Source organism: Ictidomys tridecemlineatus, unplaced genomic scaffold, assembly GCF_052094955.1.
Source record: "Ictidomys tridecemlineatus isolate mIctTri1 unplaced genomic scaffold, mIctTri1.hap1 Scaffold_75, whole genome shotgun sequence".
NCBI classification, from domain to species: domain Eukaryota; kingdom Metazoa; phylum Chordata; class Mammalia; order Rodentia; family Sciuridae; genus Ictidomys; species Ictidomys tridecemlineatus.
Window position 1 is genome coordinate 619,653 of NW_027525461.1, and position 72,089 is coordinate 691,741.

General features: G+C 37.2%; 1 long non-coding RNA gene and 1 pseudogene across 2 annotated transcripts; one reads left to right on the forward strand and one right to left on the reverse strand.

Moving 5' to 3' along the window:
* Positions 1 to 2,822: 2,822 nt before the first annotated feature.
* On the reverse strand, positions 2,823 to 32,979 carry LOC144374560 (1-phosphatidylinositol 3-phosphate 5-kinase-like; annotated as a pseudogene). The gene is made up of 12 exons (XR_013433931.1): positions 32,857 to 32,979; positions 29,465 to 29,645; positions 27,930 to 28,080; positions 24,688 to 24,806; positions 23,600 to 23,765; positions 16,088 to 16,295; positions 14,092 to 14,181; positions 8,502 to 8,640; positions 6,054 to 6,211; positions 4,812 to 4,922; positions 3,541 to 3,687; positions 2,823 to 3,001 (listed from the first exon to the last, which is right to left on the reverse strand). The product of XR_013433931.1 is annotated as a 1-phosphatidylinositol 3-phosphate 5-kinase-like (transcript).
* A 7,413-nt stretch (positions 32,980 to 40,392) lies between these two features.
* Positions 40,393 to 43,536, forward strand: LOC144374575 (uncharacterized). Its single transcript, XR_013433947.1, has 4 exons — positions 40,393 to 40,588; positions 41,668 to 41,737; positions 43,084 to 43,190; positions 43,371 to 43,536. It is a non-coding gene; the product is annotated as an uncharacterized LOC144374575 (long non-coding RNA).
* Positions 43,537 to 72,089: the final 28,553 nt, after the last annotated feature.

Here is a 72,089-nt window from a genome sequence, read left to right on the forward strand (position 1 = left end):
GAGATGCTTGGCATTCCCTTCAGCAATCCAGTCCATGGCCATGTCACAGAGCTTGATGGTGGTACACATCTTGGACACAAAACCAGGAACCCCTTCAGAGAGTGGCCAAAATTCGGGAAGAATACAGGAACTTAGGATCTTGGTAGGTGTTGCCCATCTGCAAGGCAACCAGCAGTCCATTCATAAACTGGCCATGAGGAGTCCTGCAAAGATTTCCACTAGACAGGATACATTCACGGCTGCATTCTTCTCTCTACTCTCTTTAACCACAAACCCAGTGGGATCCACTGACATAGAAAGACTCAATAGTTAACAGTCCATTTCAAACCAACAATAACAAGAACAAAAAATACGTTTTTCATTCATGCTCTCAGAACATGAGACAAAACGAGAAATTGAAAAACACATCCACTAAGACACACAAACTACCCCTGTATTTGGTCTGCATCTATCCACTCTGTCCTCTGACTGGTGGGTGAAGATATTTTCCTTAGCAGTGGCCTGTCCTGTCTCAGCTCTTGTCTCCTTGGCCATCTCTGTGTAGTTGTCAGGAGCCAGCAATGAGCCAATACTTCTTTCTCAGGTAAGGCCCTTGTTCAGAGCATTCAAGGCATTTGGCTATCCACACATCACTAGGTGCCAATAAAGAATGACTCTGGCCTTGGTACAGAAAAACAAGTGAGCCCACTGGGACTGGAACTGCCTGTGGGTGCCTCGACTCCTGGATCCCAAGTTCAGAGAGTTCCATCACCAAGGAAGTGAGGTGAGGTCACTTCCTTCAGGGAAGTGAATGAGGTCACTGCCTTGGCAACCACTTTTTCCTAACAGTTGTTTCCAAGGGTCCCATGAGATGGAGGCTGCCCCACCTTCCTGGGACATTTTCCCAAGACATAAAGGTCCATATACCCTAGGAGCCTGGGATCAGAAACCCACACAAACCTGATTATGTCCATCTTCCCTGCATTGAGAAGAGGGAGGCTGATTCAGCCACATCCCTTCATCTTGACTGGGTTTTTGGCCATGGAAGATGACTTTAGACCTCACAGGTCCTATTTAGCTGCCTACATTCGCTCCAGGGATCATTTCTGCATCTACCTTTGAGCTTCTCAACAGCTGTAAAATTCCCTACATACCTGCATGGCAAGATGAACTCAGTACCTGCTGTTATGTGAAAATAGATGGAGGGAACAGAGTAGGGTTAAGGGTCATATCAGGTTCGATTTGGGTTAGGAGTCATTCTGCTGGATGAATACGGGTATTGGGCAACTGGGATATTTATAGAATGTAAGGTGAAATGTAAGTATGAAAAGAGAAAACTAGGTAAGATCTGAAGCACACAAGGGTGTTGGGCCCTTGACTTGGATACATAGTTTTGATTTATGCTCTGCAGAGTTGAATCCTCTAAATCCATATACAATGGCATAAGATCTTGTACCTGGGACTACTGAATGTAAAAGAGAACTTCCAGTGAAATTGAGATAGTAGGCAGGATTCCAGCGTAGGGTAAGGAAGAAGTGTGAGTTTAGGATTTGGACAAAAGGCCCTTTTTGCAATGGAATGAATTTCTTTTAGAGTGTAAATGGGAATGTCAGCACACATGAAGAGTCTGTCACAACAAGGCACTTGGGGAAATAGATATCAATTGTGATGATAGGAGATCTGGAATGTACAAAATGAGTGACAAGATCAGGGATATTTTGAACAGGGGGGTGGTTGAATTTCCCTATCCTAAAAAGAAACAGGTGTATACTCACCATAGGATTGAAATGTGAAAACAAAAAGCAACACAGATATAGATGATTTTAGTAGTCCATGCTCTTATTAAAATTAGGCTTTGATAGAAGAATAAGTTAAGTGTGAATTTTGCATTTTGTGTCCAGAAGATGATGTGATGAAAGCAATACATGGAGCAGGTGACATGCGTATTTCTTTCACCATTTTTTGGATCATGTTCTGAAACCCTATCATTTAGGGTTTGGGGATTAAAATAGGTGTACCCTGGGTCTACATATATAGAGATGATGCATGAATAGACTATATGGTGAATAAAAAATATAACAGGTTTCTATTTTAAATAATGGATTGAATTGATATTTCAAAAAATGCATGAAATCTGGTATTCACATACAAACATTCAATCCAAGTAGTCATACATCCAGTGGCCTTTTATTTTTTATGTACTGCTATCTTAGATTTTAAAAATGATTTATCTAATTTTTCCTTTTACATCAAATGCAATTTGGATACGGCCATTATTATTATTATTATATAAGTAGACTAATATCAACATAACTAAAAATAACAAATTAATTCACTTTTTATTAGAGAAGAATTTTTTAGTAAATATACTGTATGTATAATAGGCCTTTTAAACTCCAGTAGAAAGATGTTTTAAATGTGTGAATAATCTCACCCAATTTAATTCAATCATCTGAACAGGTTTAAATAAATATGTAATTATAAAATAGCATAGGTGAATAGGATTTAAAATGTTAAACAAAGAGAAAAGAATAGAGCAGAACATCCATGTTATAAATGCAATGAAATGCCATCTTGGAAGTTGTACATTATGGGAAGAACAGTCAGATGTAGGTCCTTTTAAAAAACTACAAGCTTTAAACTGGGCATGGTGATACTGAGGGAGAATACAAGAAACAAAAAGAACCAACCAAAATGGTGTAGGGAGGAGGTGTGGGGAAAATGAGAAAGGGTGAAATGAAACCCACATCAAATCCCCTCAGCCATACTGGAACAGAGGAAGCCAGAAGGACAAGCTGGCATGAGAGCCCAGCTCTCCAGCCTATTTGGATTCCAGATAGTGACTACCTCCTACCTTTTTGGTCAGCAGGGTGAGTGGCCACATGTGGGTACTTGGAGGGCTTCTTGATATGGAAGTTCATGTTGTCCAGCTCCATGTTCAGGCTGATAGACGCAGCTGAGTCACTGTCCACTGTGGACTGGAAACTGCTGACTGAGGTGTGCTTGCTAGGACTGGCAGAATCTTTTAGTGTTGGGGAGGGGACAGAAATATAGGGAGAGGAGGGGAGTAAAAATGGGTTTTATCAGGGTATTGGAGGAAAGGAGAAAAATGTTTTTTAATATACAAGCCCAATGTGCAATACCAAAATGGATACAGTATTTTCATGTACTTCTGTGTAGACTTAATAAAATTTGAACAAAATTAAATATAAAATCAATTTTTAAAATGAATAAGTATATCGGAGGTTCTGCAGAAAGAAAGTCTGATATCATAGGAAAGAGGTGAGAAAGTTATCTGCTATGATATTATTTGCTGAGAGTTATTTTTAAGCTGCTGCAAACTATAGACTACGGTAAAATCTGAAAACATCAGTTGACTAACAAGTTAGTATCTCAAAAAAACACTGTATCTAAGACAAGGATTGCTACTAGATGTTTACATCCGGTTGAAGCCATAAATTTTAAAGCAGATTTTTTTTTCAATGAAATAAATAAGGCACTCATTTTATCATACACACATAATGATCCATAAAAACTAAAATGTTAGAAAGTAAAACTCACTAGCCAAATTATCGTCACCTTCTTCAGCTATCTGTTCTGTGTCGCTGTCATCAAACTTTGTCTTTAAACCAGGATGGCTCAGAGTGTCCTTCCACAGCATTCACGGAGTCACTGTCCGGAGAAGGTGTCTCAGAAAATTCTGTACTTGAAAGTATCAAGACAGGATCCAAGCAACTGACTCTCAATGTCAACAATGTTGGGGGTATCACACAAGAAATAAATTGTACCCAATATTTTTATAAACATAACTGAGTAAATTTATTTAGAAAAATAAACAAATTAACAAGAACTAAGCTATAAAATATTATCATACAGGCAATTCCATTGTTAAAACTGTAATTTTAATTAACTAGAAGTCTTAGGTTAGCATGTTACAAACACAATATTTCTTTGATATAGATTTTACAGGGTTTTATGTCATTCTTTAGTTATCAGAAAAGACAACACAGCACCTAGTCTAACCCTAAACAAACTCTGGGTCACATCCTGAAAAAATAACTGTCATACTTTAACAAATATACACCAGTATTCAGGGTCATTTCTAACTACTGAGTTTCTCATTTTAGGTGCTAGGGATGTGCCTCAATGGTAGAACACTTGCCTGGCAGGGGTCAGGACAGACATGAATTTAATCACTAATACCTCAAAAAAAATTTTTTTAAAGTTATTTAGTAAACATACACACACAACATAAATATTTAGTGTGTGTATGTATTTTATATATATAAATATACATATATGGTTATATAAATATTTTTAAAATTTTCTATCTTTAAGTAATTTTCATTTCCCTTGAGTTAAAAAAAGATATTATTTTATCATCAGTACACAGTTTAATAGTACTAAAGAGTCAAAATCTGTTTCTATTTACTTTCTATTTTTCAATCATTTTGTTACACATGCAACTTTTAGTTATAAAAACATAAACAGTAAAATTGAAAGCTATTAAATGACAAATAAACTATAAGTTAATTATAAAACTAAGCCAAGTTTAAGCAAAACCACACCAAATAAAGTATTTAATCCTAATAGCAGGTTTTCATCATTATTACCTTACTTTAAAAAAAATATTTAAAAAGGAAAAAACAGCATTGGGACTAGTGGTATAGCTCAATACAAAAAAAAGTTGTAACTTTCCTCAAACAGCAAGGAAAATCTATTAGAAAAAAAGTTTCTTTGGTTAATTCAATTACTTTTTATTCTCACTGATGAAGAAAGACTTCAAAACAAGCTTGTTACATTCTCATTAGGAGTAAAAAATGAAGATTACCTGCAATGGTCTGTAGAGTGCATACTCATCCCTGAAAAGCTGGTCATGATGACTAACACAATCCAGTCAACGTCCATCAACCATTGCTTGTTCAATTGCTATAGCTTGTGCCCTGAATTAAGAGCAAGAAACATGAAATATTTTAAAAGTCAGAATAATTTTATAGTATAAGACATAATCTTTTTTTTTTTCCAGTTCAGAGTTCGAATTTCAAATTATCCTTGGACAGATAAGGAGAGACTGGGAAGACTGGATGCAAATTAAAAAATTCCTCTAGATACCATAGTAAAGGATGAGAACCTATGGTAAGGCAGTCCTAAAAACCTTATTTTAATTACAGGAAATACTCAATGCATGCACGCACCTCTCTCCTTAATGGAAGAGTAAAAACATGCTAAAAACAGCATGCCTCCTACAAAGAACTTACAGTCTTGGTGAAAAAACAGTAAATATTACAGATATAGATATAAAATATATGCATGTGTTTATCTGTGTATGAAAGAAACATTTTATTATGGGGCATTTCAGTTTATAAAACACTTAATCAACATTTATTTCTTTCCCAAAGTTTATTCACAGGACCAAAATATTTCTCCCATGTTGGAACTAAAGGGCTCAAGTCATAAAAAGATTGAATAATTTTACTAAAGGCACAAAACTAAAGAGATATAGCAAAAAATTGGAATCCAGTTCTTCCCTGTTTAAAGTTATTTCTCTCTTTACTTATTTAAACATTTGTTTCTTCTCATAAGAGGAGAAGCAGCTCATCTGAGCAAGTTGTAAAACCTACGGGAATATGTTTGTTAGTTTGAAAGGTTTTAGGCCCTTTCTGTTATTCTTTTGATTTGTTATCCTCCAGACATGGCTTATAAATCCAATTCTCAACACAGGTTATAATGTCTAGATTGGAGAACAGTAACAGAAGAATCTTTTAACCTTAGAATCTAGCTACGTTCTCCAATCTTGCTTTACTAAAGAGTTCTAAGTTTGAGGAATTACCACATGCTTCTACTTTTAATAAGATAAACTTTGCCCCCCCCCCCATATTTGGCTCCTTCCAACTATTCTCTACTGGTGAAAACCAGATGGAAGGAAGGTTGACTAATTAGTTCCCCCAAACCATCAAATACATTAAAAAAAGGGAATCTACAAAGAAATGTTATCCCTATATTTTCAAATATGTGTCCTCATTTAAAATAAATTAACAAATAATATCAAAACCTCTTTCTTAAGATCACAATACCTGGTAGCAATATGACCATTTCGGATTAGCCAGTTAACCAATTCCTTTCCTACAATACAATTGGGATGGGTTCTCAGCCAGTACCGGTGATCCTGAAACTCCATCCCACTACTGTGATGGCAGATTTTTTTCCACAGGTCCTTTAACTGAACACTGTCCTGCAATACATTGAGAGCAAGTGTTACTCATAAGAATGCTATTTACCTGTACAGATGCTTTCCTGTGATTTTCACATTCATAAAAGAAACTTTGATTTGCATTTCTTTAGAGCAACTAATTTTTTTAAAGATTCTTTTTTTTATTGGTTGTTCAAAACATTATGAATCTCATGACATATCATCTTTCATACATTTGACTCAATTGCGTTATGAACTCCCATTTTTACCCCAAATACAAATTGCAGAATCACATCGGTTACACACTCACACTTTTACATAATGGCATATTAGTGACTGTTGTATTCTGCTACCTTTCCTATCCCCTACTATCCCCCCTCCCCTCCCCTCCCATCTTCCCTCTCTACCTTCTCTGCTGTTGTTCAATTCTCTCCCTTGTTTCCCTCCCCCTTTCCCCTCACAACCTCTTATATGTAATTTTGTGTAACATTGAGGGTCTCCTACCATTTCTATATGCTTTCCCTTCTCTCCCCCTTTCTCTCCCCCCACTCGTCTTTGTTTAATATTAATCTTTTCCTCATACTCTTCCTCCCTGTTCTGTTCTTAGTTGCTCTCTTTATATCAAAGAAGACATTTGGCATTTGTTTTTTAAGGATTGGCTAGCTTCACTTAGCATAATCTGCTCTAATGCCATCCATTTCCCTGCAAATTCTATGATTTTGTCATTTTTTTAGTGCTGGGTAATACTCCATTGTGTATAGATGCCACATTTTTTTTATCCACTCATATATTGAAGGGCATCTAGGTTGGTTCCACAGTCTAGCTATTGTGAATTGTGCCGCTATGATCATTGATGTGGCAGTATCCCTATAGTACACTCTTTTAAGATCCTCAGGGAATAGTCCGAGAAGGGCAATAGCTGGGTCAAATGGTGGATCCATTCCCAGCTTTCCCAGGAATCTCCATACTGCTTTCCAAATTGGCCTCACCAATTTAGAGCAACTAATTTATATGATTTAATATAAATGATGCATACATGAGGAACAACTTGAACTAATTCCAAGCATGACTTTTCTGTTAAAAATCAATGATCCCAAGTACTATATTTTTGGATCAATGGCACATATTATCCATCTCCTAGTTAAGTACAAAATATATTCTTCTTTTTTGGAAACTGGATAATGGTAGAAGATGTGACAACAGGCAAATCACAATAATCTAAGGTAACTGTTCCTGGTAGCCTTTATTCCACCATATTCATTCCACCCTTTTCAGCACCACCCAACTGCTAGATAAATCTTCAAAAAAAAACTTTATCCATTGCTCAGCAACTACAGGTTCAAATCTAAACTTGAATGACCAAATTCATTGCCTTTCACTGGGTAGTCCCAAATAACTGCACTCTCAATACCCACACTCTCCAAATTAAATTTTCTCCCAATCAATAAATCCTACTTTATTCCATGGAAATGCCATGCTTATTCTTATCTCTATACCTTTCCTTACATCTATATATAAGATTCACTTTCTTTACTACTTATCCAAATCCATTTTGTCCTTCAAAACATACAGCTCAATACCTTTTCTGACACCTTAATTAATGATCAATTTTTTAAATTTTATATCATTCGTGACGCTCTTTTTAGTATTAAGACATATATGTATTTATTTTATCATTAAAAACCTTTCTATTGATTTGATTTCTACCTCCTGAATTAAAAGTTGAGAATAGAAGCCATATCTTTCATTTCTTTGAATCACTCTGTGGATTGAAAACATGATTTTATATATAAGCAAATGGAAGAAACTAAATATTATCTCACATAAACTGAATAAACTGTCTCAAAGGCTTCTCCATGTGTATAAGAAACTTGTTTCAGGGGGCTGGGGATGTGGCTCAAGCAGTAACGCGCTCACCTGGCATGTGCAGGGCGCTGGGTTCAATCCTCAGCACCACATAAAAATAAAAGATGTTGTGTCCACCGAAAACTGAAAAATAAATATTAAAAAAAAAATTTTCTCTATAAAAAAAAGTTAAAAAAAATAATGTTTCAAATTTTAAACAGCAAGCTTAACCTAAGAGTTAAGCTCTCTTATATTATGTAGGAAACTGAATTCTGATCTTGCCAGAAGAAAGGGGTAAAAAAAATATTAATGCAATAAGTAGAGAAAGAATACTGACCAGTTTCTCAGGTGATCTGAGTAAAAAGTTAAGCTAATCATTTCTGTTTAACTGATATGCTATTTCATTTATGTTTCTTTAAAAAAAATCAATGAAATAGACATCCTTATGATCAAAACTAACAATGGGTCAAAGACAGTGTACTAGTACCAGAAGAATTTTGCGTTCATCCTCAGTGGTCTCTGTCCTAACATATGTTCGGTTAGCCTGGGGACTGACAGATGTCTCATATGAAGGTACCATAGGAGAACCAGATCAATCCAATGACAGGTTAGTAATGCTGGCTGATCTGAAAACAAACAAACAAAAAGTAAAATAGCAGTTGTAAATTCATCTATAAATAGAATACAGTTAACATTCATATTTAAATAAATGCTTACTTGCCAATGTTAAGGGCAATTTCATTTTTTATTGATTCATTTTAGTTATGTATACAAGACAGTAGAATTTATATTGATATAATTATACAAGCATGGAATATATCTTGTTCTAATTAGGACCCCATTCTTATGGATGTACATGATGTGAGATTCACTGTGGTATGGTCATATACGTATACAATAAAGTTATGTCAGATTCATTCCACTGTCTTTCTTTTTCCTATCCTTCATTCCCCTTTGTCTAATCCAATGAAATTCTATTCTTCCCCTACTCTCTCTCTGTTGTGGCTTATCATCCTCATATCAAAGAACTTTGGTTTTGGGAATAGGTTATTTCAATTAGCATGATAGTGACCAGATGAATCCATTTACTGGCAAATGTCATAAAGTCATTCTTCTTTATGGCTGAGTAATATTCCATTATGTACATGTATCATATTTTCTTTATCCATTCATCTGTTGAAGAGCACATAGGTCGGCTCCATAACTTAGCTATTGTGAACTGTGCTTCTAAAAACATTAATGTAGCTGCGTCAGTATAGTATGCTGATTTTAAGTCCTTTGGGTATAAACCAAGGAGTGAAATAACTGGGTCAAATGATGGTTCCATGTCTGAGGAATCTTCACACTGCTTTCCAGAGTGTGTGCACCAATTTGCAGTTCCACCATCAATGTGGGAGTATATCCTTTTCCCACACCCTTATCAACATTCATTGTTACTTGAATTCTTGATAACTGCCATTCTTCCTGGAGTTTACTGTATTCTCAGTGTAGTTTTAATGTGCTATATTTGTTGACCATTCATATTTCTTCTTCTGTGAAATGTCTATTCAGTTTTTTGCCCATTTATTAATTGGGTTATTTGATTTTTTGGAATTAAGTTTTTTTGAATTCTTTGTATATCCTGGAAATTAACACCCTGAGGTGCAGGTGACAAAGATTTTCTCCCATTCTATACACTCTCTCTTCATGCTCTTGATTGTTTCCTTTGCTGTGAAGAAGCTTTTTAGGTTGATGCCATCTCATTTATGGGTGTGAGGACAATCCAGCTGTGACATCTGTTAACCCATTGATTGCCAGAGCTAATTCAACTGATTTGGCTGCCTAGGTGGGTGCCCCCTTACTCGCTCACCACTTCTTGTATGTCCTCCCCACTGTGTGCTCGATTGAAGAGGATGACCTTCTCCAATAGTGGAGGACTGTTCTTTAGTCAAGGGTATATTAGTAGCTGCATTGCCCTCCTAGAACCTCCAAACAAGCTCTCAAAGGCCCTTTTAAAAGTAGTTATGATGATTATGTACAATGTCATTATTAGGAAAAACTAGGTGAAGGATACTCAGAAACTGTACTATCTGTGCAATTTCTATGTGAGTCTAAAATCATTTAGAAGTAAGTTTAAAAGAAAGTAGAAAGTAATTATGAAAATATTACAGAAAAATAATTATATAGTTATATATCAGTAATATTTCAAAGGAAGTAGATATAAACTCTTGTTAAAAATATTAAAAATTAGGGGGTTTTATAGAGAAATATAAAAAATTACCTAGTATGCTTTAACTCATCTTAATTAACATTTCAGCATTTTAATTCCATGAAAATCTTTCTTCACTTGTCTAGTAAGGCAAACACACCTGGCCTGGTTGGCCTCTCCATCTCCTTCTTTATTGGGTCCTCTTCACTTCCCCAATCTCAGTCCTTGGTCCTATCTCCTCTTTTCACACTCACTCTGCTGACGATCCCCATCCAGGTTTATAACCTTAAATACCATTCACATAATAATGACACCCAAATTTATATTTCTAGCCTGTACCTCTTCCCTAAATTCTGGACTCATATATCCAACTGTCTATTTGACATCTTCCTTGGATCTCTAGAAGGTATCTAATTCAGCTTGACACCTGTTAGTCAGAACTGCACATGCCTATAATTCCAGCAACTCCAGAGGCTAAGGCAGAAAAATCACAAGTCCAAGATCAGCCTCAGCAATTTATTGAGACCATGTCTCAAAATAAAAAGGGCTAGGAATATAGCTCAGTGGTAAAGCACCCCTGGGTTCAATCCCCAGTACCAAAATAAATAAATAAAATCAAACTGTTACTCCCTGTCTTCCTCCATCTCAATTAATGGCGATTGCAATTGCTCAAGTCAAAAACCTGAGTCATCTTTGAATTCTCTTCCTGTTGTGGCCTACATTCAATTGACTAGCAAATGTCATTATGTCTATACTCAAAATGTATACAAAGATCATTATTAAGAACATTGATTAAAAACAGAATACATACAACACATCAGATGACAGAAATTTCTTACCATTATAATTTCCAGAATTTATACATGATTATGTAAGGGACCTTAATTTTTTGTTCTAAGGGAACACACTTAAATATTAATAAGCAAAAAATAAGACTTCCTGTTTCTGGCCTGACATGTAAGAATCTTAGAAATTTTTACTCTGTCCCAATAACCAAAAAGCTAAAAAAACTGAAAAGTCAGCAATTCTTCATAGATCTGTCAGACAAATGAGATCACAGGACAAACTGCTACTTCAATCATAAGAATGAGACAGGTGCGTACAAAGAATAACAATTTACTGGAGCAGAAACTCACAAGTAGAAACCTCCCTGAAAAACAACTCATTTTAGGTGGAAAAACCTGAACTATAATTGAAAAATTACAGATAGTTCAGTGTGAATAAGCCTGAAAACTCTAGGTGGGCCAAGTATTGGGGAGTGGGGCATGTATTTGTGAGTTTCATTTTCAGGAGTGCTACCAGGTCCTCATGGTGAATGACAAAGAAAAAGGCCCTCCAGCTCCCTACCCAGGGAGGAAAAAAATACAATTTTGAATATGCCAGATCTTTTTAATAAGGCCTACCCCGAGAAGAAACTATTTTATTAGAGCCTAACCTAGTAAAATAGCAGAGCTAAACACTCCCCCCTCCCCAGGAGAAGAGAAATACCCAATACCAGCCCCATCTAAACCAACCATGTAGGGGAAGAGAAATACACAACTCTAGCCTCTTCCAATCATCCTGTCCCGCCTAAGGAGGGCAAAGGAGTGGGGACAAGGACAGAGGGATAGGAAAGTACTTAAAAAGTTTATAGTCCCATGGCACAGGCTCACCAAAAAACTGAGACTTAACCAAAGGAGTCTGAAGATACTTCCCCTCATCCATGCCTTATCATTACATGACTAAAGAAAGGCCTATTTACTGCAGTTTCTTTCACCTACTATATCATGTCTAGTTACCAACCCAGAAGGCATACTAAAAGGGAAAAAAAACCAGTTTGGAGATATAGAACAAATATAAGAAAAAATTGGGTACGGCACAATGTTGGAATTAACAGTGCAAGAATGTTTGACAAAACTTGTATGAAATCTAAATGAGGAAAACTACAACACATGAATAAAATAAAGAATAAATAGATATTTCATGAATACGAAAACTCAATATTGTCAAGATGTCAAGTTTCTCAATATGCTAGGTGTGGTAGTACATGCCTCTAATTCCACCAACACAGGAGGCTGAGGCAGGAGGATCACACGTTAGTGAGACTGTCTCAAAATAAAAAATGGAAAAACAGTGGGCATGGGGGCTGATGATATAACTCAGCAGGAAGGCACCTCAGGAGTCAATGTTCAATGTGAATAATGCCAAAAAAAAATTTTTTAATTAACAATGAGAATTAAAAAACAATAAAGTTTTTTGCTGTATTTAAAAAAAATAAAACAAAATTTTTTAAAACTCAACGATGAGAAAATAAACAAACTGATTACAGATGGGCAAAAGATTTTGACATCTCACCAAAGAAGATATACAAACCACAAGGCAGATAAAAAAGATGTTCAACATCATATGTCATTAAGAAATGGCAAATTAAAACAATAATGAGATACCAATATACATCTATAACATTGGCCCAAATCCACAACACTGGAAACACCAATGCTGGTATCATGTGGAGCAAGAGAAACTCTTGCTGGTAGGAATAAAAAATGATATAGACACTTTGAAGAACAGTTCAAAAATATCTTACAAAAATTAATCATGTTCTTCCCAAATGATCAAGCAATCATGCTCCTTGGTATTTATCTGAATAAAGTGAAAATTACTTGTACACAGGTATTTATAGTAATCTTACTCTTTCAATTGCTAAAACTTGGAAGCAATCAAGATGCCCTTCAGTAGGTAAACAGATACTGTACAACTGGACAATTAAACATTATTCTGCACTAAAAATATCAAGTCATAAAAGATATAGTGAAAACTTTAATGCCCATTACCAAGTGAAAGAAGCCAATCTTAAAAATCTACATACATTCAGTGTATATAATTCTGGTAAAAAGGAAAACTACGGAGACAATTAAGAAATCAATGATTATTATGGGTTAGAGGGAGGGATGAACAGACAAAACGCAGCAGATTTTTAAGGCAGTGAAACTACTACTCTGTATACTACAATGGTAGATACATGTCATTTTGCATTTGTCCAAATCCATACAACCTACAATACCAGTAGACTCTAATGGAAACTACAAACTTTGAATGATAATGTGTCAGTGTAGGTTCTATAATAAATATACTATAATAAATATACCACCATGGTCCCAGATATTCACAGTAGTGAAGGGTTGAGCATATGGAGAACAATGGAAAAGGGCCTCTGTACTTTCTCCTCAATTTTGTTATCGGCCTAAAATTACCATGTAAAATAAATCTGATGAACTAAAGAAATAAAAGATAACAATGCGTGAAATATACTCTCAAATGGTTCAGGAAAAAATGTATGTGCATGTGTAAAATGACAGAATAAGCAAAAACATAAATAAGTAAATCTTAATGAGTATATGGATACTTATTTTCTTATTCTTGCAAATCTTCTGCAAGTTTGAAAGTTTTTTAAAACAATTAAAAATTCAAGAAAAAAAACACTCTCCCCATCTCATTCAGAGTAAAAGTCCTGACAATTAACTGTAAAACTGATCTACTTCAGACTCACAGGATTGTTTTTTATTAGTTGCTGGGAACTTGTCATTCCTGTTTTCTTGGTACACTCTTATACAAAAGGTCCACAAGGTTTCGTTCTCTCACATCATTCTCTCACATCCTTCAGGTCTTTTTACTAAACTAGAAGACAGAGGATGGTGTAGGTCCCAATATCTTAAGCCATTGATAAATACTGGAAAGGGCTACTCAAAGAATGAAAGCAAGAGCTGACCAACAAAAAGAAAATGATAGTTTAATTCAGCTTTTAGAACTGGGATTATAACAAGCAATTACCTTTTTTAATGCTTGTTGTTATTACCATGACAGGAAATAAAAACAGACACAGAATACAATGTTTCCATTTAGCATTTACCTATTTCGAGCGGGGGATTTCCCAGCATCCTCCTGAACAGATACAAGTCTTGTTGACAGAGCAGTGTTGGAGGAGTCTGGATGAATCAAACTACAAAGAAAATAGGAAAATATTGAGATTGCTTGGAACAGTAAAAGACAAACCCAATTCCAATGAGATGCTTTAACATTTAAAAGCAAATTAAATCTTTTCCCCTGAAATTGGGGGATTATGGGTCACTTTTGCACTTGCTTGGATTAAGGTGAAAACTGTGTGATTATCATATCAAATGTCAAAAGAATGATAAAGTTTTTTAAGTATACCAAACATTAAGAACACCAATAGCCAAACACGGTGGTGCATGCCGGTAATCCCAGCAACTCAGTAGGCTGAGACTGGAGGACTGTGAGTTCAAAGCCAGCCTTAGCAATAGCGAGAAGCTAAGCAATTTAGTACAACCCTGTCTCTAAATAAAATATAAAAATAGGGCTGGGGATGCGACTCAGTGGCCATGTGCCCCTGAGTTCAATTCAAAGTACCCCCCCCAAAATAACAATAAAATAATGAAATTGGTTGGATCAGTGACTTACATGATAACTTCCCAAATCACATACAAGATGGAAATGATTTGGGAAATATGAGTTCTAAAACTTTACTCTCTTTCCCCACAACCCACTGGAATAGCAAAATAAGAAGCAAACTTAGGTCTAAGATCAGGTTCCACCTCTTACTAGCTGTGTGACCAAATTCATTATTTAATCTTTCTGAACTTCAGCATCTGCATCTGTCAAAAGGAAAAAACAGTGCCTACCAAAGAGGTATAATGAATAAAAGAGAATGAATATTAAATAATTAGCACAAAGTCTAAAACTATTATTCTACCTTTGACATCTATCAAATACCTCTCAGGAAGCTATCATACCTGGTTTGTTTTATAAAATTTGTTTTATTAAATTGTACCTGCCAATTAAGGGCTCATATAGCCAGATCATACACAATTAAAAGATATTACTAATTAAAATAAGCAAGAATTGAAGACTTTCTATACTTTGTACTATATTATTAAATATAGAATCAATTTTTAAAATTTATAATAGGTATGTAAGATATAAAGAATAATGATATTACAAACATCAAAAGATTCATCAAGTAATTTAAGAAAAAAAGAACACTATCACTGATTCCAAAGTACCTATGCTCCCACCATGATTTATTTTGTATACTTCTGAAGTTTACATAAATGAAAGGTTTGTGGACGTATGATTATATAAAACATCTTTTCCATTTTATATTATGTCCCTAAGATTCATACATGTTCAACTATAGTGGTAATTGGTTCATTTTTTATTTGTTTAAATATAATGTACAGTAAAATTCCTCACTTCCTTAAGATGTAACTGATAAAATATCTCATCAGAAAAATGTTGGTTAAAACTCCAAGCTCTTTGATATGGTTAGATTTGCTATTATGCTTAAGAAAATTATGTTGCTAGAGAAAGCAATCAGAAACTGATGAACCTAGGACACTAACTCAAACAATTCTAAGTAACTTCCAAGTAACTTTCCCTACTACCAGTCCATTTAGACCTGCAGAAAGACAGGAAATGTACCTTTGGAAGGAAAAAAATCTAATTTCATTTAGAAATATGAATACAAATCTCATTAGTATTATTCCTAAAAAGACTTCATTAGGAATTATTAATCTCAGTGACTTCTATTGCCTATTCATCAAATATCATGAAGTTTATATACATGCCATGTGCTATTCTTGGTGCCAACAGTAAAACAGTGAGTGAACAATAAAGATATAGTCTCTCATCTTACTGAGATTATACTCTAATTGGTCAATAACCTCACTACCCATAAACATCTATGATCCTGCTGGAGGTGAACCAAAGAGAAAGGAGAAAATGGTGAATTTGAAACAATTCAAAGAATAAAAGTCAACCAAAAGCACTTATAAGTCAAGAAACAGTATTTCTCAAGTTTAAATAAAATTATATTCAAGTGCCAGGACCTTTGCCAGGCCAAATCATCCTCTAAGAATATGTTACGGCTGGCTTTTCTACTCCCAACAGGTGTTCGGGGTTCACTGGGATCAAGTACAGACACAGAGCAAGCAGAATCTGAAAGAGCATTCAAATCTTTCCCAATGAAATTACTGTCTGTGGAATGAGCATAACTTAAGGCTATTTTTCTACAATAGGTGCAAGCTCGAAGGTCTCCTGGGAGGAAAAAAAAAAGAGAGAGAGAGAGAAAAAAACAGGAAAATGCATAAAAATAGCAATACTATATTATTTAAAATATTTTAAATCCTTCGGTTAACAGATAATCTAATAACAGGGAAATGTCTTCAAGTCTTAAAAGACTACTCCCCCAAAATTTTTTTTAAATATTTATTTTTTAGGTGTAGATGGACACAACACAATGTCTTTATTTTTTTATGTGGTGCTGAGGATCAAACCCGGGTCCTGCCCGTGCGAGCTGAGCCCTCTACCACTGAGCCATAATCCCAACCTCCCAAATGTTTTTAAGAAGTAAAATACTTCAGCTGGCTCTGTTAAATATTTTAAGAATCATCACTATAATAAGTTTATCCAGGGGCTGGGGTTATGGCTCAGTGGAAGAGAACCTGCCTCGCACATGTGAGGCACTGGGTTCAATCCTCAGCACCACATAAAAAAATAAATAAATAAACAAAATGAAGATATTATGTCCATCTATAACAAAAAGTACTTTAAAAATAAAATAAAGAAAAAAAGAAATTTATCCAAGTGTCCAAATTACTTCAAATATTTATAACAAGGTAAGAAAATTTGACCCAATAATACTGGAAAACTCTGTTTGTAAGATATCATTTCAAAATTGTAAAAATGAAATAAGGGATCTATCAAAGGTAGGAATTTCAAGAAGAAAAAAATTCAATACAGTAAATAAACCAATGTAAATGTAAACAACAAAATTTCCCTAGGCAACAAGTGAGGAAATTAAAGTTTCTATTATGAAGCCCTGAAGAGTGGCCTCTAGAAGAGTACACAATTTTGAAATAAACTAATAAAATGGCCTAAACTTTGCTGAAATTCTTATAACGAAAAGTTAAAATAGAAATGAAATGTACTTGGGAGAACAAACAAGATTACTTAATACTTCTAATTTTTTTTTTTTTTTAGGATGTAGTCCTGCCCAAAAATAAGTGTTAATTTCTACCTTGTTTTTCTAAAACATTGTTTTGTGATTCCGTAACAATTTGGTGTATTAAAAATGGAGGTGAAATAGTCATATGCCACATAATGTTTTGGTTAACAAGATCACATAATACAATAATTGTCACATAATGGAGCCGAAAAACTCCATTTTGTTCCCCCCACCTGCAGTACTTCGGATCAAACCCAGGGCCTCACACTTCTGAGGCAAGAATACTACCACTTATCTGTAGCTCTGGCCCTTGAAAAATTCTTATCACCTGGTGATGTTGTAGCCATCATAATGTTGTAGGGCAACACATTTCTAATGTTTGTGATGCTGTTATAAATAAATCTACTACTGTGTAGATCTTATAAAAGCATAGCACATACAATTACATATATTACATAAAAGTTGATAATGATGATAAATGACTATGTCACTGACTTATGTCGTTATGATTCTACACTTTTTATCATTATTTTAGAATGAACAACCTTTTATTTATAAAAAAAATTACCATAAAACAGTATACCATGGGGCTGAGGATGTGGCTCAAGCGGTAGCGCGCTCGCCTGGCTTGCATGCGGCCCGGGTTCGATCCTCAGCACTACATACCAACAAAGATGTTGTGTCCGCCGAGAACTAAAAAAAAATAAATAAATATTAAAAATTCTCTCTCTCTCTCCTCTCCCACTCTCTCTTTAAAAAAACAAACAAACAAACAAAAAAAAAAAAAAAAACGTATACCTTGTTGGATCAGTAGCAGTCTCTCAATTGTTCAAAATACTATGTTGATACTCAGAAGGCTAGATAGAAGGTACACCTGAGGCCAGAAGTTCAAAACCAGCCTGGGCAACTGCAAAAACCCCACAAACCCAATCCACCCTACCAAAAAAAAAAAGGCCATAGGGATCTATTAACCAGCACCATCCAGGTTGGTTTAAGTATATTCCATAATGTTCACACAAAGATAAACTCACCTAAGTGATGCACTTCTCAGAACTTACCCATCATTAAGCAACACAAGACTATATTTAACTTTACATGTAATTTAACAATTCAACCTTAATTATTTATTACCACTACTACTAAAAATCTGAAGTGACAGAAAAGATTTCCAAAAGTTCACTGTACTGCTTTTGCCATAATTTCATCAACTATAATAATACCTCTGTTTTATTTTAAAACTACTATAATACTTAATTTTATTAAACTATACATGTATCTTAGTCAAAATAAAATGTCAGTTGTTGATATACTAATTTCTGTCACCACAATTTAAAAGATAAAATCTATTAAAACTATTAAGAAAAATAGATCTGCATCCACTTCAATCAGGACCCCAGAAAACAGTAACAACAAAGTGAACACCAGTCTAGGATAATCAAAGCACTAGGATAATTACCATCAACTGACCAAGGCAGAATTTCAGTGAGGATGTGAAATTACTTCCTTCCTGAAAGACCTACAGTTTACCATTACAAAAGCAGGTTTGTTTCTTACACTATTAAAGGAAATCTCCCTGAACCAGTCAGCTCTCAAAACTAAAGTTATCAAACCAATAGACAGTCAAGCCTGACCAGGAAAGTTTCATTTCATTAGAACATTCATCAGCAAAGGCCACTACACATATAAGTGTATTATATGATGGAAAAATAAAGGCTGATGAGACACAGTCCTGCCACCAGAGAACTCACAGTATACTGGAGATGATGGACATATATAATTTAAAATGCTGCATGATGAATGCATAGATATTACTTTTACTATTACCATAATAATTGCTTAATATTCATGGATCCTTTGATATGTGCCAGACATTGTTCTAGGTATTCTACATTTATTCAGCGTCTCAATGTGCAATTGTGCACTAAATATATTATTCCCATTTGTGATGGTTAATCTCGGGTCAACTTGGCTAGACAAGGGGTTTGGTCAAGTAATCTAAACAGTTATCTTGGGTTGAGGGGTGCAGGGAGTATGATTAATATTTACAAATACTGAAGTAAAGCAAATTATTCTCCATAAGGTAGTGAGTCTCATCCAATCAGTTAAAGGTCTGAGGAGGTAAGACTAACGTTTCCAGAATAAAAAGAAAATACTGCAAGGCAGAAATCCTATAGAAGTTTTCAGCCTGCTAGCCTCCTTGAGAATTTCAGACTTGCCAGCCCTTCACAATCATTAAATCACTTGAGCCAATTCCTTAAAATACAGATAAACTTCTCTCACTCATTTGCTCAGTGTGTGTGTATAACTCCATTCATTCTGTTTCTTTAAAGAATTCTCACTAATGCAGATTTTGGTACTGTTATGTTTGAATATGAGATGTCCCTCAAAAGCTCCTGTAATAATGCAGTAATAAGGTGAAATGACTGGATTGTGAGAGCTGTAACCTGATCAGTCTAGCCTAGTTTAAATGGACCTCCTGGTAACTGTAGGTAACTTGTATGTGGCTGAAGGAGGTGGGTCATTAGGTTCATGTCTTTCCTCTCTGCTTCCTGACCCCACCATGAACTAAGCAGCTTTCCTTCACCACTCTCTTCTGCCATGAAGCTCCATCTCATCTCAGGCCCAGAGCAGTGGACTCAATTGACCATGGATTAAACTTCTGGAACCAGGAGCCAAAATAAACTTTCCCTCCTCTATATTGTTTTGTCAGGTATTTTTTGTCACCAGACACACAAACATAACTAAAACTGGTAAAAAGAATGGTTCCAAAGGAAAAGAATTTTAAGGATAAGGTTCCTGAATGGGCTTTCATGTTTCTAGAACTGGTTCTCTGATTGGACTGAAAGGCACTAATGATTTTATTTCTAACAGCAAAGAGAATATTGATAATCTATGGTGTGCTTAGCAATACAAACATGCAAAATATCACCTATGTATGGATACTCCTAATCAAATACTTATAAGAAGCAAGATTATGAGTTACTATGTATTTAATCTTTGAACATTTTTGTCAAACTAATAAGTATATTAAGATAAACTTATTGTTCCTAATTGCACTACACAAAGTAGAGAAATAAAATAATAACCTCAGGATTCAAATTCCCAGTTCAAGAACTGAACTAATTAAAAATTTCTGTCTTCCCTGAAAGAATCCCTTATCTCCTATGGCCTCAGTGCTAAGATTGCTGAATATCTAACCAATTCTCAAAATACAAGTGGCTGAATTAATATACATAACAACAAAGGCAAAGACAGGAGTGATGGATCTGTTCACAAGCCAAAGAACATGAAGAACTACCAGCAACCACCGGAAAATAGGAGAGAAGCCTGGATGAATTCTCCCTTGGAGCCTCCAGAAGGAAGTAAGACTGCCAACACTTTGACTCCAAGCTTTTGGCCCCCAGAAATGCAGAAATGGGAGAACAAATTTCAGTTGTTTAAAAAAAAATACCAAACCCATAACTTCAACTATCAATCTTGCAGTATGTCTGCTAATAAAGTGAGGACACTGATTAGAAAAAAATAGGATCCTGAAAATTAGAATGAAGATATATGGGAAAAGCCAAAAGAAGCTAAGGATATTAAACCCGCAAATCTGAACCTCCTGTCAGAAGTAGCCTTTCCAAGTCATCCGAAATTAACTCTGCTTTGCTTCAGGAATTTGTAATGCCCTCCCTCGAGTTAGGTGCCTTGCAAGACACTTCTAATTCCCCTCAAGATCTTTTCCTAGTACTTCCATCCCATAGTCAAGTCCTGTCAGGTCTTAAAGGTAAGGTACAAAGTAAGACCAATGTGGATGTATGTGGTATACCGAAGAACCACATGACTATTCCAATTAATATAGACAAAAACCCAAGGAATGTGTGAGATGGCTACTGAGGGTATAGGATAAGAGTGGATAGAAAATTGGCTCAAGTTGAATTTACTGATATGGGTCCACTAAATAGAGATTCCAGATTTAATCTTGCAGCTTGAGAAGTTAAAAAAAGCTCTTAAGTCTATTTAGTTGACTGGCTAAAAAATATGAATCTTTAAAAGGTGGCTTATATTAAAAATGAAGATAAAATGCCTGAACTTCCCTAATATACTACAGAGCAAGGAATACATGAGCTTAGGAAACAGGAATGAGTCAATTTTGCACATACATAACCACACTCCCTCTCTCTTATTATGTGATGCTCTGCATGACCTTTGGGCTCCGCTAGCAAGAAAGACATCACCAGAGGAGTACCCTAGACCTTGTACCTCTACAATCAACAAAAACAGGTATTTGTGTTTTTTTTTTCCTGATGCCAATTATGAAACAGGGATTGGTATGTACTGGTTTGGCTAACATAGACAAACCTGCAGAGGAACTCAGTACAGCTCAATTCATTGTTCAACAGCTACTGGGTTTAATTTGGTCAAGATACTCATAATATGGAAGCAGAAGCTTCTCATACCTGTTGTATTTGGAGCTATCACCAGGAACTAAAAGCTAAAGTAAACAAAAGACTTTCTTCCTGATAACTTGAATAATCTGGATGTGGACAAAACCACTGGGACCTAGTTATGATTTGATTATTTATAAAGTAATGCTAATTGTGCTAATACTTGGAAAGCATAAAAAATCTAATTGTAAGTGATAGTAGTGTTTGATTTGACAGAAAACTAAAGTAAACTTTTAATAATAGTCTCTCTTTACATATGACTTAAGGAATTTATCTATGGATATTAGTAACCTTTTTCTATGATTTGCCCATAATAAATCATACTTGGTCACACACATAAAATAGAGTGGATTTGCCATATAAAACCTGCTCCCTTATCCCTGAAAGATATACCTTTCAGCACAACCATGAAACATAAATTTGTGAGGGGAGACTCAGAATCCCTGAAGGGCTCTGGCTGCTATTGCTTTTCTTTTTAGATAAGAAATTACTGCTACCACTGAACCAGGAAAACCAAATGCAATTGGGATAACTGGATCCTCAGGTATCAGGGGCCAAAGGGATTTATGGCCTTTGAATACTGTGACTATACAATTAAAGCAAGGAAACAGTCAACTTTTTCAGGGATTACCAGCACTAACTCTAAACTGAAACTAATTCCAAGGACTCAAACATCACTGTTGTTCACCAGTCACAGCAGAGGCTTAGGGAGGCATGGCAACTGATGGGAGTTTTAGCTCAGGTACATGTGACAGTGAGTTTAGTGGGTCCCCAAAGCCCATTCTGTGGTTATTTCATCAGTTCTAGAATATATAATTGATATAGACATATTCAGCAACTGGTAAAATCTATACATTGATTCCTTAACCTCTATTATGGTGCTTCTGGCCTCCAGAACTGTAAGACAATAAATTTCTATTGTTCTAAGCCACTCAGCCTGTACTTTGTTATGGTAGTCCTAAGAGACTAAAATGCCAGCCAGGCATGGAACACACACCTAAAATCCCAGTGACACAGGAGGCTGAGGTAGGATGATCACAAGTTCAAGGCCAGCCTCAGCAATTCAGCAAGTCCCTCTTTCAAAATTAAAAAAAAAAAAGACCAGGGATCTAGCTCAGTGGTTAAGTGCCTCAATAAAAAGGAAAGAAATCAATCCTAACCGTATGAGATAGATTTTATCCTAAGGGTAATGGTAGCTCTGAAAAGGTATTTATACTAAGCATACTAAGCAGGGAAATAACCTGACATGATCAATTGGCATTCTACAAATACTGACTTGAATATGAAAAATGAATTCAAGATAGGGAAAAACTAGGAGTAAGAAAATCTCTTAAAAGCTCTAGTCAATCTGGATGAAAGATAATGAACTCTGTAGCAATTTTAGTTTCTTTTTCTTTCAAGTGAATGAAAGCAAAAGGAAAATCTATACAATAACAAAAATAACATGAGAGAAGTCAAGAGCATTTTCTTGAGTAATTTTGGTCCACCTTTCACTCCAAATCACTCCATAAATCCACACACCATTGTCAGCTTTCTTCTATTTCAACAAATAACTTGAATTTTCAGTATTGCTAAAATTTGACCATGTTCCTTATGGAAGAATAAGAGTAAGATACAATTTGCCAAAACATAGTGTCATATAAGTCAAGAAAAAACTTTAAAAATAAGAACTCTCATAATAATATAAATTAGAAATCTACTCTAACCATCTTGTCTGATAACTTTTAACATCCCTAGAGCTTTCTGCTAGTATCTATGATACACTGTCTTTTATTCTAGTTATTTTTTAACTTTCCATCTACTTTATCACTTGACTGTGAAGCGCTGTCGCCCTCACTATTGCATCCCCATGCCTTACACACAAGGCCCAAAATAAAAATTGGCTTATTGTTGGTCCTGTATTATAATTATTTTATACTTATGACCTTTAAAAAATTGTAATACTGTCAATAAAATGCATTTACCTGTATAGCCCATAAATTTTCCAGGGATTTCTTGATTACAGCAATGACTGCAGAAAATCTGCCCACATAGTCGGCAATGGTGTCTAAAGGTTGTGAATTTTTCACTACAGTCATAGCACTCTTTACATTGGCTATCTGGCATCCAGTATTGCTTCAGGTCACTATCCTATAACAATAAAAATGTGTGAAGACTTCTTGAAAATACTGATTTTTATATTGTAATGGCAAATAAAATCATTGATGATTTTTTTTTACAGAAATGAGAAGTTAATTCTAAAATTCATAAGAAATTCAAAAGACCAAAATGACCAAGAACAATCCTGAAGAATAAAACAGGATTTACATTATCATCCTTCAAGACTTATTCAAAAGCTATATAATTTTAAATAGTACTGGTGCAAGGACAAAAAAAATGGAGATATGGAACAGAAAAAAGTAGCTTAGCATACACCAATGTGTACATGATTTTTGTGATAAGATTTACAGCACAATCAATGACAGATGGTCTTTCAAAAACTATGGTGCTATCCTCATGTCCATTATATCCAAATAGACATGAAAATAAAAGGAAACTTGACCCTATTTATTCACACAAATAATAAAGCTTCTTAAAAAGAATCATAGGGGTACATCTACAGATCCTGGCCTGAAACTAGCCTTAAAAGGAGAAAAAAACACTAGCCTTAAAAGGAGAAAAAAAACTGATACAATAAACCACATTAAAGTTAAGAACTTAGGTTAAAAAATTGTGATTTTCACAACTGAAATAAATAATAAATATACTATAATTTTATTCTTTATTTTTGGTACCAGGGATTGAACCCAGGGGCACTCAACCTCTGAACCACATCCCCAGCCCATTCTTATATTTCATTTAGAGATAGAGTCTCACTAAGTTGCTGAGGCTGGCTTTGAACTCAAGATTCTCCTGCCTCAGCCTCCCAAGCCTCTGGTATTACAGGTCTGAACCACCACACCCAGCTTAACAAATACATTTTCTTTCAAGTCATATTATGTCATTTTTCAGTGGGAATGGTACGATCCCAAAAAGTATGTAAGAAGAAATCTTCTAAAGCACTAATTATTACCTGGCTTTTTCCCTCCATGATTTCTTTGAGACGTTTTAATACTGTGCTGAGGCTTCGAAGCTGAACAGCTGTACGAGGATCATGACCTCCAAAGGTAGGTTCTGCTTTCCTTCTTGTATCTGAGTCATATTAAAAAAAGAGAGAGAGAGCAACAAAGGCAATCTTGTTAACGGTTCATTGTGTCTATATAAAACACTGCATCTATGTGATGTGAAGTGCTTTTATTTCTTGTATTCTCCCAACCAGTGACATAGGTTGAGAGTTAAGGGTGGTCTTTATAAGGGTAACAGACTGTTGAAAGTATTTCTTATTGCCATGTAAAATACTATTTCACAAGCAAGTAAGAGCTATCTAAGACAAGAACTATCTGAGCTGATGGTTTGGAGGCCTAAAACAGCAGCATCATATACATGGTCAGAATTCAGTAATGATTTCTTTTGCTCTTTGGTCCCAACCTATAATAAATACCTGCTGGACATTTAACAGAAGAAAAAGCAACTCCAGAGGATTAAACACTAGCCATAAAAGGAGCAAAAAAAAAAAAAAAAACTGATAAAATAAACCACATTAAAGTTAAGAATTTAGGTTAAAAAAATGTGGTTAATTTAGCTTAGTCTCTATAGTCAAATAGGTAAGCAATAGGATCAAATGGTTCACTTCTGGGGCTAATCATCAAAAAGAAATAACTCACCCCTAAAAATTCTGATAGAGGGCTGGGGTTGTGGCTCATCGGTAGAGCACTCGCCTAGCATGTTTGATCCTCAGCACCACATAAAAATAAATAAAACAAAGGTATTGTGTCTAGCTACAACTAAAAAATAAATATATTTTTAAAAAAAGATTTTGATAGAATTCAAAACATCCAAGAGGGTAGATTTGACCATGATAAGATCTGACAAATGTCCAAGCATATTATAACTGCCAGAGAATTGCTAATACTCTGGTCCTCTCCTTCTATATTGTACCCAACCCAACCATGTAGTTCCAAACTGAAAGGGTCAGGTATTTTGGTCATAGTGACAAAAAGTTAAGACACTCCAGCTGTTTCAAAACCTAAGGGTGAACAGGAGGTGATCTAACAAAAAGATGAGTTATCTGACTATGGACTGACACCTCTGTAACCATGAACCCAAAATAAACTTTTCTTACAAGTTGTTCCTGTCAGGTATTTTGGTCATAGTGACAAAAAGTTAAGACACTCCAGCTGTTTCACTTGAAATGGCAATGCTAAACATAAATCTATCTATAATAAAACAAGCCCAGATTCTAGCTTTGTAACCAGAATGGCAGATGCCCACCAAAAGTGCCACTAGTAGGTAACTGTATTTTTCTTGTGGACCAAAACTACTGCAATTTATATTCCTGGATTAGTGTTATGGTTTTGATATGAGGTGTTCCTGAAAAACTCAAATTAGTTAACGCACGAATATTCAGAGATGAAATGTTTAGGCTATGGACACTATAATCTTATCAGTGAATCAATCCATTTAATGGATTAATAATCTGAATGGATTACTGGGTGGTAATTACAGGCAGCTGGGACATGACTGGAAGAAGGAGGCCAGTAGGGGTATATCCTTAGGCCTTATATTTTGTTCCTAGCTACTCACTCTCTCTACTTCCTAACTGCCAAGAGCTGAGCAGCTTTCCTCTACCATGTCCTTCTATTCTAACATTCTGCCTTGCCTCAGGCCCAGTGTAATGGAGTTGGCTGACTATGGAGTGAAACCTCTGAAACCATGAACCCAAAATAAACTTTTCTTAAAAGTTGTTCCTATCAGGTATTTTGGTCATAGCGACAAAAAGTTAAGACACTCCAGCTGTTTCAAACTCTAAGGGTGAATAGGAGGTGATCTGACAAAAAAGATGAACATCCAATTAGCTTAAACACTCTAGTCTAATAACCCATGGAGCTCCCACTAACCTAAACAGACTGCAGTTGTTTCTAAGGTTTCAAGTATCCACAGGCAACTGCAGTCTAAAAATTTTTAACATTTGTCTCATTCTTTCAAGAGAAAGAGACAACAATCACATAATTTTTAATATATTTATTGTCATAGTTATTTTTTTACTCTCTTTCTATGCCTAATTTACAAGTTAAACTTTATCACAGATGTGTACATATGGGGATAAAAAACATAGGGTCTGGTACTATCTGTGGTTTCAAGCCTCTACTGGTACAGAAAAGAAGGGAGGTTTAGAGTATATCCCTGCAGGTAACGGGAACTACTATAAAATGGAAAATCTGGGGCTGGGGTTGTAGCTCAGTGGTAAAGCACTTGCCTAGCATGCATCAGACACTGAGCTCGATTCTGAGCACCACAAACAGATAAATAAAATAAAGGTCCATCAACAACAACAACAACAAAATAATAATAATTTAAAAAATAAAATGGAAAATCTGCCTCAAACTCACTATTTGCCAGATTTATATTAGGTGTGCTTTGTTTTAGTTGGGTGGAAAATAAAAGATTACAAAGAAATGAGAGGTTGATATCTAAATCCAAATTTACAAAGAATTATCTAAAACAATTTAATGAAATAATCACTGTATCTAAACTGCACTTATTTTTAAACACTTCGAAAACTTTTTATCTTAATTTAGCATTAGTAATACCTCAGAGGTGGTACTAAAATGTAAGTATTAGAACGACCAAATTATTCTTGAGTCTCAAAATATAAAGCAACTATCCATGAATTATAAGTTAAAAAAGGAGACAAAGCTGTGAGAATTACAATGGCAATGCTCCGCATACTGGCAATAACAAACTGTGAAGCCCCTTGCATTTAGCTACTTTGAAATACAAGTTTGCACCCCACAAAGGACACAGGCCAAGAGCAAGTGGAAGCCCAGCAATGGAGTTGAAGAATTCTGCAGCCAGAGGCATGCACATCACATTTCACTAGCACCCAAATACAGACACAGAATTCATTCACAAGACTGAAACTAACCATTCTCCTGGGGATGCTGCAAATTGTTCTCTGCTGAAACTCAAGCAAGTAATTAATCAAATCAAAAAGCAGCCAAGAGGTCTGTTGTTTGCCTAAATCAAAGTTTTGTGACATGTTTAAGAGCTTTTATTCAGATATCAACAAATTCTTTCATAATTAAGTAATAGTTTTATTTATTCTGGAGAGTACCTGACTATTCCAAACAACAAGAAAGTTAAGTCAATAAATAACTTGGGAAACAATGACTGTGGGAAAAATCTTAAAAGAATGAAATAAGAACACTGTTTTACCTAACACTGAAGAGCGTTGCTGAAGTTCCTCATTAAGCTGTTTTTTATAAGGAACAGGTGACCTCAACTGATTGTGTCCTTGAAGGGAGCTGAGGGCTGGACCAACTTCCACTGGGAGAAGGGTGCTCTTCTTGGCTCTCTTCTCCTCTCTCTGTAGAGCAAAAGAAAGGTTGACATTATTTGAAAAATTGAGACACAAGAATTCAGCAAAGAGAAAACGGCAAAGAGAAAACATGAAATTTTCCAGACAACTATATTATATATATACATACATACACACACACATAGATATATACATACTTTATATATATATATATATATATATATATATATATATATATATATATATGTATGTATATATTACATGCATAATTTAAAATTAGGCTTTTGGATTTTTTTAAAAGAAAGAAATCCAAAGAATAGAGCAAAATTATAAGCCAATAATCACACCCTTGGTCTATGTGATTTTCTGTTTTACTTTTCATTTGAAATTTGAGGAAACAGAATGCAAGCTTTTTACACAAAGGCCCAGAATTTTTGCTGTTTATGGAAGAGATTCCTTGTACTATTGAAACAGCACCCAATATAGTAGCTGCTCAATAAACGTTTACTAAATAGAGTATTATCTTATAAAAAGTCTACATAACATAATATCTTAGATGGAATCTTATAACAATAAAAGGACATTATGTAAAAATTTTAAAACTCTGAATAAAATACATACAGTAGTTAGTGAAAATTGTAAAATCTTTACATTAGTGCAGTAATACTGAGAGTATAGTAATACTAACCTAAGATGTTAATAATGGCAGAAACTGAATGTAGGGGTAAACTAAGTGCTCTGCATTATCTTTCCAATTTTTCTATAAATCTAATAAAACTGTTTTACAAATTAAAGCTTATTTTTTAAAAATTATCATCTTAAAAATGTACCAAGTTTTTACAGTACTTTAAACCTAACCATTAATAAACTTAATTAGAACTATCAAAATTTCTACTGAGGGGCTGGGGTTGTGGCTCAGTGATAAAGTGTTTGCCTCGCATGTGTGAGGCACTGGGTTCAATCCTCAGCACTACATAAAAACAAGTTAAACAAAATAAAGGTTTTGTATTCACCTACAACTAAAAACAATATTTAAAAAAAATTCTACCTAGTCTGGGATCAATGGCACACATTTTTAATCCCAGCAGCTCAGGAGGCTGACACAGGAAGATCACAAGTTCAAAGCCAGCCTCAGGAAATTAGTGACACTGTAAGCAACTCAGCAAGACAAGCTCTTGCCCTGTCTTTAAATAAAATATAAAACAGGGCTGGGGATGTGTTCAGTGGTTAAGCACCCCTGGGTTCAACAGTACCCCCCCCGAAAAAAAAAGAAATCTAGCTTTTTCTTCTTAAGCAGAAAAATCTGGTGATATATGAATAAAGCACCTTGTTAATATTTCACTTTCTCACAAAGATACAACATGAAAGGTGAATAAGGGAACTATAAAGAATCAAAACTGTAAGTTTTCTGATGCTTAAGAGTAAGTCTTACCTTTGTTAGATTGAAAAAGATTTACAAAAGAACTATATGCTGATTTAAAAGAAGGTTCATCCTGGTCAGGAGTCAAAGGTTTAAAGTGTGTAAGATGAGAAGGACTGGTAGGAGGTCGAGGCAAATCATTAGCAGAATCCAGTGTTGGGGAAGTCTTATCATCTGTGGCCATTTCATGAGTCTGCAAAAGAAAAAAAAAGTTACTGTTTCAGAAGCCAAAAGTTAATTTCAAACAATATGCATATATCTGGAAGATCCTATTCTATGAGAGTTTTTACCTATGAAAACCAAAGAGTCAGTGAATTTAGCTTAGCATACTCAAGTGAAGGTTTAAAAACACTGCTGTCTAAATCAAATCTCAACACCTAAAACTGATGGTCAACATAATTTCAAACATTACTATTAAAATCATTTTAAAATTTTTAAATTAAAAAATTTGCAGGTAAGGCATAAATGTGAGCAGGCAAAGAAGAAAAATATTTTCGTATCTGTAAAAATTTTGGGGAAAAAAAGGTACTTAATAGTTTTTTAAAGTTATAGGGGGAAACTAGTTTTATGCCAACATATAAATTCCTCCATCTTACTTATTTCAGCTTTTCCCTCTAAAAATATAACAAAAAATTATCTACCTAAAGAAAGGAAATCCTTTAATGACATTTCTATATAAACTCAACAATTAGCTCAAGTTACACCTTATTTGAATATTGACAACTATTCAAATCAATAAGCTATGCTCCATCATGTTTCCTCTCAGGAATATGAACTTGCTATTTTCCCCTTTAACCCTATATAAATATTAAGATAAATATCTTCCTAAAGGACTTTTTCCCCTAAATTACCAAAAAACATAATTCAGCCAAAGCAGTAAATCTCCACATCAGATTTTACCAAAAAAGCACCGATTTATATTTTGCTATTCGGAGTTATAGTTCAACCAGAAGAACCATGCATACCTCTAGTTAGTCATTAAAATGCTTTAGTTTCTAATATAATTTACATTTTTAAAAAGAGGACATTACACTCTTGTAAATGCTTTGCTTCTCTGAAATCATATGCACCATCTCATTTTATTTTTACAATCCTGGAAGGTACATAAAGCAGTCCTCATTACATTTTTATCTTCAAGGCAACCAAGGTACTCTGAATCTAAAATAACTTTCCTGGGGGGGAGGTCACAAAGATAGTTTGGAAACCTGCATCTTATCTCACCACAAAATTCTTTAGATTGAAATTATTTTTGTAGCTTTTCACAGACCTCCAAGTCTAGCCTATAAGCTATTTTCTAGCTACTCAAGACTACTCAAGACTTTGCTTTATTAATAATTTAATTGACTTATAATTAAAGCACAAATGAAAGCACTAACTTAAACAGAATTTTGGCAATAAATATTTATTAGAGGCTGGGGCAGGGAGGAAAAGAAAAAGAGTAAGGGGGGAAAGTGAGAGAAGAGGAGGAGGAACAAAAAAGGGAAAAGTCTTTAATATCATCTTCTATTGGGGAAAGTAGTTAATAATCCTTCCAAAGTATCATGACACTCCATATTCCAGCTTCAAGACTTAGAAAATAAGATGGTGACTGATTAAGTACAAACTCAAATTTTTGTTCTGTATTTTTAAAAGAGTACTAGAGATGAAGGACATGATGACAATAGCAACCTCAGACCTCAGAAAACAACCTATATTCTAATTTCACAAAAGTAATATCAGAAGCAGAGTTAAAAACCTGCATAAAAAGCCTCAGAATTACCTTGAATTACTTCTAAAGATCAACTAAACATGAAACTTTTTTTAGGTTTTAGAGATATGAAGATAAAAAATTACAATATTAACATATAGCAAGTATTGTCTCTACAACATAAATAAAATCACATGGAGTTATCAATAATAATTACATGATATTGGGATCCTGAAAAAACTACATTACAACTCTAATTTTTTGACAACTCAATAACTGCTTATTATAAAAACTAGGACTCCTTCCTGACAGGTAATTAGAAGTATTTATCTACTTACTCAAAGACCTCTGATGTATCACCAGCACTCCACCTCTTTCCATTTCAAGGTTAGTGTAGTATATGCATATTACCTTGTTAGTAAAGCTAATCAGTAGGCTATGGGGTATTAAACATAAGAAATAAGTTGCTCTATCAGCCAATATAAAAATTTTAGTTAGAATATCCAAGTATCAGCCTAGTTATCTCTAAGTAGTTTTTTTAAAAAAATACTCAAATTTTATCTAATAATGCAGGACAGTTTAATACTAGTAGTGTTGGCTTCCACCAACAAAGAGTTTTGTTGTTGTTGTTGTTGAATTTTTGCCAACAAAAATACTAAAGGAATACCAAAACTGATCCATATTACTCTTTCCAGAAAGAAAGAGGCAGTTCCCAGGAAATTAGTCTTGCCTCTCAGAGGAGTCAACCTGCCCAAACTCAAGAAAAAGAAAACTAAGAATATTTTTTGTAAGAATGACAGAGTAGGACCTTTTGGAGAGGCAGAAAACGAGATTCAAATAAATCCGAAATAAAATACTGCAAATATGCCAAAATACTATCTGTATTGTTATTGTACTAATTTTTACTAAATGAATGCACAGAATTAACATCTTAATAATTTAACGTATTATACACAGATACACAGAAATAACCGATTCTGCTTGATACAGAATTCTAGCATTTTTCATATTTCTTGAATGTCTTAATAACAACAAACTCTAAACTAGGCAGAAGACCCCATATTCCTAAAAGTATCCACCCACTTCATTCTCATCCTCTTGCTGAGAACATTCTTTAAGAAAGGGAAGTACTAATTTGGAAACCAAGTCTCCCCAAAACACTTTGAGTTGAAATAAAATCGCCTTTAATAGCAGAAACAAGCTTTTAAGGAGATATACGCATATTTGAAAGCCCAATGTTGTTACCAGTTCTGTAGCTTATGAACTTTCTTTTCCAGCCTAATGATGTACCTCTGACACATGGACCAGAGCTCGTCCACTCAAAGGGAAGAGGAGTGGGCATTCCTTCTCCTAAATAAGTTTGGGCATGAGGGTTAAAAGAGGTGCAAGGGAACTTCAAATGTTTCAAGGAACCCTCTTCAAGAAGGGCCCTACGCGGCTCCCGTTTCACTCGCCAGACTCAGGGCAGCCTGGAATTAGGAAGACCAGCTAATGCTTGGGACAGGTTCTTGGCCTTTCCTGGCCCAGCCGCAGCCCAGCGAAGGAGCCCCATCTCTCGTCCTCACCTCAGCTTTCCCCCACCGCTCTGGCCCGCACAGCACCCAAGCCGGCCTTCTTCCCACTCTCAGCCCCAGCTGGCCACACCCCAGGCCTCTCCTTTATCTGGGCCTCCCGCCCCGGCCCCGCCGGCCTCCCTCCACCCCAACCCCAGCTTCACCCGGCTCAGGTGCAGGGAGGCCGCCCCGGAGCGCAGCGAAGGGTTACTTCAGTCGCTGGCTGTTGCAGCAGGAAGCGAAGATGCTTACAAGGCAGATGCGGCGTCTCTCTTCCCCCCCAAGGCTCCGCCCCCCTTCCTCCTCCCCACCAATCCGCAATCTTTCCTGGGGGCCGACTCCGCCCCCTCCTCCCCGCCCGCACGACGTTCCGATCAGAAGCTCAGGCAGAAAGAGTCCAGCCCAGAGAGTGTCGTCTTGGACCACTTGGCCAAAGCTAGGCCTCCTCCGCCTTTTTTGAGGAAGCCAGGATCACGGCGCGTGTGAGTGTCACGCGTGTGGGTCACCGGATGCGTGCTTGGTGTCCTGGGCACCGGATGGGTGCTGGCTGGGCCGCGGTTACCGTCTGTGTTCGACACTGTGAGCACTCTTAATGGGTTACAGTGCTCGGCGTTCTCGTGACCCGGACTTTGACTTGTGTAGCGCTGATCAGTGGGTGAGAGCGAAGACGCCTGTGTCAGACTTGCAGGACTCCGACCATAGCTAGGCATATTCCCCTAGATAAATTGCTAACTTCTTCAGGCGTCAGACCTCTGGTGTGTAAAACGGAGTTAATAACAGCAGTACCCACTTCACATACTTTTTTTTTAAGATTACGTAAAACAGTTCATGAAAAGCGGTTGGCAGAGTGCCTGACCCAGAGTTAGTGATGTTGGCTCTAAGCTTTTCATTCAGGTTTTGAGTTGCAGATGCTAAGGCTACCTGGATCCTCACTTTGATTCGGTAGAAAACATACCAAAACCTGCTGACTGAAATTGTGGGGCTTGGCAGAGGAGCACAGAAACGAAAGAAATATAAAGGGAGGTTCTATTTTAATTCAATTCTGGGGATTCTTTTCCTCAGAGAGTTTTGGCAAATCCTCATTCAAGCTTTCTTTGAGATGATCTTTTCATCTGCTAGAGAGTACCACAGAAATCTGTCCTAGTACAAAACCTGGTCACTACCCTCAACTGGGCCCTTCAGCAATCATTCTAGAGAGTGTATTCAGCTTCCCCTTCTTCCCCTTGTCATTCTTCATTACTGCGGTGCCAAACACACACACACACACACACACACACACACACACACACACACATATCACCTTGACTAGCATTCTCTAGAGAATCTTATCTAACCAAGTGAAAAAGCCAAGGTTACTTTGGGTGCAATCCTTAACAACCTAACCTCCCCTGCCACAGCTTTTTCCTGCATCCACATATCCACTTCTACCCTGGCCTACCTGGATCCCTCCTCTCTGGTAGAGAGAGGTCTGCTCTTTCCCAGTTCAATCCTCCTGGCACCCAATCTACTCTCCTGTTCCTGGTATCTTGCACTGTATCTTCAACGAATCTTTTCCCAGTGACTCTTTGTTCTCAGCCTATGAACATGCTCAAGTCTCTGCCTTCTAGGAAGAAAAACAAAAACAAAAAAACCTTTCTTAAATCAGTCCACCATATATTAATATTTCATAAACCTAAAATAAAGTACAAAATAGACCCAGAGAGCATATGAATAAAGTAGTCATACTAGACAAGAACACCTTAATGTATATAGAAACTCCATGTATGATTAAAAAAATAATAATAAAACATCTATTCAACAAACTATTTTTCCCCAGCATAGGGGTGCTTTACCGCTGAGCTACATCCCCAGTCTTTTAATGTTTTTTTAATTCTGAGATAGGAGCTCACTAAGTTGCCTAGGCTGGACTCATTTTCCATCCTTCCACCTCAGCCTCCCAAATACTTAGAATTCTAGGCATGTGCCTCCAGACCCTGTAACAAACATTTTTGAGTCACCAACAATGTGTGTTGTTAAGTAGGCACTACTCTAGGGAGCAAACTATGAACATGATTATAGTCCATGTCCTCAATAAGTTTTTCAGTCCAATATCTGTATTCACTTACAGTATAATCTGTGGGGAAAAAAGATGAAAAACTGGTTACCATTTGGTGGTGGGGAGAGAAATCAGTTTAGATTCTGACCTCATACTAAACATCCAAAGTCATTCCAGATGAATTTTATCTGTAGAGAGATGATTTGTGTAAATATCCTCCCAGAAAACTCATCCGAGCCTACATTTATAATTCTTGCTAAATTGACTATTGTTATAGTACTATATTTATATTTCTCCCATATATTAGTTGCATTTTGCTGAAAATAGCTTTTTCTTTATATTGATTACTATCAATATGGATGCTAATCAATTTTCTGTGCCTGACTCATTCCACTTAATGTCCTCCAGGTTCATCTTTATTATCACAAAGATTTTTTAAGACTCACTGATATTCCATTATGCATATATACCACATTTTTTCTTTATCCATCCCTGCCTGATGAACACTTGGATTGATTTCAATTTGGGTCATTGTAAATCATGCTACAGTTAACATAGGAATGCAGATATATCTTTGATACACGGATTTCATACACCCAAAAGTGGGGTTGCTGAATCATATGGTAGTTCTATGTTAAATTTTTTGAAGTACTTCCATACTGTTTTCCATAATGAGTGTACTAATTTACATTCACATTAGTAATATGCAAGCTTCCCTTTTTTACTCATACTCTGCAATGCTTCTTATCTTTTGATAATAGTCATTCTAACAGGTGCGAGGTGGTATCTCTCACTGTGGTTATAATTTGTATTTTTTCTGATAGCTAGTTATATTGAGCATTTTTTAAAGATATTTTATTAGTTGTTGATGGCCCTTTATTTATTTTATGTGGTGCTGAGAATCAAACCTAGTGCCTCACACATGATAGGCAAGTGCTCTACCACTGAGCCACATCCCCAGCCCCGATATTGAGCATTTTTCATATCTATGGGCCATTTGTATGCTACTTTAGGAAAATTCTATTCACATACATTCCCCATTTTATAGTTGTGCTTTTCATTTTTTTATTATTAAGTTGTTTAAGTTCCTTGTATATTTTGGATAATAGCACCTTATCCGATGCAAGGTTGCAAATATCCTCTCATTCCGTAGCTTGTCTTTTTGTTCTGTTGATTGTTTGCCTAGCTTTGCAGAAGCATTTGGTTTCATGTGTTGCTCATTTGTCTATGTTGCTTTTGTTGCCTAAACTTTAGGGTCATAACCAAAAAAATTATTGCCCAGGCCAATGACATGGACCTTTTCCCATACATTTACTGCTAGTAGTTTTACATTTTCAGATGTTATATTTGGATATTTAATCCACTTGGCCTACTTTCATTCTTGTGCATATGGACCTCCAGTTTTCCCAATACCATTTATTGAAGACACTGCCCTTTTCCCATAGTGTGTTCTTGGCAACTTTCTGAATAACCCATTTACCATAAATAATACTAAACATCCAAAGTCATATATTTCTGGTCTACCTATTCTGTTCCATTGGTCTTGTGTCTGCTCCTTTGCCAGTATTATGCTGTTTTGTTACTGCAACTCTGTAGTGTATTTTGAAGTCAGGTAGTGTGAAGCTTCCAGTTTTGTTCTTTTTGCTCAAGATGACTGGCTATTCAGAGCCTTTACGGTTCCATGTTCCATACAAATTTTAGCATTGCTTTGCTTTTCTATTTTTGTTTTTTAAAAAAAGTCATCAAAATTTTGACTGATATAGATTGACTCTATAGAACACTTTAAGTAATATGCACATTTTAACAATATTAAAATCTTTTAATCCATGAACATGGAATGTCTTTCCATTTATTTGTGTCTTCTTTAATTTCTTTCATCAATGTTTTGTAGTTTTCAGTGTGCAGGCCCTTAATCTTCTTAAGTAAATTCATTCCTAAGTATTTAATTTTCTGTAGCTGTCATAAATGAGACTATTTAAATTTTCTTTTCAGGAGGGTTTGTTGTTAGTAAATAGAAATGCTAATGATCATTGTATGTTGATGTATCCTACAATATTGTCAAATTTGTTCATAATTCCTAACAGGTTTTTTTTTGTGTGTCATCTTTAGGGTTTTCTAATGTAAAATCAAGTCATCTGCAAAGAAGGACAATTTAAGTCTTCATTTCCAATTTGGGTGCCTTTTATTCCTTTTTCTTGCCTAATTGCTCTATCATATTATGTTGAATAGAAGTGGCAAGAGTAGGCATTCTTGCCTGATCTTAGAAGAAAAGCTTTGAACTTTCCACCATTGAGTATGATGTCAGCTGTTTTTTGTCATTGAAAGCACTTCCTAATTTTTGACCAGTAGGCTTATCTTGAACTACCCTGTCCAGTGGCCTGGAGTTGGTCAGTTCTGTACAAAGAGCTCTAACTCACTTCAATAGGTAATGCAAAGATGTTTTTGTTGGTTTTTTGCAGTACTAGAGGTTGAACCTGGAGCCTTGTGCATGCCAGGGAAGTGCAATCATTGAGCTACATCCCCAGCTCTATTTATAATATTTATTTATTTGTTTGTTTGTTTGTTTGTTTTGGGGAGGGCTGAGAAAGGAGAATTGCAAATTCAAACCCAGCCTCAGCAAAAAGCAAGGCACTAAGCAATTCAATGGGACCCTGTCTCTTTTTATTTTTTTAAATTTTGAGATAGGGTCTCCATAAATTGCACAGACTGATCTCAAACTTGGGATCCTCCTTCCTCAGCCTCCCAAGTCACTGGGATCACAGGCATGCACCATGGCACCTAGCTGCAAAGATGTTTTTTAAAATTATGAAATTCAGTTCTGGCTAGGATATAATAAAATTAGCTCCCCTTTACCCTTTATATAACTATATAAATTGTTATATCCCTTCTATAGAATGATTTGGTAGATCTAACAAGCCTTAAAAATTCCTTTATCCATTCATTCCAATTCTAGCAATGTAGCCTAAATAAATGATTCAACTGTTTTTAAAAAGGTAAGTTAAAGATATCTGTCATAGTTATTTAAACAATAAAATGAAGAAATAAAAGGAAACAACACAACTAACATAAATGACAAGAAATTAAGATGATCTAATCTGTTCTAACCAAGACAAATGATATGTAAGTAATATAGGTAACAGAAAATTATGTTTACTAAAACTTTATAAAGCATTTTGAATAGAAGTGACACAATCAACTTCCTTGAAAAGTTTTTTGTGTCTCCTTTTTTATACCTCCCATTCATACTTTAAACTCTTTTATTATGATTTCTATCAAAATCACTCTTAGAATAATTCTACTAAATGTGCATTCATGAGGTCCTTCTGCTTGCCAAAATTATTCTCAGACTGGGGGGGTGGGGGGGTGGGGGGGTGGGGGGTGTACACATTCAAACTGATTGGTTCAGGCCCTGTGACAAACTGCACAGGGCCCTAGGCTAAATGGCTAGTAGGGTGTTGTCTTAACTATCTCAGGAATCTGGGTGTAACAGAGGAACTCAATCATACCTAATCTTTTACATTTTAATTCAAGCCTTCCAGTTTAGAAACTTTACCTTTTCAATTTGGCGTTAGATATTATTAAAATATTTGGATTCTTTTATTGACCAAATGAAAGGCAAATGATGTCAAAGTATGCAATATTAACCAAATTGGGGAAAGTGGTGGGTTAAATTAATCATAATGTGGCATCCAATAGAATAGGCCAGTTCAATTCAAAAGAGCCTACATGTAAGCAGGGAGCTTCATATTCACATTTCTATCAGCAATCTAATTTCAGTCAAACATCCATTGTTAAATTTAATTGATTTTATTAATGGTAATTTATTGTTTCATAGTTTTATTTCTAACCATTTTGTCTATAGATTTATTATTTTAAAGTTGTGTAAGAATTATCAGCATATGATGCATTACATTTAATTTTTTCAATATATATTTAATAATATTTTAATGTAAGTCAAACTGAAATCTACAAGAAAATAATATTTAAAGTCAACCTGAAATCTACTCATTCCTATATTAGTGGCCTAAGAAACACTGTTTTATGAGATTCCCATGTCATCTTTCCTATCACATTGACTTTGAGACAAATTTGCAGCCCTTCTCTAGCAAATGTTTATGATTTAATGGAATATTTTTATGATTAAACTCACCGTGGTTTTGAATAATATCCTATATTTATTTTATTTTTACCTCATTTTTCTCATATATTACCAACATTTTTTAGATACCTTTATTTTTATTATTTATTTTAAAGAGAGAGAGAGAGGATTTTTTTTAATATTTATTTTTCAGTTTTTGGTGGACACAACATTTAATTTTTTTTATGTGGTGCTGAGGATGAACCCAGGGCCCCGCGCATGCCAGGCGAGCGCATTATCGCTTGAGCCACATCCCCAGCCCTGTTTATTTTTATGTGGTGCTGACGATGGAACCCAGGGCTTCATGCGCAAGAGGCAAGCACTCTACCACTAAGCCACAACCCCAGCCCATTACCAACATTTTTTATGAAACTATATTTTAGGTAACTTGAAGGATGCCCTGAATAAGAATGGGTATGATTGCTTAATTTTAATAATCAGCAAGGGATAATAAACCACGTGAACCAGATGTGATATGGAGTAAAATTTACAATCTCAGGTGACCAAAGACCCGAGATTTGAGATGCAGATACACTCTTACACTCTTCTATAAACATTTTTTTCAGGAATAAGTAGACGTGGATGCTAATATCCGTTAATCCATATTAAAAACTAATAAATTGGCTGGGTTTTTGCTTTCTTCTCCCTTTTCTCGTGGGAAAAATGCTAGTGCCCTCTAGCGTCCAAAATGCACTTTGAGCATTTTGCCCTGCTTGTCAATTATAATCCAATGAAAGATTATTTTAAAAAATAAAATTTCGAACATTGACTCTTGATCATGCTATTATCCTACAAATAGCAATATAAAATACTGTTTTCCCATGTTTTCTAGACTAATAAATACACATACAAAAATGAATCTCTGGAGGAAATGGAATTTTTAAAAAATCCACTGTTTTCTAAGGCTTCACATCTTTAGTGCAGCTACCTTGGAACCCGGATAATCATCTTTTTCATTGTGTTTTAATGCAAATTGTAAATGGGTCTTATTATAGTATATGGTAATAACTGGAATTATAGGTGCATAAAACCCTAAAGATCTCGTTATTGGTTGTGGTGGAAATTATTTACTGAGGCAGGCAGGGTTGCTTTTATACCTGTTGCATCCTTTGCATTCTGGCAGCCCCAAAGCAACCCCATGTTGGCTGGAACACTCTCCTTTCAAAGGCACATTACAATCTACAGACCAACCGGCAGCAGCGGGTAGGGAACCCGCAGAGATGCTGGTCCGGGTGCCTTTACTGCGGACCTGAAAACACGCTTCACAGTGCTCAAGATTGGTACATGGCCGGGCTGCCGCAGCCTCAGCGCGGCCAGCTCCCCGGCCTGCAGGTGGCATTCACGTTCCTCGGCAGCTGGGCTTGGAGAGGAATCCCAGCTGCAAGGAAGCCCCTTCCCCCACCTGGAGGACACGGAGGTCGCCCCAAGTACTGAGCCCCAGCTTCTCTGGGCCCGCCCCTAGGCCCTGGCCCCGCCCAACCCGAGGAGTCGGCAGGCGGCGATTGGAAACAGGGGCGGGGCCCCGGGAGGTGGGGCTTGGGAGGGGACAAAAGCTGGGAAGAGGAAAAGCCCTGACCCGCCCACTGGTCCCTGGATCTGTAGAGGTGGTGTCACAGGCTGAAACAGCTGGGCCCAGTGAGGATTGCCTGTGTGTGAGTGTGAGTTTGAGCGTGTGAATAACTGTGGCGCCTCCGGCTGCTCGCCAATGTACCTTCCCCTGCAGGTAACCTCAGGCTTTGAGGGGCGGCCCAGGTCCCTGGCTGCTGTGGGAGGCTTTAATTCATAAAAGGCTGGAATGTGGAAAAGAAAGAAAGCTCGGGTCTTGGCTATGGAGGGAGGAACGTAGCGGCAAGGCCTAAGTTCAAGCAGGGACAAATCCAGGTATTCAGCATGGGAAAGGGAAAAAAGGAAGAAGAGGGTGCTGGAGGTAGGGAAACCTGCTCTTGGGCATGGGAGGAAGAAATTGGGCGCTGAGGAAGTTGGATGCAGTGACAAGTGGAAGACCAGATCTGCATACGGAAAGGAAAATCTTGCTGTAGGAGGTTTCAAGGATGCTTAGAAGACCATCTTGGATATAATAGGAAGAAAACTTGCGACAGTGGGGAACTGGGTGCAAAGAAGGGTGTAAGCTGAGGACTTGGGCGTGGACAGCGAACTCAGGCTGCGAGGGACTGGCAGTGGCACATAGGCTGCGTCCGCCTGGGGGCGCGAGGGGGCGGAGCTCTGGTTTGGATCCGAAGACTGTTCCCTAGGACACCCCGGGGCGCGGTGGGGGTCAGGAAAGCATTCCTCCCTTGAGACGGGATTTCAAGTTCTAGGAGGGCGTTACTCCGGCAGCTCCAAGTGTCTGGGTGTTAAAGGTCCCGGCACCTGATAGGGAACATCAAGAGTGGAAATCTGGAAAGAGGAACCCGTCCAGATTCCGTTGGAGCCCTCTTGCACAACGTCCACAGGGACATCTGCAAGCTCACAGCGTCACCCGAGGACGTACAAACCCCTAGGCCAGCTAACAGACTAGGGACCAGGGACACACCCTCGGACGCACCCTCAGATGTGTGCACGTAGAAAGATTTGTACTCCCTCGACCTTTATTTGGAAGGTGGATGTGGACCCAAAGCTGCCCTTTGCTCCTCTGGATACTCAGCACTGTACTTTAAACCAGATAAATCAGGCAGCCTGACTGGTATTAAAAACAGCTAAATCCTCCTGACGTGTGTGTGTGTGTGTGTGTGTGTGTGTGTGTGTGTGTGTGTGTGTGTGTGTGTTTTAAGACTTTCTATTCCCGGTTTTGTTGTGTTTTAGGAGATAAACTGCAGTTGAGTCCACAGAATTGAGAGGAATTGGTGTGACTAGAAGTCCGTTCACTGTAAAGGTGAGAATTCATAATTTCTCTTCTTCTGTACTTTCTTTGATGTGGCCATCCTGCCTTTAATTAGTTTTGAGGGCAAGCTAAGATACTGCAATGGAATGAGTCAAGAATATTTTCAATGATAAATTGAAACCGCTTTAATTCTTTTAGCCTAGCGTCTTCTCTGATCTGCAAGAGACTATATTTGGCCAGCAATTATTGTAGTTCTTAAACATAGCCTTTAAAAAGCAATGGAAAATAATAAAAGAAAAATTAATCAATTAAAAGCAGAATCTTAGACTAGAAATCAGGAAGATATTGGAATCAGGAACTGATTCTTCACACTCACTAATTCAATGTTGATAGCATCCATACTTATCTGATTGAGAAAAATAAACAATAAATCACAAATACACAAAATTAAGGTAAGAGCAATCATCTTTCAAATAAATAGGGAATGTTTAAAATGGTAGCTGTCCTTGTCTACAATCAGGGTTGGATCCCCTACAATCTGATTTCTAAGAAAATAGAAATAATCAGAAGTGACTCGGGATATAGATAATCCAACAGAATAAAGGTCAATGATGGAAATTTTTAAAAGTTATCAAGGAAGCATTCCTGAAGCACACACACACACACACACACACACACACACATTCATAACTCCTTATCACTTAGTACCAAATTAAGGACAATTTTGAGTTAATTTTAGTACATTAGTACCAGATGTACCAAAAATACCATGATTTAATAATTGTATTAAAAATGACAATCCTACAGTCCCCTAATCAATCTCAGTACTTAATGAAAATATTATAGATATCATCTTTTAAAGCTAATGAATAAAAAGGCATGCTTATAATCAGCTCTATTATCTAACACTGTTCATCAGATTTTAGCCAAAATAAACTACAAAGGAAGGAAGGAGGGGAGAGAAAAAGGGAATAAAAAAACGGGGGATGGGGGGTGCCAGGAGGGAAGGTGGGCAGAAAGGCAAAGAACAAGTCTCAGAGATGATGAAACTAAATTATCCGCTTTTCACAAAAGGAAAACTATATTTTCTGGAAAACAATTATCTGAAAAGCTATTATTTGTTGCATATTAGATCCACTAAATTAATAGCTTACCTATGTAGTAGTAATAATTATTTAAAATAAATCCCTTTAGGTAAAGGGAAGCTTGTTCCTATCATAATACAAAAGAATGCATGTAATCTCATTTTAAAATAAGAATAAGCAAAGTGTAAATATATAAGATCTTCATAAGGAAACTGGCCATCATTAGTGATCCTATTATATGTTATACATTCACATTACATATTATATGTCATGTGCTATATGTTTTGTGTTACATTATACCATATATCATAGATTATGCATTATCTGCCAAAGGGATTGGAGATAAAAAGAGAACTGGATGACCAAGAGGAGGCAGATTAAAAACTGCTGAACAAGGCTTTATTGAGATTCACTCCCAGGTGAGACTCTCCATTTCAACAGAGCAGGTCCAGGGGGATTGCACCCAGGCTCAGCTGGACTGGAATTTTATTTGGCTTAGGGCGGGAAGGGAGGGCTTGGAACAAGAAAGGGAGGTTTTTAGAGTCCCTTGTCCTCCTGGGTTTGGTAGGGGGATCTTACTGAGATCTTCGTCCTTCTAGGATTGGTCACGAGACCCCGCTGAGGCACCATCACTGCTTGTCTGTTGGCACCTGATTGTTTGTTCTTTCGAGCACATGGGTTGCTTGCCTGGTGGTTTGTTCCCTCAGGCACCTCAAACCGACCTATCAGGGCCTATGTAATAAACATGTTCTCTAAGAAAATCCAGTAATGTGTCTAAGGTCTATGAGATTGAAAGCAATTCCTACTTTTTGCCATAATTTTCCTATATTCAGTATGCATTACTTGTGCAAATTGACAATGGTTAGCAAGTTTGCATTACTTACCAATAACTTACATATTTCTACATTTTATTCCAGCAATTTTAATTCCACAAATGTATTCTGAAATAGAAATCAAAGCTGTGTACACTGATTTAGCTTCAAAGACATGCCCTGAAGTGTTGTTTATAATATTGAAGCATTGGAAACGACCTAATGTCTAACCATAGGAGGCTCTTTAAAAGAATTTTGATTCACCCTTGGAATGGAATTGCACATACAAGTCATGCATCATTCAACAACAGGGATATATTCCGAGAAAGGCATCTTTGGACAAGTCATTGTGTGAACATTGGAGTATGTTTAACACAGCTTTGATGGAAGAACCTGTACACAGTGAGGCCATATCTCTCTTACACACTTTCTCTCTCTCTCTCTCTCTCTCTCTCTCTCTCTCTCTCTCTCTCACACACACACACACACACACACACACACACACACACACACACACACATACATGCACATGCACACACACACACAGTATCCTGTTTCTCCTAGAGCTATTATGAACAAACAACATGTGATTAAATCAAACCCAAGAGAATATGTTGGGATTGAGAGACACAGTAAGTAGGAGACCTTTAAAGCTGCTGCCAATTCAACACAGCATACTGTTTTACAGTAAATGCTTTTTCATGGGAACACACTCCAAAGTAACAATAAAAGTATAACAGTAGCTTACCCACTCAATATGAGACCCATGGAGTGGCTGTGTGTTTGTATGACTGGCAGCACAGTAGGTGAGATAACACCAGCATCATCTGAGCAGGTGAAAAATGCATTGTTCTCTGATTGAACCATGGTTACAAAGTCACTGGGTAATGGGGACGTTTCAGCTCTATTGTAATCATAGAGAACCACAGTCCTACGTTTTGTCTATTATTGATATAAAGTAAGTCACCCAGCACATGAGTTTATCTATGGAAATATCACAGCAGACCACTTGGCTTGAAAAATGGTCTTGATACAGTGATCAATAAAACTGTGTTCAATTAATTTAGAAAACAGGTTGTATTGTATTGGAATTGTTATTGCAGAGCTGTTCTTTAAAAAATGAAAAACATACGTAGCAAAGTACAAAGAAATAAACAAGTTGCAATTGATTCTTTGTGTGTGTGCGTGTGTGTGTGTGCATGTGTCTGTGTGTTGTGACACAGTTTCTATTAGATCTATAAGAAATAAACTTTTATAATAAAAGAGTATTATATTCAATTTTTGTAATGATTTTTTTTACCATCTGAAAATAAGTAACATCATAAAATTCCCTGAGGTAGTAAAGTTCTGAGTATGTAGTTTTATACATTGGATTCTAGTTTTATATTCTCTATTCCTATGACAACAGGTACATAACAAGAACAGGAAGTGGACAGATATGGCTACTAACACAAGATTTGCCCCCATCAGAACCCAGAACATTCTGGGTTGACAAATCAACCTGCAAACTGGTCAGAAGCATATCAAAGTCATCATTTCCACCTGGGGTCTATGAAACAGGAACTGATATTTTCAAATCAGCATCAAAATGAAATTATAAATTTACAAATTCCAGGGACAGTGATTGTGAAGGAAACTATGAGATATTCTTCATCTGGAACTTCTAAGGGGTGGATTAAACTCAGGAATCTCAAAACCAGAAACATAAAAATATATATTTAATTCCAAAACACCCTACAAAGTCTTTTAAACAGCTATCTCGAATCATGGTACATTCATTCATAGAGCCAATAAATGTTTATTGATCACAGAGTTGAAGTAAGGTATCCTTGATACAAGATAAGGAAATGTGTCTTTAGCCTCAATGAATTTATGATTTAAAGGGAAGCAATAGGCAATGTTTACATAGGATTTTGTCTTCACAAATACATTCATAGACATATCAACAATATGTGCAATGCCCTTCTGCTCATCTGATCTTGTGGAAGTTTCCAAACCACTAAATTCATGGCTCTATTTCAGTCCTCATTTTGCTTGACCCACTAATTACTTCCTACACCCCTTGAAATATTCTTTCATATTTCTCCTATGATATTACATCATTTAGCTTTTCAGGGAGTGATTTCCTGGCTCCTTTCCTCTCCCCATCTTCAGAGCTCTATGCTGGACACCATTGCTCCTTTCAATTCTAAACATCCTTGCCCATCTGTACTATTACCCCCATGTCTGATCCTTCCTAGATCTACCTCTCCAGACTGAGCCTCCTCAGTACTGGAAATTAACCTCTTATTTGATAGTTCCATTATCTCAAAGGTACCCCAGAGTTTGCATATCCAGGGGTAAAATCATCATCTTCCACCTAAGATCTTCTCCATTTTCAACCTCAACAAACAATACCTTCATTTTGAGTCACTCCTCAGAAACCTGAATGGTTCTTGATATCTCCTGCTCCAACTCAATTTGTAATCATCCTTTGATTCCCATCAAGCCAAACTTCTAAATAACTCTCAAAGATAACTCCCATCTCCATTGCAGTTGTTTCTATGAGTACCATGATGATCTCTTACTCGGAGTTAATGCCACTTTTTTTCAATCTATACTCTAAACAACATTCAGCGCTCAGGACCACAGGCAGTTCACACTGACCCTCCAACCCCCCAGCTATGAAGACAACCAGAAAAATCTAGGTGTTCAATTAGCAAACTCAGAGGGGTCTATTGAGGACATAATAAAGCTTACTACTATAATAACCCTTACTTAAAAAGAAAGAAAGAAAGAAAGAAAGAAAGAAAAGAAAAAGATATATATATATCTGGATCCAACCCTCAAGTATTCTTATTTCTTTGATAAGGGGTACAGTCTGTGCATGGGAATTTTTTTTGCATCTCTTCAGATGATATTAACGTGTGATCAAGTTCAAGAATTATTGACTTATGATAATGCTGAATCTTTTAATTCTCACTGACCTGTCCTTTCTACCATCTCTGTTAGCAACCTGTATGTTTCCTTGAATTTTATGTTTTCTTTTTTTTCTCCTCTGAAGAAAATTCATTAGAAGATAATTTTTTTCATCCTATTCACCTTGATATTTTTTTCTGAGAAGTGTATACAGTGTTATAAAAAGGCAATGTTCTCTAAATTTTTGTAGTTTGATAAAAGAAAGCACTTAGAAATGGATTTCCAGGCCCTAATTTTGGATTTATCAGCAAAAGAGAAAGAAGTAAAAGGCTTTCATCAGATGGGAGCATTGCACACCCAGATCTCCAAATCAGCTTCAGTCAATCTGCAAGGAAAACAAAGGAATGGCTCATGGACAGCAAGCACCAGTATTCATTATCACATTTTAGGCCATGCACACTAGCCTCTCTGTCTGTAATATTTCCATTTCCATTCAGAACTTTTTAAGGGATAGAAGAGTTTACATTGAGTAAAATTCAATTATGTTGAATCAGCATAATATGAAGCAATGTTTCCTCATTTATAAATCATAGCATATTGAGGGGGAGAAATGTTGTTTTAAAAAAAAACCTGCATAAAATATAATTTCTCTGAGCTCTAATGGGAGCCCAAGGTTACATTCCTGGCCCTGCACTAAGATTTTAACGACATTATTTACTCATGTATGCTCTTGGCTCTTTTCTATACTGTGCTTCCCTGAAGATGAAGAAATGTGAAGAAAGTCTTTGAAGACCATCAGGTTATATTAGATGTGCTGTCTTGTGCTGCTGATGGATATCTATAAAGTTACAGTGGCCACGAAGGACTCCTAGTGGTTTCAGCAGACACACAGAGGAGAATTTGACAGGACCCAGAAATAGTTGGTCATATTCAAATAGTCACCTGAATATCAATGGGTAATGTTAAAATTCACAATAGAACAAATTAATACAATAACAAGGGGCACAGAGCTCAGGGAGTTAGGAACTCACCAACAAATGACAGGAGGAACAAAATCTAAGCCTGTCTAGAAATACAGTTCAGTGACGCTGCAGGTGGGGTCTGTGACAGGACAGCCTCTCCAGCACAGCAGGTGCCCCACTTGGGGAGTGGGATCTCAGGAAGAGCAACAGGTGCTCAGACTCCAGGACACACAAAGCCACTCTGTTGAAATAATAAATGAGATACAGCTATGTTCACACAGCCCGGCCTGAATTGGGAACAGACACCTCTCCAGGTAAGGTAAGTCAATACCATAGTTTCAAGTCTACTTGAATAAAATTAGTTCTTTTACTGAAAGTGGCAGTTACCATTGTTCAAAGAAAAAGACTTACTACCTAATGTTTTTTTCCTTGTGGTCTGGAGGCCTCATCCCAAGCAGAATCTTGGGCCATTTATAGACATCACAGCACTGACTCAACTGCAGCCCTGACATGCATTTCATTCTGATCTTCTATTAGAAGCAAACTGCCACTAGACCTGGTTCTTCTAAGCTTCTTCTGAGCTACAGCATGTGGCTCCCAAAGGATGGGTTGAGAAGGATATCTTATCTAGACTCAGCAGCAGAGTGTCCAGTTGTCTAGCAATACCTGCCGTGCTGAAAGGAAGAATAATGGGTTTTCCTTGACTTGCTGTCCTTCAGTATATTCTGTAGACCCTATAATGCCTTTATGGATATTGGGTTTCTGACCCTCCAAGATTATACCATGGATCACTAAGACAGGTATCGATACCCACTGTGCTTCAGCATTCTAATTATTGATGATATGATTACCCTTGTTGTCCTAAAAGAAAAGATCATTTCTCTGAAGAAAACCAAAGGAAAAGATGCCTCCAAAGAATGAAGACAAACTCTCAAGAAGTCTCTCTGTGATTAGGTTACCTGCTCCATGGCAACTACTTAGTTTCCACCTGAACAGCTCATCTCTGTTTTGAGTTCTGCTGCGGGAAGTTGAGTATTTTGAGCAGCTGCTGACATTTCTATATCCAGCTGTCCCTCCGTACAACCCAAATATCTGAGTTTTTTTTTTGCTGTGTGAATCATGGAACAGATTTTTGACTTAAATTCTAGATAAATACTGTCTGTAAGGGTCTGGCGGAGCGTCGAAGGAAGAGACCACACAAGAGACTGACTTCATGCAATTGGCATAGGGGATTTATTAATTCAGCATGCTGAGGTTCCAGGCTCACTCAGGAAGATAGAGCAGTCCAGAGCCCAGAGCAGAGGTCAAGCAGAGCTTAAGTACACTTTTTGGAGAGGGCGGGGGGGGCTTTGCATACATCAGAACAAATCATCATGAGGCTCGGGAAAATTGAACAACTTTGAGACATGATTAGTACATTCATTGGTGGGAACAGGCTGGGCAGGGGTGATTGGTCACTTCTAAGCGGGGTACACATTTAAACTGATTGGTTTTGGGGCCTGGATGCTTACGTGCTGAGCTACTTGGAGCCCTTAGCTATTAAACAACCAGGGAATAAATGGAAATATTTACTGGGCAGTTCCAGTATTGTCCTAACAGCTACAGAGATTACAAGTTCCGGGGGGTAGCAGAGGAATTTTAACAATACCTAGTCTTTTACTTTTTAGCCCAGGCCTTGCAATTTAGAAACTTTACAATGCCCAGTCTTTTACACTTTGACTCAGACTTTTGCAGCTTAGAATCAGCTTAGAAATTTTACCTTTACACTGTCAATTTACCAACCACAACTTTACCAAGCCAGGCAAATAGTAGACCTCTAAAAACTAAAGGGATAAGAGGCCATAACATCTTTTTTTTCAGTCTTGGTCTCAAAGGGGCTTGGTCATAGTGAAGTTTGACATCACTGGGAGCCATAACTTAAGTAAGAAGGTGTTCAGAACCCCGAAGGACAGTACTCAGACTCAAGTCCATGCTACCATCCCTGGACTTGCTTGCTGGATCAAACAGATGTTGACATGAATGCTGTGAACTTTCCAAGGCTGAATCTCCTTAATAGAGAGGTGGAGTTGCATTATTTAAAAACTTTTTATCCTAAGATGTTCACACACTTCCTAAAAAGCTATATATAATGAATAGTAAATTATGCTATTTCTTCCCTGCTAAAATGAAAACAATACCAGATTGAGTTTCCAATTGTCTTGTAAATGCAATAACTATCATACAAGTGACAACACTAATTAGTTTCCTGTGGCATGAAACTCCTTGGGCAAAAGTGTGCTCAGATATCATGCATGAGAGAAATAGTTTAAAATCGAATTTAAAAATGGTCTTTATGTGTATCTGCAGATGGATCCAGCAATATCTACCAAACATAAATCATTGCAAAAAAATTATGGTTGAATAACATTGAATTTTTTTGTTGTTTTTTTCTAAGAATGTAGTTTAATCAACTAGTCAACATTCACTTGAGATTCCCTTACTTCTACATTTCTTGGGTTATTTTACTTTATTTTCTCATCTAAAATGAGTTGGAAGACTAGTACCTGTTTTAGACACTAACCACTGAACAATGATGACACAACTTTCAATTTTCCTTATCTCTCCTTTCTCATGAACACCGTTCTGAAAGCTGTCATCACCTTGATTTCTCATGGCTGGTGATTTTTACCTGCGCATTTGAGCTGCCTGACAATAAGAACTTCATATCTGCAGGACCTGGCATTCTTTAATTAAAACATATGGTCCTTAGGCCCACCATGTGTCAGATCCTGTTCTGGGTTCTGTGATAGAGTGGGGAATAAATTTGCCCTCAAGGGGCTTATATTATAGCACCTGAAATACACTGGAGTAATATTATGATGTTCGTGATTGTATTGGTCTGTTTTAGGTACCTACCTCCCATTCAAGATTCTGTTATGCCAGATTCATGGGACCCCAATAGATCTTCAAGAGCCGAATCCGATGCAATCACACAAGACTCTTTATAGCAAGCTTGAGCCTGGACTCACAACCGTTCCCGATGCAGCAGTCCCAGGGAGTGAGTCCCGGTCCTTTGTTCAGTAAGATTTTATAGGTTTGGGGGAGATACTCTATGCGTCATAACACCACACAGCATTCCATACAGAGAGAAAATCAAACAACAACTCTTAACATAACACCACACAGCATTCCATACAGAGAGAAAATCAAACAACAACTCTTAACATTGATTATCACATTCAATGGCGGGAACAATTTGGGTAGGGGTGATTGGCTAGTACAAGAAGGGGGTTTGTTTGAACTGATTGGTTTAGGCCACGAGGGGTGTGCATGCTAAACTACATGGTTTCCCAACATGTTATCAACCACCATAAACTACTGGGTTATCTGGCATTCCAGGTATTTTCCCTGTCTTATGCTGATTGGTGGTTGCTAGTAGGGTTGCCATGGGTCCTCATCTAGCCTAACTGAGTCAGGAACACCTGGCGCCCGAAGACCTCTCATATTATTTACAGACAAACAACTTAGCAGGGTGGGTATGTACTTAGGAGTGCTCTGTGAGTTTTTCCAAGGACAAGGGTCACACCCCCTTCCTTAGGGCAGGCCTTGAGGTAGAAGCTGCAGTTATTTATTTATTTTTTAAAAATAGAGTCACATTAGTTTCTCAGTTCCATGGAGGGAAGGTTGGGGAGCACTTGGAATAGTCAGGATGGAGCCAGCTTTGGCGGCAAGGAATTGTAGCCTCATCAAAAGATGGAAGCCACTGCTCACTCCCAGCTGATGGCTAACATAGGAGAGGGGGTCCCAATATTGCCTACTCCTCTATAAAAATATAATAATAAAAAATAGGAATAGTCAAAATACCCAGTGTTTATAAACTATTTCCCTCTTAAAGAATTTACAGCTAACTAAGCTCATAAGGAAATGTTGGGCAAGCCAGTCAAACAACACCAAATGGTGTACTTGGTCCATGGTCTAAAGTACAGAACTTTGGAGTTGATAAAGCTGATTTCCAAGTTTCCTTCTACCTCCAATTTTCTATAAAACCTACAGAGCCCATGAAGTGGAATTGTTTAACCATTCTGTTGATTAAATTCAGAAAACTGAACTGGATGACCTCTTAAATATCTTCTAGTTTGCAGAACTTACAAGTCAATTAAAAGAAGAAGGAGGAGGAGGAGGAGGAGAGGAGGAAGAAGAAGAAGAGGAAAAAGAAGAAGAAATCCCAGTGAATTAGCAATAAACACAAAACACAAAAGGAAAATGGAAATTTTAAAAAAAAGTCTGGTATTGACTCTGATGAAATTTCATTGAAATTCTTGTCCATTTCTAAACAACTGAAAATTCCTATAAAAATATTTTGACACTCTATTATAATTGAATTAGTAAATGTGGATAAATTATTTAAAATAGAAAAGACAGAAATATGTCTCTTTCTATTCATTCTTGCAATTAGCAAATTATTCTATCAATTAGAAGTATTTTAAAACATTATAATTAGGCTAGCCATCTTTCTTACTTGATCTTATTTGATCTTACTGGCAGGCAAATCAAACAGATTAGAAGTTTAGACGATAACTTGAGATATTTCTCTTCCTTTCTTACAGGTGATCTTTAAGTCCTTGAGAAGCTTACCTAGATAAAATGCTACACAGGTAGAGTATAAGTTCCAGGAGAAATCTCTGTTGAGAAGATGAGAGTCTTCTTCATGGGTAAATCCAAAGATATAACTTGAAAAGACCCCATAAAAAATGGTATTCTGATCTATTCCTGGTGGTCTGTTGGCACTTCATCCTTGACCCTTGACTCATAGTGATTTTTCAATCTACACACTCACACTGGCCAAGTCATCTGTTCCTATGGTTTTAACTGCCACATTAATGACTCAAAAGCAGGCTCACTTCTAGGCTCTAGATAGTTCCAATGGCCTGCTAAGACATCGCCCTACAATGGCCCCAACATTCATGTCATCTTTTCTCTCAGAGTGGGTCTTCTGGATTCTCAATCTCAGTTTTTGGAATTGACATATATCCACTCACCTCACAGAGACCAACCCCCTTGGAATTCATCCATGATTTCTCATTCGCTTTTATTTCTCGTAGCTGATCAATCACCAACTCTGTGAATTTTATAGAAGCAGCTGCCCTCCATTCCCATGAGAGCCTCCCTAGTTGCAATCATCCTCATCCTTCATCTTAAATACTTCATTAACTTTATAACTAGTCCCCCTACCTCAGGCAGTGTGTGTCCTAACACGATCGAGCTACTGTTCCTTCCCCTCTGACCACAAACAGTAAGCCACCTGACATGAGTGAGCCATGATATTAACATGTTTATGTCTTTCTACAATCTCAGAATTTATTGAATAACAATAAATTCACAAGCTATACCACTTTTAGAAGTGGCAATTCACCAAGTAATAAGTCACCTGATAGTCATAAGCTAGCAAATCACAAGTTCTTTTGTTTCATTCTATTCTTTATTTCTAATAACTATAACACTCAAGTCACACATCATAATCCACACAATATTATATATATATATATATACATATATATATATACATATATATATATATATATATATATATATATATATAAAGACAAAGAAAGGGTTAAGGTAGTTATAAGGTTACAGGATGCTGAGCCAAGAGCACAGGCAGAGAGAGATGTGAACACAGAGTCAGACTCACCATAGGTAGTCACAACAAAGGGCCTGGACAGTAGGCAGTTTCAGGTTCAGAGTGTCAGCTTGATGTGTCATTTTGGAGTGATCTGCATCATCATCACAGGTAGGAATAACCATGCTGTACTGTAGCCTGCAGGACAGGAAATTGGAGGTTTGCCACTGCTATGGTTTGGACATGAGGCGTCTCCCAAGGGCTCATGTCTGAGAAAAATGAAAGAATTTTCAGAAGTGAAATGACTCAATTATGAAAACTGTATCATAATCAATGGATTAATCAACTTTAATGGATTAACAGGGTGGCAACTGTGTGCAGGTAGGGTGTGGCTAAAGGGAACAGCTCACTGGAAGAGTAACTTTGGAGTTTCCATATTGTCCCTAGTGAGTCCCCCCCACACCCCCACTCCCTGTCTTTCCTAGCTGTCATGAACTGAGCTGCTTCCCTCTACCACACCTCTCTGCCATGATGTTCTGCCTCATCCTGGGCCTACAGCTGGCTGACTGACCATGGACTGAACCTCTGAAACTATGAACCAAAATGAAATTTTCTTCCTCTCATTTGTTCTTGTTATGTCTTTTGGTCACAGCAATGCAAAGCTGACTGAAACAGTCACTGTGGCAATTTTCCTGGGCAAAGCTTGTGATGAGTGACTAGGTTAGGGGCCAGGGTGCCACATGTCCAGTCTTGGAGGGATCCTCCTTTTACAGGTCTTAGGTGAGGGGGTTGCATCTGGTGAGGTGGTAAGCTCCTGATTCCTCTGCTCCTGTGATGATTTGGGATTCCCACATGTTCAGGTACTCCTGCTTTGATTTGACAAGTTGACACAAGCAAGATACTTATCAACTTGTGCCTTATGGTTATGCCAGGCAGAGGGTGGTTGTTTATTTGCACAAACAAGGTGTACAGTTGTTCTACCGTGGCACTTACTCTCAAAATGAAATAGCTTATGGCAAACTATGGCAAAACTGCTGTTCTATACATCATGGAGTAACTCAGAAAAGGACATGGCTTCCTCTCTACACTACCCCATCATGGAGTAACTTAGATCAGGACACAACCTGCTCTCTACACAGCCACACAATTAATTTGAAATGCAAAGTTGATGAGATGGCAATCTGGATCGAAAGTTTCAAAATATCCTCGCCTGGTAAAGGATACAAAAACACACAAGACTCCAGGTCCCAGCTGCTGTCTGACTCTTCATCTTTACTTCTCACCACTATTGACCTGGCTATATCTCAAATTATTCTAGATCCTGCACAGGAACTGCAAATGCACACAGAATGCATTCCACCACTTCAGCTGGTAACCTTCTCTCAGGTGCCTTTCACCATGGAATGTCTCATGGCAACTTTATCATCCTTTAGATGTACATCAGGCCATCTATTCCACGATGACATCTCTGATTCCAAAACATATTAACTCCTTTTAATGATGATTTAAAAAAACCCAGCATTATAAGAACTGATCACAAAGCATAAAATATACTCATATTTATTGAGCAATTTAGTGCTTGTTAGTGAATCTACTGGGTTGTGCAACCATCACAGTAATCTAATTTTAGAATATTTCTGGTATCCCCAAAGGAAATTCCTTAGCAGAAATTCTCCACTTCCCTGCCCAAGCCCAATCAACTATTAATCTATTTTTCATGTCTAAAGAATTGTCTTTTTTCAAACATTTCATTTTTTTTCTGTCTTTCTTTTAGCATGATGTTCTTTAGGCTCATCCGCTATGTGGCACCCATCAGTACTCTGTTCCTTCCTGATGCTGACTACTGTCTCAGTGTATGGACACACCACATTTTGTCTATTCTTTCACTAGTTGATATGTGATTAGGCTTTATACACCTTTTAGTTATTGTGAATATGCTGAAAACTGACATTCTCATATAAGTTCTCAAACACATCTTTATGTGGGCATATGTTTTGATTACTCCTGGGTTGACTCTTGTCTTAAAAGACTTAACATTTTAAGAAACTTCTAGATGGTTTTCCAAAGTGGTTTCACCATTTTTTATGTCCAATAGCAATATATGATTTTAATTATATATATATATATATATATATATATATATATATATATATATATATATATTTCTATTTATATTGTGAGTTGTATGCTCACAAAAATTATTCAGTGTTCTTCTTTGTAGAAGCTAGACTTCTCACAGTGCCTGGAAGCATAATATGGACTCTACTATATTTATGGAGCCAATTACTAAATGATACTCATGGTGCCTAAACAGAACTCACTATACAAAAAATCTCCATTCTGGACCATAACTTCTCTCACCACTAGCCAAGTTGTTCATACTGTATTATTTGATTAAGCCTGTTAAGGAAAATATTGAGAGTCACTGTCTGATGAGATTTTAAGAAACAGTTATAAAATAGGCATCCTGCTGTCAAGACATTTATTCTGTTATAGCAGAGACCACATATGAATGCAAGAGTTTTAAACTGTGTTCCTTTTAGCAGAGATAGTTCAAGAACTGTGCAAATATTTTATTTGAATTTCATTAAAGTGTAATTAAATTACCTAAAAATAATAATCTTCCCCCTCTAGCATTATATACAGAAGGATAACATACAAAACAGCAAAGTATGGTGCCTCATGTTGTCAGGTTAATTTATTTTATATGACTCTGGGAATAAAGTTTCTTTTGTTAACTCTGTGAGTATCTGCTATGGTTGTATTTTTGTAGAATCTGAGCTACGACATTGTACAAAAACTCTGACTTCTTACAAAAATAGAAATAATTCTAATCTCTCCAAATTACCTCTTTCAGAAGAATCACCCAAAAATCAAGCTTTTCCTGAATTGCGGGAATTCTGAATAAGGCTTGATTATCAAGAAAAATCTCTGGTGAGCAAGAGCCCTCCACATAGTAGGCATAATCAGTATTTTTGGAACACTGTACTGGCTTTTGTTTAATATCCAAACTTGCACCAACCTGTGGATAGATTTAAATATGAATTCGTAACTAGATAACAAAAAGTCATAAAAGAAGGAAAATGGTGCACACTGACCACAGTCATTTAAAAATCCAGCAATGTTTGCCAATCATGTGACAGCATATATTGCACCAACCAAACTTCCAGAAATATATGCAAACATTTGAAATTTTTTAAAAACATCTTGAAAGAATGGATGGTAGATGTGTAAGAGGCTACCAGTGCTTCCCCTCTTGTGGTCATGCACCTGAATTTTGATTTAACTACGTCCACCAAGAGGTGGAGTCTCTTTCTCAACCCTTGAAACCTGGATTAGTTACATGATGTAGGTTGTCTGACAAATATTAAAAACATCACACACACAGAGTCTGGAAAACAGTTGCTCATTGAGATTTATCCTTTCACTATTTTGAATACCTAGGACCACCATTTAAAGTAAACCAAGCTAGCCTGTTGGACGAGAGATGTGTGCCCACTTGCCAACAACCTGCCACCAGCCATGTAGGTAAGTGAGGTGTTTTTTTACTTCTCCAGGAAGTAACTAGACCTCCAGCTGATCACAGCCCAACAAATTCGGTCATATCAACTCAGAAACTTCCCAGCCAGCACACAGGAGGGAGAACTAAAAGGGCAGTTACTGTTAGAGTCTGTGGAGTTCTATAGCATGTTTTCATGCGATATATGACTAAAGTCACACAGGTAAATAGAAATGCCTTTGAAGGGTTTTACCATGTATGTGGCTTTTACCCTGGCCAGGGGTTGGGTCTCTTGTTTGTGCTATGAATTGGGGATAAAGCAATCAGAAAATGGCTGATGAGTGAGTGGAGTTTGGGGAATGCCAGTGTGGCTGCCCGTGGCGGAGAGAGCCCCTAGAAAGAACGGAAGCACTGGAGAAATCCCCAATCCCACCCCAAAATCACCTTTTAAATCACTTGTTGATTTCCACAGGTGAAGAGAAACTCTAAGGATTCCAAGAGGCAAGAACTTTTAAGTTGAAAAAATCTAGCAAACTTTTTATCTCCTGCTGTGTCCTGGGGACAGGGTCTTGGGTTCAATCCTGCCAAATTAGAGGCACTTAATAAAATACCTTGGATCTCTATTCAAAAAGGTCAACACTAAGAATAAAACATGCCCTAGGATCAGGGGCACTTGTGATTCAGTGTAGAAGGAACACAGTCCCACACTCCAAAGCTTGAAACCAAGCTCCCATAATATCAGAAAAATCTGCTAGTAACTGAAGAATCTGCCAGGGAAAAACTCATAAACTCATTGCTTTTCAGAAAAAGAGAACTTAGAGCTCCTATAAAATATTATACACAATATCTACCATACAATAAAATTATAGACATTTGAAGAAGCAGAACACTGTGATTCAGAGTCCAAGGAAAATGAAACCAATAGAAAAATACACTAGATGAATCACATGTTGAAACTAGCAGACAAGGACTTTAGTGATTTCAAAAACCATGCATCAAGATTCAATCATAAATTAGAAACCTCTCACTAGTGTGACAGTGGAAAGTAAAATATGAAGGAATTGTTAAACTCGGAAATTCTAGTAACAAGGAATGGGCTGGTAAGTGGTGAAGAAAATTCTAAAGAACACAGCAATAGCAGAGGTAGAAGAGTCACCACCCTAGGGCTGAGTTTAAGAGACCAAAGAGGTTGTCTACACTCCAGGGCTGTGATCCAGGCCTTCTTAATGAGGCTGGGTCATGGTACACTAATAGTGGAGAAGTATGTTAAAGGCCTTCACCAGCAGGACTTCTATGCAGCTCTGGGTTGTAGAGGTAAGCTGTCTGTGGAGTGGTGCCATGACTCAGCTCTCTCTGCAAAGCTAGGTGTGGACCTTCTCAGAAAGGTGCCACTAGTGGCTGGCTGACTCTTGCATGGGCTGCAAGATTCATGCTATCAAAGCCACGAGCATTGTAGGAGCTGGATGTGGCTGATGTCATGCATGCTGTAGTAGCCTGCATGTTGCAGTGCACACCACAGCCAGGTGAAGGAGCTGCCTTCCCCACCAGTGTCCCTCCAGATGCCTCTACTAACAAACCTCAACTTTGGCCAGTTGGTAAAGGAGAAAAGCTCAGGGTCCCATGTCATTAGTGCAGAATAGGTATGTGATTTATGGCTGACAGGTGATAATTTGGCAGCTGGCACATATGATAAATGATCTACAGGAAGAAGTTAATTTGGGGGGTAAAAAAGTGGAGACTTTCAAGAGAGGAGTAATTTAGATGTTGAGGGAAATTGAAATCTCTAAATACCACTGAAACTTTAAAATTTAAAAATAAAATATTTATGGTCCTCCAAAGGTTTAGGGTTCTCATTGCCTAAGTTTTGAGTGCATAAATATAAGTGAACACAAAAATGTTGACTAATAAAACGCTATTTTTGTTCATCTTTATATTTTTAAGTTTTAGTAAAAGATTTTGCTAAAATCCTGAAATAAATGTTTACTGACCTTAGTAAAATGTTGCAACTTTTATTTATTTATTTATTTACATAAATAAAATCAGATTTTGGTTACCTTACACAAAGAAGGAATTTATTTATGAAGAAGTGTGTATCATGAGTACACAACGGAATACTTGCACCTGAGTGATGCTTAATTCAAGTTGCTCAGTTTTTAATTGTGTGCTTAAAACAGTGGCTTATTTCATTGTTTACATTGTTGAAAGAAGTTTCAATTTTTTATTTTTCTATTGCTTTAATTGATTTTTTACTATTATTTTTTAATTGTTTTTGTAAAATTTAATGAGAAACTGAAGGGTGAAATTTTACTGAAACAGAACAATTTCTTTAGTTGCTATTATTTTAAAAGTATAATAAGCCATATCCTGATGCATTCATTGCACACTCCAGTCAAGATTCAGAGTTTAGCAGACACCTCATTCATGAAGGCTCCCTTTATGATCCTCTCTGTCCACACGGGGGATATGAGACTGTGGAGTTGGTAAAGAACCTTCAGGGATCTCTCAGGTCCTCTGAAAAGGAAAATAGTCGTGTGACGTTACCTGGACAACCAAAGGCAATTTCTTAAGAAGATCTGGGAGCCTGGAAGCCCAAAGCTTTGTCGTCCACTACCATGCATGTCTCAACCCAGGAGTACCTTGACACCTAGGGGCATTCGCCCATGGCTGCCAACATACTTGGTTGCCATGATGGGATTGTGGTGGCTGACACTGGTGTCTAGTTGGTAGTGAACAGAGACACTGGTGAACACCCTGCAGTACACAAAACAGCCTCCACCTCCCATGGACCCAAGTATCATCCAGCCCAAAACATCAGTAGGGGTGAGGTTAAGAAACTCTTTCAAATTGATGCACACTGTGGTAGAGTACAAATCTCTAATCTCTCCATTAGAAGACATTTGATGGAATCAGTCTACATTGCGTCAGGAAAAATAGACTGTGATGTGAACATTCGGAAGCTCCATCCTCCCAACACAAAACACAAAAGCTGGTCATTTGGCATTTCTCTGCCTTAAATACCTCTTCATTTTTATCTCTGTTTACATTTGCCTTTGAATTATTCCACAGTGATGGAGAGAGCATATTATCAAATCATTCAGGGGCTCATCTTTTTGAGATGAAGTTTGCTTTAGGAAAAATTTCAAATGCCTCTTGTCTCTACCTCACAGCCTCACATCTACCTGTAAGTGGCCATGTTTTTTAGATCTTGTAATTTCACCCACATTAACCTTATTTTCTTTACCAGATTTTGTGTATCTGTTATACCTCTGGGAACTAAGTAAGATGATTAACGAAGATGAAATGAAAATCATGTAAAATCATAAACACCTTTTAAGCCCTCTTGGTATTAGATGATATTGAGGATTTATTATTAACATAAGATACATCAGGAGAATCATAGCTTTGGTGCAAGAGTCTTTATCATTTACAGAGGCACATATTAAAAGTGGAAAGAATGTTGTGACTGGCCGATTAAAACCAGTGTTTATGCATGCACACACCGAAGCACACAGTCATTTTATTCAAAATTCTCATCCTCACAGAAATTTGAGAAAAGGAAACAGCAATGGCATTTGTATACTTTTGGTAGTCTTAGAGTCCCTAGTGGGGAATTTGGCACAAAGGTTGTTTCCAGAGGATTCCTGTCTGCCTGTACGATTCACTCCACTTTGATTTGCTGTTAAATCTCTATCATGTCAATTCATGCTAATGGATTTTATAACTACTGTGAAGATTTAAAGTGATCATACAGGTGAAAGCCCAGAACCTGACACATAGTAGCCTTTCAGTATGTATTTCTATCTTGAATTTGTATCTTTTTAAAATCATACTTACATATCCTTTGTTCCTTGTTAAGTTTTATAGAAGAACAGGGGCATCTCAGTTATGTCTTTCCAAGAGCAATACAGGGCAATACTTAAGTTATTCTAAAGGTCAATCATCATTCTCATACCAGTAGGCCATGAAACTACTTATTATTCTTACATATTAGGTTTTAAAGTCAGAATGTAAGATGAAGGTAAGATGGTATGCATGCAGGGTGAACCATTTATGGTTCAGTATATATGGTTATGCAGAATTAAATTAGATTGGATTTTAAGAGTCTAACTTTAGGACAAACTCATTGAAATTGAGGCACACAGCTAGTACTGGAAGATCTAGCAATGTAGCTACAATTTATAAGAAACTGGACAGATTTTGAAACAAATATGAGAAACCACCATAAAAACTATACAAAGAGATATATTTAAAAACATAAAAGATAAATGAAAATGAAATGACAAAACATGTTTAAATAACATAAGATGACAAGAAAATGAGATCAGAGAAATAAAAAAGCACTAGTAATAATATGGAATTAAGTCCTAGAATCTAAATAATTATCTTAAATGTAGATAGTTAAATAAACCAATTAAAATAGAGTAAATTTTAAGAAAAGCAAAACAAATTAAAACATGACTCAACTATATGCTTTCTACAAGAAGGTCATCTAAATGGAACAGCATAAGTAGAGAGCAAATACATCCATATAAAGGCATAAAACTTAGCAATAAAAAACAATGAACTATTGATCTATTAACAGTCTCGATGGTCTTTAATGGCATGATTCTGAAAAAAAAACTCAATCATGAGGTTGCACACTGTATATCACATATATAATATTCTCAAAATGACAAATCTACAGAGATGGAGAACAGATGAATGACAACTATAAAACACAGATGTAGAGCATACTAGGAGGAATGTCACACAAAGGACCAGGTAGCACAAGCATGTTCTTTGTGATTGACAGAACCATTTTATATATGGACAGGTAAGTAGATAACATGAATCTACATATGGGTAAAATTCCATAGAACCACACAAAAATCTCAAATGAATGCAGGTTTGAAAAAAAATGGCAAACAAGGAAAAGTTCTGTGGCCTAGTTAATAATATAGAAATGCCAATTTTCTGGTTTTAATATTGCACTGCAGTGATATAAGATGTCACAACTGGGATAAAAAAATACATGGGACTTTACTAGTTTTACAACTTTCTCAGTTTATACTTCTTTGGAAACAAAACTTGGATATTTCTCCCAACAAGAGGGATGGCTTTGTCCTGACCTTTGAAACTGGATTCTTGATGAATCGAAAATGGCAGAAATGAGGCTGCAGGCTAAGTTAGAAATGTCCAAGTTGCTTCTGCTTATTACTCTCAGGATGCCTGATCAGGAGTCTTCAGCTGCCATGCACAAAGTCCAGCAACCCTGGGCTGCCGTGAACTTGGAGAGGCCAGAGAGAGGAGAACAAGATACCAAAGAAACCTCAGCTATTCCAGTCCATCTTTGAACTCTTTCCATTCCTGGTACCAAATATTGTGGTGACAATCCTTTAAGGTGATCGAAGTCTCAGCCAATATCTGATGGCAATCTCATGAATCTATCTGAGCTCAGTCAACCCTCCAAATCATGAGCAAAATATTTTATGATGATGGTTTGTTACGTAAAAATAGCCATCCAGAACACAAGATAAAACAAGAGTTCAAAGTCACATGTGTGAGGCAAGAATCAATTTGAAGTGGAAGATACATTTTGCATACCTGGTTATTTCTGGATGGAGATCAGAATTAATGTGATATTTCTGAGAGTTGAAAGAAGCCTGTTCTAGGTCTCAGATGATCAGAGATATCACTAGCTCTAATGCAGTCAGGAACTGTTTTTAGTTTACAGGTGAAGAAATCTAAGTCAAAATGGCCTGAACTAAAACTAAATAAGTAAAACTAAATAATAAGAGTACTGCTATCCCAGGCTACAGAAAAAAACCCAGGCAGTTGGATGTAAGCTATCAAGAACATCATCAGATATTATGTCTTTTTTCTCCTTCTTGATCCCTGGAGTGGCTTTTTCAGTAGGTGGGTTTTTCTCTTATGTTAGCAGTCCTGGGACCATCCCATGCCAGCTCAGTAATCTTAATAGGAAAGAGTGTTTCATTTTCTACTGGCTCTAGGTCAATTCCAAGATCTACATGTCATGGGCCTGGCGAGGGCCACTGGAACATAACTAATCCAGGCTTTACTTGGCCAACCCTGAGGCTGTGCCAAAATTGGACTTGGAGCCTGTTGGCGGGCTCAGCCTGCCCTGGCTATCTTTGCCTGAGTCCTAAGTACTAAGAAGTGAATAGGATGTTCCCTTAAAGAAAGTAAGGAGCTCACAAGAAAGAAACAGTAGATTTCAGCAAGACTTTGTGCCTTTACAGGTCCCATCAAGCTTCTGTTTCTTCATCAGTAAAATGAGAGGCTTGACCCTCCTGTGGCTATATATACCTGTCTGCTCTTAAAGCTTCACAATTTCCACTAATGGAGGCAAAACTATGGCTGTGAGTGCACAAGGACACTCTCCTGCTTTTGATACCATTATTGTGATGCTTTCTGCCACTGCAGACTATCAAAACCGAGATGGGGCAGTTTGTTTTTCTGTAAAATAAAGATGAAAAGAAAACTCTGAAGCACTTCTCTTCCCTTCTCCCTCACTCCTCCAACAATCATACAAAATAAGCCACTTGCCGGGACTGTAAATCATGAGAATTGTTCAAGGATCTGTGGTGACTCCAGTCATCTGATTGTTGAGGAATGGAGTGGAGGAGGGATTCTCTTGTTTTCTATATTTGCTAATGAAGCCTGTTTTGATGGACAGCCATGAGCGTTTGGGTGTCTCGGTGAATCTACCACGATGCGAAGCATCCCAACACTGCAGGCTGATTTAATGAGGCACTGGGCTGAAAATGATTACCAGGCTGATAGAAATGTCGCATGACGCTGGGTGACTGAGAGTGCTGCCTGCCACCCGGAGCCTTGGGGTGCACACGAAGCTGCTTGATGCTATAAATGTGTACAAGCAGAAAGATGGTGGTCCAATTGTGACTCCTCCAGAAAAGCAATTAGCCTTCCATTGCTCCTGCCACCACTGAATTAATAGGTCTCTTGTTTCATTCACACCTGTGGTCACCCCAAGGTGCCTGCCCCTCACGGTGGAACATGTTCACACCCTATGCTTTCCAAGTGCTGAGCAAACCATTTGCACTTGTCACTAGCATTTTTACCTGTGACTTACTGAAGCACAGAACGGAATATTTTCTCTCACATTTCTGAAGAGGCCCCCGTACAACCTTCCCTTGCCTTTGACATTGAAGTGTCCTTGGACCTCTCATCCATACCTCTGAATTATAATCATCCATTACAAAGAACACCCATTTGCCAAGTTCTGTAGAAAGGACCATGCTACCTCTAGTTTTTCACTTGCCTTTTAATACCTTCTCCTAGCAATGAGGAGCCTATAAACAGCAACTGTCAAAACTGGGACATTGCAGTAATGAATTTTGAGTGCTCCACATGTGCTAGGCGCTAGTCTAAATGTTTTACATACCTGAAATAATGTAGTTTCCTTAATAGCTATATTCCACACTTTATAGAAAAGGAAACCAAGAATGAGAAAGTTAGGAATCAAGCCGAGATCCTGCAAAGGACTCAAATAAGGTCTGTTTGGCCAAAAAGATATTTTATTCAGCACATGATATTTGTCCATGATACACTGTTATAGCAGAAAGGAGGAAGACACACTGAGCAGTAAGAGTAAACCTAAGAGAGTGGACCTGGGGTTGGAGCTCTGGTCTAGTGAAACTGGCAAATTAGGGTTTCTGTGACCTTGAAATTTTGAGGGTGGAAATTTGGCCTCTCTTTGACACAGGGGATTAAAGCGATTGCTAGCTGGGAGATTCATGAGGTTTGGCATCTGCCTTGTGCCATTTACAGAGCTGACTATAATTGGCACTGTCCTTGGCTTCCCATGTTTATGTTACTGCTGCCTCTCCCTCTGGGAGCATCAGGAGCAAGGAGACAGAGAAAACTACAGGGGTTGAGGTCCGGCAAGAAAAATCAGTTCAGCGAGGCAGAAAGTGGCCACATGAGAATTCTTTTCTGAATCTCTCCAGTGCTAATTAGCTCCCAGGGTATTTCCAGGGACTTAGGTGCACTGAGCTTCACCTACCTACTCTCAGGCCATTTCAAGGTTCAAAAACAGATGCAACTCTGGTGAATGCTAATCCCCCATCCAGTGCTCTTGCTAAAAGTCACTGTGCCTCCAAGTTAAGGAGAACAGAGATGTGTGTGTTCTATTATTTATTTATACATATTATGGAAAACAATTCTTTTTCTTTTTCCTCTCAACTTTTGCAAAGATGGTGTCATCAATAGTGCCTCAAGTCAAATGCTGCCATGAAACAGCATCCTGCTTCTTCAAGAACCTTGGTCTCTCTCAGTTTTCAAATCTCTGCATCACTTACTGTCTGCACAGAATATCACTGCTGCCTTCCGCTCCTATCTGGGTTTCCTAGCACGGTCCACTCTGAGGTCATCAAATTTACTCATTAAATTTGTGAGGCTGTGCAAACGTGCCACTCCTGAGCGTTTCTTCAGAGGCCTTAAACTGAAACCATCACAGGCTTTGAGCAGGTAAAGAGGCCTGAATAGATACTGTGAGTACCAGGACTCAACAGCCGGTTGGCAACAGGAAATTATTTCTAGGTCATAATATAGGAAAAGGGTGGACCATTCTTACAATGTTTTTCAAAAGAAGTCGTAAAAACAACAGTATATGTGACATGTAAATTCTCACAATTTCTATAATGTCACTTAATTTACATTAAAAAACAGTCCGTGTAAACCAAATATAATGTCATAGAACAATTTTGGCTCAAAAGCTACTATTTTGGCTAGAAGATGATGATGAAGTATAAGCTTTAGGGTTAATAAGTTAATTGTCAAATATTTTTGAGCACCTTCAATTTTCAACAACTAGATTCTTTGCCTTAAGTCACACTTGGAGAAATGATTAATTATTTTCTGCTGAAATTATCACCTCTAGAAATAAGCCAAGGTCATAAGGTAAAATCAATGATTAAATAATAAAATAGGTTTAAAGATGCAACACAAATACTGGTACATAATAATACTTAGTAGCAATAATTAGTCAAATGAGCACTGTATTATTTGTTACCATTGCCATGATCATAGTAGAATTAGTAACTTAACTATTATGGAACACTAACTAATTCTTACAAAAATCTCTTACTTGTAGAGATGACTGTGGAAGTGATTCTAAAATCAGCAGTCACAGTGGAAAGAACCAAATGGAAATACCTGGCATGATATTGAAAGTGGTACCCATAGTCCTAAAAAAAAAAGGATTCGCCCCTTGTATTTTTTTTGTATTTTACTCTCACTACTCTTGAAAGTCCATATGGAATTGCTGGGCATACAGCAAGTCAGTAAATACTTGCTCGATGGGTTGTTTGTCCCTAGAAACCCATTAGAAGCTGAGTTCTATTCTATTCCATTTATTTATACCCAGGAAGGATTTATGGTGTCTGGCTTTTTTATATGCCCTCTGATAAGCTATCCTGCTATACCACGGAAATCCTCACCTAGGAAGCAATTCTTTCAGGTCTCAAAAACAGACAGATGAAGTTTCTGTTCACCTCTGCAGCAGGGGAATGGTGTCCTGTTGGGGAAAAATAAGAATACCAATCACCAAAAAAAATTTAAAAAACAGCTGAGTATAGAAAATTGTGTCTTTTAATGCCAGGAGCTGTCAGAGGGATGCACTGGTGAAATGTTTCACACATTTTGTCCACACAGCAAGATCATTTGCTTTGCTGTCTCAGTGCCCCATCTGTGAGGATTCCTTTTTTCCTCCTTACAAAGGCCACAGCCAGATGGTGAAGGCCAAGTCCCCACCCCTGTGGCCTCCCCAACACAGAAGAAGTCCTGCCCTTCCTGAGTCCTTACAGTAGGACTCCTGACCCTCGTTCTGGTGGTCACAAGGCTTCACTTAATGAAGGTCTCCTGGGGACAGTCACCTCTAGATTAAAGTTCAGATAGATGGGTGCACCACCTCACAGGAACCAGAAACCTTAAAACAGCACATGCCCCGAACACTTTCTAAAACCAGAGAAGAAAGGAATCACATTTCAGTTTTACAGAGACTTGGATGCCATTGGCAAATTCAATTTTATTAGTCTTTTTGGAAGCTATTCTTAGGGAGGAAACTTTTAAAGGAATGTCTATTTATAAACCTGATTTTCCATGTCTGAAGATTGCCTTCTCATTTAGATCTCTCTTCATTTCTCCAAATTTTTTTTCTACTTTCAAACCCATTTTATTCTTCATTTATAATCTTCCTGCCACTGTCAGGCAACAATGGCAGGACTCATGATTTTCCTTTAATGTATATCCCAAAGCCAAGCAAAATCTGAAGTTTCTCTACTACCTTTTATTCCAAACAATCAATATTGTCCATTGTTTTTTGTTTTATCTTTATCTAGTCTTTACATAGCAGTCAGAATGATCTTTATCAAAAGGTAATTTGACCTTCATCCTCCAGCTAAAATCTCCTCCGTGGTTTTCCATCGCCCTTGGGATAAGAGGGGAAAAAGTCTTAACCTCTAGACGCACCTCAAGAGATTCTCAGGGATTGGACCCATGTGTACTTCTCCAGCCCCATCACTGTTTGCTTCAGATTCTTTATTCTAAATGAACTAGATTGATTCATATTAGTTCTTGGAAAAAGTATACCATTATAATAGATAGTATTTTTACAGTAGTTGGTCTCTAAACTAATCCTAAAAAAATCCTGGCCTGCTGGCATGAATGTGCTTATGTAGCCCACTACTACTGCACTGTCTTTCCTCTAGTTGAACAAAAGTATATGGCAGGAGCCATGCTATGGTTTTGAGGCTAGGACATAGATTATATTGCCACTTTCTTTTACTCTTGCATCTTTTGTTCCGTGGAAACCAGTCAAAACAGCATGAAGACACTTCAGTAGTCCTGTGGAGAGACCCACATAATAAGGTACAAAGGCCTTCTGTCAACAACCAGCACCATCTTGCCAGCTATATTTGTGTGCCATATTAAAAAAGGATCTTTAGCCCCAGTCAAATATTTAGATGACTGCAGCCCTTGAGAAACGCTGACCTAAAATAATCCCCCCTGAATCCCTATTCAAATTCTATCTGCCATACAAATGTATACCTCTTGTTGCTTCAAATCACTGCATATTGAGGTACTTTTTATGCAGCAATAGATAATTAATTCTACTTATGTAACACTTGTTTGGGATGTGTTATTCTAAATGTTCTACAGCATCACTTATTAAACCTCACCACAGTTTTTAAAGTAATTACAATTATTTTTCCCACTTAACACATGAAGAAATGTGGGCATTATAAGATTATAGGTGGTATTTTCCAAGGTCACAAAATTATTAAATATTTAAACTAGAATTTTAAACCAAAGTTAACCAAAGACTTACAAAAGATGCTTTTCTTTCATCTTCGTGTCTGAGACTTGAGTTTTTCCAAAATAATCATGGAGATCTGACTCAAGGAACTGACCATCATGTTTACCTGTTTCCATAGCCCTGAGGATGGAAGTGGGTATGAGAACCCTTTTATTCCAGGAGGTGGTTGGCCTGTGTCCATCCCGCTTTTGTACAGCATGGAATCATGGTTTAGCTGCCACATAGAGGGCTTACTTATGCCATATCCCATCCAACACCCCATTACTCCTGAAACTGAATCCAGAGGTGTTAACAGGTCGTCCTGCAGTGAAGGTCACAGCCAAACAGGAAAACAAGTAACACAAATAACAAGGAGAAGAAAACAGAAACATATCCTTTGTCATCTGGCAAATTCAGTAATGGCTTCTATTAATAGTCCTTCTGGATAATTCCCAATTAACTTAGAATGATGACCCCGTCAGCTGTGAGAACTTTGAGAAGGGCCTAAGGAGTCATTAAGAGACCATTATCAACCTTGGAACACAGTTATCTGTGCTGGAGATTGAGTCTTCTGTTAACAAGGAGCAAAGCTAACTACTGGGCAGCCGATGGTCACAAAGCAGCACCTTAGTTGTGCAGATGGGGATAACTTTGTGTAGGTGTTGCCATTGCCAATATCTGCAGAGTTTACATTGGAAGATTTTTTCCTTTTTCTATATGAATATCCTCACATTTGGACACTATAATACAGGAACTTTCATCTGAACCCTGATCAATGATAGGTGGTACCACTCAGGGGACTGGGAGAACCCCATAGGAAGTCAGCAATCGCAGATGCCACAATGTGTTGAATAAGTTTATTTATTCATTAAGTACTTTATTTATTGACCAAGTTGAATTGGATTTCTTTTACTGCCAAAGCCTATTTTGGTTTATTACAAATCGAATGATAAAAAGAAAAGCTGCCGGTCCTTGATCTCAGGGAAGACAATATTTTATCCTAGGGGAAACAGAACTAAATACCAAAACCCCAAATTGATAGACAAATCAATATATTAGTTTGGATGTGGATTAATGTAAGAAAAATAAAGCAAAGTAATCATTAATAAGCCAAGGTGGGGGAATGACTATGCAGGGATTGGGCACTGAGGGCCTTCTGGGGAGGTAGTATTTAAGCAGAGACCTAAATGAAGTATAAGAATATTCCAGAACTTAAGGGGAACTAGGCTAGGCAGAGCAGAGCACAGCAGTTCAACATGGGAATGATGTGCACATTGTGATAAATAACTTGAAGAGCAACATGACTGTGCAGAAAGGAATAGGACAGAAGGCAGGAAAGGAGTCTCTTGGTTTCCATCCCATCTTGGTCTGTGAATACTAAAGTCACTGGGCTGGTCCCAATTTTATTATCTGCTGCAGAGGACATAGTTAACCTCTACACTAAATACATAAAAAGTATACTTCATATGATCCCTTGTTGCATAGACATCCTTATCCACAATATCCAGGTGAGAAAATCTAAGCTCAAAGTACTTGGGTAACTTGGCCCAGATGATATAGCTAATAAGTGGTTGAGCCAGGATTCAAACCTATGGCTCTTTGAAATCTAAATCTATATATGATGTTTAGTGTGAAAATGTATACTATAAGGAAGCACAAAGTATCAAAAAGATCTGGAAGTCCTGCTTTAAATTCTCTGCTAAGCCTTGGCAACTCTAGTACTCTGGATCGAAGACAAAAGAGGTAGTAATCTTTCTTCAAAAGTTTAACCTAAACCAACTTCTTTGATTAAACTCCAGTTGGCCTCTAGACATGGAATACTAACCCAAATGACTCCAAAAAATTCCTATAAATGGACATTTTCTAGTTAAAAATACATGTATGAGAATATATATATATATTATCCAGGAAATGAATTATGAATAGGCATTATGAGTTTTAAATTTGACTCAAGAAGAGACTCTCTTTTACCAAAGTGTCTCCCCTCCCTTTCCTCAACTCAGACAACAGAAAACACAGCCATAATACTGTGAAGAAGTGTGTCACCACAGTGACTACAGTCACCCACAGGGAGAGTTTGCAGCAATATCTAACAGTTCCCACTAATCCCTCAGAAAACCCAGCATCATGTTGACCAATGTAGGTTTTGAGATAGAAGTGACCAACTGGATACCTGGGAAATGAGCAGAGCAACACACTCAGAAGAGAAGACACACTCTGCCAGTCCAACATGATTCTACCTGCCAGGCTAGTCACAGCCATGCATCTCAAACTCACAGGGCTCAGTGTAACCTGATGTGGGTTGGAGGGCTATCAAAGCTATAGAAGCAGACTGACATTCCTTTTTGGAGATTTCATATTACTTAATTTTAATTAATGATTTGAATTTTTTATTCTTCAAAATAATTTTTGGATTATTTTTATATTAAAACAAGCAAATATGCAATATAGTTTCTAGTTGTCATTTTTTAAAATAAATTACATGTTTCAAAATTACATGTGTGCTATGCCCTGGCAACCTCAGTTAATTTCTACCACTCATCTAATTCTATTTTAATTCATATCTGCTTTTCTCAAGTGAACCCATGCTTATTAAGTATATGCCATGACCATTGGGAAGATCATGTCGAGCTATATTATGGCAGTATTTTTCAAACTTCCCCAAGGAACCACCTGGATATCTGGTTGAAGCATGGACAGCTCCCTTGCCTACCCCTATGGTTCCTGATTTATTAAGTCTGGGTGAGACCTGGCAATCTGCATTCCTAATAAGTTTTCAGCCAATGCTGCTACTGGTCTAGGGATCACTCTTCGAGAATCACTAATTCATTGAATAACTTAAAAACTAGATTTCTAGGTAACTAATTCATGAATAGAGGTAAAAACTAAGTCACAGGGAAGATAAATAATTAACTCACAATGCACAGTCAGTCAATGACTAAGTTAATATTCTGATCCTATGCACCTTGCCTTGCTTTGAGATTCTCAGAAAGCCAAATTGAGATTAGACTTTTTTTTTTACAGTAGCAGAATTATAGACCACAATGTTCTGTCTTCAGAGAAACATTCTAGCTGCTGATCGTTCCTCTTTCTACAAAACTTTCTAGGCAAACTTTGGTTCAATAAAACCAAAGCAGTGTTCCATTAAAGGGCCAGCATTTCCTGACCCGTTATGCTGGTACCTGTATCTAATAACTGACAATGCCCAAAGCAGCACCCAAGGACACAAGGACACGCTTGTCGGAAATGAGCAATTCACAGCTCCAAGGAACAACGAGAGTGCAAAGATTGAGAGACAAATGTGAAACCCAAAGCCACTGCTGGAGCATGAGCAGAATGTGAGATGGAATTTCAGAGACACAGGAGGGAATTTCACCACAAGCTGCACATCTCTGTCAGTTCTTATCACCACAAAGCATTCTGACAACATTTACCAGTGGCCCCTGGCCTGCAAATAATTAACACCATTGCAAAAATAGTTTCAAAAAGAAGACAGCCAACAAAAAGTTAAACTCTCAGCACCTACACCTAATAATTAGTGTAGGAAATATGAACTCTTGATTTCAACAATAGAGCATGGATTTCACTAAGAAGAATAAACCCGATTGAAATATGATAAACTTTTATCCAGGTAAGATGACAGCTTAGAAGCATATCTGAATTCATTTTCTATTGTTGTATAAAAGACTACAATAAAAGTATTGTCTTAAAACAACACCCACTTATCATCTCACATTTCTGTAGGTCATAAGTCCAGGAGGCCTTGATTATGTCCTCCGCTAAAGGTCTCACAAAGCCAAAATCAAGGTCACAGCAGAAAGAGTTCATCCTTGGAGGTTCTGGGAGAGAATTTGCTTCCAAGCTGTCTCAGGTGGCTGGTGGAATTCATCTCTCCATTGTTGGACTGAGTGCCCCTTTTCCTGCTGTTTGGTGACCAGATACCTTCTTCTCTCCTTTAAAGGCTACTATCCTGTCCTTATTCCCTGTCATCTTCCATCTCAGCAACAACAACAAAAAAATCATTCTCCTGAGGAATCCTCTGATGTTTTGACTGTCTCTGACTTTCCCTTCTGCTGCCAGCTACAGAATATGCTCTGCTTTGGTAGAATTTATGGGATTCAATTGAGCCTGTACTGATGGTCTCCCTATTTTGTACACAACCAATCAATCACATTTGCAAAATTCCTTTTCTCATATGACATAAGATAATCATTGGGAATAACACCAGGGA